We start from the raw sequence: 72,089 nt of genomic DNA, 5'->3' as shown, positions 1-72,089 counted from the left end.
TATATAAAGGAGTTTCTTCTTGTTCAAATGCCAAAGAGATGTGGGATAAGCTTGAGGAGATCTATGGAGACAAGGAAGAAAAAGAACCAATAAAAGTGATGTCTCTATTAGCTCTCACAGAGCGAAAGGTATCTTCTAACTCAAATAGATTAAATTCAAAATCTTTTAATGAGTTACAAGATGCTTATGATGAATTATTTTCGGAGTTTGAGACCATGAACTCCAAATATAATAAATTGATTTCTAAATTTATTGCTAAAAATGATCTTCTTTTGAAAGCTAAAACAGACTTGGAAAATCAAAATGAAATGTTGAGAAAGGAGTTAGAGTTTTCAAAAATAAAATCTGAAAACTTTGAAAAATAAATTTTAAAATTAAACAAACTTCTTCTAGAAACGAAAATGGATTTTGAAAATCAAAATGAAATCTTGAAGAAGGATTTAGAGCTTTCAAAAATGAAATTTAAAGTATTGAAAAAGAAAATTTCGATTTGAAAGTTAAGCTTGAATGTTTAACAAAAGAAAAAGATATCATTTTAAATAATTCACCTAGTTCAATAATGACAATATGTTCACATTGTCATTATCATATTCATAAGGAACATACTTGTCCTTTAAAGAAAGGAAAATGATTTAAAATTAGACAAGTATGGGTTCCAAAAGGAACAAGAGGCATTGAAACTAATGTTCAAGGATCCAAAGCAATTTGGATACCAAAATCTACTTAAATGTCTCTTGTAGGTGTGTGGGAGCAATGGTGATGAAGATGATGATATTCAATATGCTCTAGCCACACATGAAAAAGGAATGAGTAACCTCTAAACTTAATGTTTTTATTTTATTTGGTTGCTCATTTAGTTTATGCATGCATGAGGTTTTAAATGTTGAATAATTCTAAATGATTATGTTTTATCTCATGTATGTTGAAAAATATTGTATGATATACATAATAATTTTTGGTAATGTTTTATAAACTCTAGTTCATCATATTAATTTTTGGTCAAAATTGTTTTTGATATATCTTTAACAATTGATATCGATTTTTTTTCAAGAACTTTGGTTTTTGCAAAATTTTGACCTTAAATTTTTCTTATTGTTTATGCATTTTTTTTAGTTTTAATGCATAACATTTTCAAAAACTTTATGCATGTGCTTTTAATCTCGATAATCAACATTGCATAATTTTTTGTACATGAATGGATTAATGCATAATCCGATTAGATGAATTTGACAAAATATACAATGTCTTATTTTTAAATTAAATGTTTGCAAAATTGATTGACATTGCATCTACTTTGATTATGCTTGTTGGTCATAGAACATGAAACATTTACATGGTGCATTTAGATTCTATCAATATGACTAATTTATGCCTAGTTGCTAAGGATGAGCATGATAGTTGGTTATGGCATAGGAGACTTGGACATGCTAGTATGAGTGTTTTGCAATGGTTAGTTCAAGGAGATTTGGTTCGAGGGCTGCCTAAACTAAGTTTTGATAATGATAAAATCTGTGATGCTTGTGCTAAAGGAAAACAAAAGCGAGTTTCTTTTAAATCCATTAATGATGTATCAACTAGTAGAGTATTAAAATTGATTCATTTAGATCTTTTTGGGCCATCTAGAACTACTAGCTTGGGTGGAAAACAATATGCATTTGTCTTGGTAGATGACTATTCTAGATATACTTGGGTTCTATTATTAAGTACTAAAGATGAAGCATTAGAAAAATTCATCAAGTTTTCAAAAGTAATCCAAAACAAAAAAGGTTACTCTATAACTAGTGTTAGGAGTGATCATGGAACTGAATTTGAAAATCTTGGATTTACTGAATTTTGTAATTCTAATGGTATTAGTCATAATTTTTCAGCACCTAGAACTCCTCAACAAAATGGAGTTGTTGAAAGGAAAAATCAAACTTTAGAAGAAATGGCTAGAACCATGCTTTGTGAAAACAATTTGCCAAAATATTTTTGGGCGGAAGCCACAAATACTGCTTGTTATGTTATTAATCGAGTAATGATTAGGCCTATTTTGAAGAAAACTTCATATGAACTTTTTAAAAATAAAAAGTCTAACATTAGCTATTTTCATCCTTTTGGATGTAATTGTTTTGTTTTAAACAACGGTAAAGACAATCTTGGCAAATTTGATGCTAAAAGTGATGAAGGAATTTTTCTGGGTTATTCCTTAAGTTCTAAAGCTTATCGAGTATTTAATAAAAGAACTTTAGTTGTAGAAGAGTCTATACATGTTGTTTTCGATGATAATCTCCTTCCGAGGAAGGATTCTTGTTTCAATGATGATGTAGGTATTATAAATACAAATGACGTTAGACATGACGTTGGAGAACCATCATCAAAGGAAGAAACGAAAGATGAGGAAACTCATTATCCTCTCGAGAATCCAACCATTGAAGAAAGTGAAGTATCTTCCCCAAGAGAGTACAACTATGTCAAGGATGGTGAAATCATAGGTGATCCATCCAAAGGGGTAACAACTCGATCTTCTCTTAGAAATATTTGTAATTATGTTGCATTTATCTTATGCATAGAGCCTAAGAATATTAAAGAATCATTAAATGATGAACATTAGATTATGGCTATGCAAGAATAGTTAAATCAATTTGAGAGAAGTAAAGTATGGACATTAGTTGAAAGGCCTAGTAATAAATCTATTGTAGGTACTAGATGTGTATTTAGGAATAAGCTTGATGAGAGTGGTAATATAGTGAGAAACAAGGCTAGACTTGTTGCTCAAGGCTATACTCAAGAAGAAGACATAGACTATGATGAAACATAGTCTCTCGTAGCTAGGATGGAAGCAATTAGAATGTTATTAGCATTTGCATGTTTTCATGAATTTAAATTATATCAAATAGATGTTAAAAGTGCATTTTTAAATGGTTTTATAAAAGAACAAGTGTATGTGGAACAACCTCTAGGTTTTGAAGAATTAAAATTTCCAAATCGTGTTCTTAAATTGACAAAAGCTCTTTATGGTTTAAAATAAGCTCCTAGAGCTTGGTATGAAAGATTGTCAAACTTTTTAATTGAAAAAGGTTTTTCAAAAGGGAAAGTTGACACTACATTGTTTTTAAAGCATAAAGGTAAATATTTATTAGTAGTTCAAATTTATGTTGATGATATAATATTTGGTTCTAATAATGATGTTCTTTGCCAAGAATTTTCTAAGCTAATGCAAAGTGAATTCGAAATGAGCATGATGGGGGAGCTCTCATTTTTCTTGGGACTCCAAATCAAGAAAAGAAAAGATGGCATCTTCATCAATCAAGCTAAATATGTCAAAGAGATGCTCAGGAAGTTTGGAATAGAAAATGAGAAACCTCATGACACTCTAATGAGCTCATCAACAAAGCTTGACATAGATGAATGAGGTAAATGTGTGGATGTTAAATTATATAGGTCAATGATTGGCTCTTTGCTTTATCTAACTGCAAGTAGACCTGACACTATGTTTAGTGTTTGCTTATGTGCTAGATTTCAATCATGTCCTAAGGAATCACATTTACTAGCTGTTAAGAGAATCTTTAGATACCTTAAGGAAACTCCTAGTTTAGGACTTTGATATCCTAGAGACTCTAGCTTTAGCTTGCATGCCTTTTCTGATGCGGATTATGGAGGATGCAAATTAGATAGGAAAAGCACCTCCGATACTTGCCAATTCCTTGGAAATATGCTGATTTCTTGGTTTTCAAAGAAACAAAATTGTGTTGCATTATCTACCACTGAAGCGGAATACATTTTAGCCGGTAGTTGTTGTGCACAAGTTTTATGGATGAAACAACAACTTTTTGATTATGGAATTGAAGTAGGTACCATTCCTATCAAGTGTGACAATACTAGTGCTATTTGTCTCACTAAAAATCCCATCCAACACTCTAGAACTAAGCATATTGAAATAAGACATCACTTCATTAGAGACTATGTCGCTAAGGAAGATATAGTTCTAGAATTTGTTGATACTTTGCATCAATTAGCGAATATCTTTACAAAGCCTTTAGACAAGGAAAGATTTTGGACACTTAGAAGAGAATTAGGTTTAACTGACCTATCTTTACTTAGTGTTTAAAATAATTTTAGCACTTTTAAGAATAAATGAAAAATGCTTATAATTAATTTTGATTGCATTATTTGCTATTAGTTAGGGAGAGTTTATAATTCTTTCAGAAAAATTGATTATATGTTCAAATAATTTTTAAATGATAGATTTGATTGATTGAACATAGTTAATTTTTTATAATATGAGTTGCCAATACCACAAGAGAAAATTAATTTAGCATTTTGAGTGTTTAAAATCAAATTTTAGCAATTTTAGTGCAGAGGGAATCGATACCCCCTTGAAAGGGAACCGGTTCCCCTTTTGAATGAGAACTGATTTCCTCCTTTAGGGAATCGATACCCCCACGAGTGTTGGTTATTAAACGCCCAGAAAAACCTTTTCTCTCTCTTCTATCTTAAACGTCGTTCATCCTCTCTTTCTCTCTAAATCTCCATTTTTGCCAAAATCATCAAATACAAGTCGAAATTATATCTTTCTTCAACTTCTAATCCTTGCAAACAACATCACATTCTCATAAAATCCAAATTTTCAAGGTAATACTTCAAAATCCTCTATTTCATTGATTTTTGAACTTAGGACTAGTTTTGATTAGTTTTAAGATGAACATTACATCGAGCATTGGTTATATGATGATTTTACAACCAATTTCGTCAAACACTCAAATTTTCAAAATTATCTTTTAATTTTGAAATAAAAAAATCAAGAATTGTTGTTTTAATTGATGTTTTTGATTCAATTATGTTGTTTTCATAAAAACTATATGTATTATGATTTTCAAACATTATTTTCCAAATAGTTTTTCAAAACATTGCCCTTTAGGATTCGGTTTAGAGAACCATGAAATATTGAGGACTCATTTGAGTTTTGGGTTTGATTATATTGCATACATGTGTTTAAATTTGTAGGTTACATATTCTATTTCGATTCTTAAACCATGTCAAATCCTAAACGACCTAGGACATTGTCTAGTCGCTCAAGTCAAAACCGACCTCTTATTCCTCCACCCAATCCAAATAACCCAAATATGACCATTCTGAACTCTTGTTTCACGTACCTGGTCGTAGACAAGATCTATATCATAGGTACCATACGTGTTTTGAGTCATACAAAATCCGGGAAGAACGTATCCCTTCTATCCAATCTATAGAAGATATGGACTTCCAATATCTTCCTACTCTTAAATACTAGAAGTTTGATAAACTCTTTAAACTCAAACCTTTGGTTTATCATCAATTAGTCTGCATTTTTCTATTCTAATGTGGTATGTGTCCAAAACGAGCGTCGATATGAAATTATAGGAATTCGATTCTATCTTTTAGGACAATTCATTTTTATTGACTCCGGCACAATCGCTGCCCATTTTGGACTAGATAACTAAGGTTTAATGAAAAAGAGACTGTGGATTTACCCTATAAGTCTAAGGATAGTGAGAGTACCCTAAGAACTTATCGTGATAGATTCCTTCATTATATGATCTCTTAGTGGTTTAGATCATCCGGAGGTAGGTACTCCTCCCTTAGGAACATAGATATATGGTGGATATACTGTATCCAACATAAAAAGAAGATTAATCTGCCACATATCATCTTTAGTGAGTTTCTATAAACACTATTCCTTCTAAGAATATAGAAACCTTGGTTTATGGTTGTCTCCTTAGTAATTTGTTTATCAAACTCGGTCTTAGGGTCTCTTCTGATATTCTTATACCTCTTCAAAACTAAATCAATCTTACTTCCTTGAAGAAATCAAGATGGAAAAATGATAAGGAAACGGGTCAATGGATTTATCATCCCGAACTCAAAACTTTGAATTGTGAAACATTTTGATGTTCATGGATTATTTTGCAGGGATTACTCCCCATTACAGAAGCACATATGATATTAATGATTGCATATGAATACTGTTTAGCTATGTATTTATGTAATTATTTATACATGCATTGCATTTTATCTATATTTTTAATTTTCTGACTGCCGGAGGTCTACCACGGAAGCTATTCTCAACCTGGCGTTGGGGGCAGCCTACTACCCTACCTCCCCTTACCCCATACATATGGGAATTGGGTTTTGTTGTTGTTGTTGTTGTTTGATGTTCATGGATATTTGAACTTACATGCTTATATATTTGGTTTGGTTTTAACTTTCATTTTGAGCTTAATGTTTATTTTTGCATCATTTACATATTAGTTGCATTATGACCAATTTTTGTCATTTCACATTATTTATGAATATTGATTATGAAACTAATGGCTAACGTTTATCTTGATTGTAATCTTAGTAGCTTAAGCTATATATATTTATAATCAATTGGCTAAATGATTTCAAAACCTTGTTTAAAATCTTTTAAAGGTCTTTTTGATTTAACAAAAAGGGGGGAGAAATGTTAAAGTGTTTTTAAAGGGGAGAAGTGTTAGAGTAAGGGGGACTAATTTCAAAACTTGATTTCAAAATCTTAAAATTAATGTTTTTTTATATCAAAAAGGGGGAGATTGTTGAAAACATTTTGATATTTCGATATAAAAAATTAAGTTAAATGAATTTTAAGATTTTCCAAAAGATTTTCTGAGTATATTCGATATAATTATTCGAATATCAAAATATTACTCCAAATCTTTCAAATGTCATTTTTAATCCTAACTCAAGTGTAAAATTAAGTTTTAATTTTAAAACAATTTTAAAACAATTTTACAAAGTATTTCGAACCGTTTCAAGCCAAAAATTCCATATTGTCTAGAGGGAACCGATTCCCCCCTGAATGGTTTGGCTCCGAGAAAAATAGAATGCTCGGAGGGAACCGATTCCCCCTTGTTCAACGGTCGAAATATTTGAATTTTACAATTAGGGAACCGATTCCCCATGAGGGGGTACCGATTCCCCCACGCTCCAAGTTGTTTTATTAATTGATTTCACACTAAAACGACTCTATTGACTCCACTAATCATCCCCAATGTTCAGAATCATTTGAAGGTGTATTTAAACAAGCTTAGAAGCCATTGATCAATAACAAGAAAACACAAGAAACAAGAATCAAGAGAGAATCAAAGAGAAAGCATCAAACCTCAAGTTTGAGCATTTCAAGCCTATTTTTCATTCAATATTCATTTTGCTTTCAAGAACACTACTTGTACTCAATTGTATTCATTTTTAGTGTTCTTTACTTTGTTCTAGAATTGTGTAAACAATCTATCTTGTGAGGTTTTCCTTGTAAGTTTGCAAATTTGTGTATTTCTCTTTGAAAAAGAGTGTGCTCAAGAATTTGGGGTATAATTCTTGAGGAAGTTGTAAGGTTACTCTTTGACCTCAAAAGAAATAACAAATTAGTGAATTTGTTAGAAAATCCTTAGTGTGGATAGCTAAGGTAGTGGACGTAGACTTTGGTTAAGAAAGTCAAACCACTCTAAATCGCTGTGCAAATCTTTTCAATTTTCTGCAAAGCTTCCACCGAAATTTTTATTTGCCAATTCACCTCCTCTTGGCCAACTCCATCGATTGATTAACTCAACAATATCTTCTAGTGAAAATAAGTAACCAGATAACATATAACAATCAACCATGGTTTATAAACAGTCAACCAGTAAATCAGTAAATTTTAAAAAATCACATTTCAAAACATATAAAATAATTATATAACATATAAGGAATACATCTAGCAAAAAGGAATCAGTCGGCAGTTTACTGAGCACCTGTCTCGCCACGCTCTACAACAGTGCTCGAACCTAATTCATAATAAACTAAGTCAATATCTAAGTAAACTTTTAATCTAAGTATTCATAAGGTTCACAAGTCATACGAGTAACCACTGGCTCCTAAGGTCGAATGGATCGAGAGGAGGTGGGTCGAGCTGTCAAACGGTCAAGAAAGTCTTGTATACCTTCAAATAACAATATCTTAGATCAGTCATTAACCTTAATTTAAATATTCTTACATAAAATACTTAAGTACATATGCATGTTCGGGTTTGATGGTTAATTCGGAGGCTTTCAAGTTTAAATATGACAAAACAAACTTCGGATTCGGACTCGGGACGTCAAAAAACATAGAATATGAGTTTTTCGTCAAAGTAAAAGTCAACGCTGGTAAAAGTCAAAGTCAACGGTCAGGTTAACGATCAAGTCAGCGGTCAGTCAAAGTCAACAAGTTGACTTTGTTTGAGTTGACTCAATTGGGTTGACTCAGTGAGTTGACTCAACTTGACTAAGTTCGATCTGACTGGACTGGTTCTAGAAGACTCTTAAACCAGCAGAAGAGTCCTACACGCACTATTGGCGCGTGACGATGCGTGCGGTAGTGAAAGGGGGCATTTTGATGGTGCGATCATTCTAGGTTTAGCTACACACTCAAACTAATCCAATATCAACCAAAAATCACAATAAAAATTTACCAAAATCACCAAAAATCATTTGGGAACTTACTCCCAACGGTGGGCGATGACGACGCGACGGATAGGCAACGTTCCTTATGGAGTTTCGATCGCACAATATCGGAGAAGCCAACAGAGGTGGCGGTGTACTGAACGACCGGTTGGATCAACAAAAATCGAGGAAAAACCGAGTGACAGGGTTGGTTTTCGTAGGTTCTTTGGCGAGCTCCCTACGACGAACGACGTCGATTTTTGGAGCAAGGTTGAAAGGGTTTTGGTCGTCGATCAATGTCGAGTCGAACGAGGGTGGTGGTGCACTCAATGATGGTCAGACGACGATGGATTAGTGAGGCAACGAGGAGCAGTGACTAAAGATTTAGGGGAAATTTGGGGATTTGAGTAATTAGTTCTGAAATCGGGATGGCTTTGGGTTATAACCCGAGCCTTAACAAATGAAATATATTTTACTTAAAAAATATCGTAAGTAGTGACCTAGCTTAAATGGTAGGGTGATGGCCAGCCATGCTTAGAAACAAAGGTTCGAAACCCTTCATCCACACTCTTGAATCTTTTTTATTTTTCCACTTGCAAGAAAAATGGGATAATTCAAGGTTAAGTCTCTGAACTTCCTACAGGTTTAAAACCAAGCTATAAACTTCTAAAACTTTCAATTTAGTCCCTAAATCAACCAAATTAATTTATAACTTTTAATTTAAAATGAGTGTGTGACACAACCAGAGACCACCGTGGCAGCCATCGCGAATTTAGCCACTGGTGGCTCTAACCCAATGCTTTCAAATGTGAGGGAGAGAATATTAATTTTAAGGTTTTGAATGTATACGTTAATATTTATTTTTTATTATAATATTAAAAAATATTAAAATATTAATAAAAATATGACATGTGATATGAAAAAATAATAAAATAATCCATATCATCGATGAGTGATTAAAAAAATTAATGTATAAAGTTCAGTGAGTAAATTGAAAAAAATTAAAAATACTGTGAATAAAATAGGAGAGATAGTAAAGTCCAGTGAGTAATGATGTAATTTACCCTATACATACATATAATATAATGTAGGCGATTTTCCCGATATATCACCGTCCACCGCTTTTTTTCCCGATCAGGCACCGTTCATACTATATTTCCCGATCTAACACCCTTTGCAGAAAGGTGTGCCCCCTGCAGCGCGCTTAAAGCTGATTTGGCGCCACGTGAACATGTGCATAGCGCGGCCCCTAGGGCGCGCCTTAGGCCACGTAGGGTATAGCGCGGGGTAGGGACTGCGCCTTACCTTTAACACAATTATATTAGGCGCGGACCAGGGGCTGCGTCTTAGCTTTATCTGATATAATTATGTAAGGCATGGTGCAGGTACCGCGTCTTGTAGCTTTTCCCGGCTATAAATACTCTTTCCCCCCGGTAACTCCTCACATCTCCTCTCGATTATAAAAAAAATTAATACAAAAATCCGACAATCTTTTCATATTTGATTCAGAAGTTCGTGCGCTTTTTTGTTATTAGGTAATTTTGTGATAATATTTTTATTATACTTATTATTTATTATGATTATTTGAAAAAATATTATACTAATTGTTGTCAATTAATTTTTGTTTTTGTAAAATTAGAAAACGGAAGCATACGTCGAAATAGTTTTACGGTACAGGTAATAATATAAAATTATATTATTTAAATTATTTACGTTTATGTGTAAAAATTTTATTGTGTTATATTTTCATTCATATATTATTTATTTAATCAACTTTGTTTTAGTTGTTTTTTCAGATATAATATTGTTGCACTTTTAAACTCAAAGAATGGCGCGACTTTCAGCTATTGTTTATTATGATGGTGAAATTCGAGAAGATGAAACCGGCGTTATTTTCGTATCAAATGAGCGTGTTAAAATATCATTCAAGAGAAATATAACTCTTGAGAAGCTGATAACGAAGATTTCGAGGAAGATTCATGTTGGAAGTAGCAGAAGAATGTCGTCGTTGCGGTACAGATTTCCAACATCATTGTTGCCATTAACTTATACAACGTTTGAACTATCGAACAATGATGATGTTGAAATGATGGTTGATTCTCAAAGTAATTATTCAGATGGCGATATTGAGATGTATGCAAAGTTTGTTCAAGTGTGTGTTGTTCGGGGTCAATCATTAAGCTCCCACTATGGGCTGGCTGAACAAGTTGATCAAGGTGACAACCCCGACGACAGTAATGTGTAATGATTTTAATATCATAATGGGGAGGCATTCATCCGCAACTCCTTACGATATGTACCAAGGTGGGTCGACAAACAATCTGTATGGCAATATCGTGTCCAGTTCAAGGGGAAGACATTCATCTGTAAATCCCTTTGACCTTAATATGGAGATGCCATCGACGCAACAGTCTGTGCAGTTTCCATTTGACACGATGGCTTCAAGCTCCAGGGGGAGGCATTCGACTGTAAGCTTTTTCGATCTGAATGTCGATATGCCTTCCAGTTCAAGGGGAAGGCGTACAATTAGTAGGTTCTTCGACCTAAATGTGGAGAGCATGTAGGAACCATCATCTCCACCAGAAGAACCGCTTCCTGAGCCTGGTGCGGATGGTGCTGAGACTGGACTATTCATTCACCCAGAATCACCCCAATTCAACTCCGATGATGATGTGGATGAAGTTCCAGCAAATGTGGAACAATCTGACACTCCAGCACACATGTATGAAGCTGATTATGGTGTAATGTATGCGCCAAAATTTACGGATATGCCTAATCTAGGTGACTATGGATATTGCTCATCAATAAATAATGATGAGTTATATTTAGGCATGGAGTTTTCAAGCAAAGAAGAAGTGATGACGACGATAAAAAATTAAAATATCTGTAATTTTGTTCAATCAAGAGTCGACCGCTCCACGAAAGAAAAATATGTATGCTACCGTGCCTGAAGCGAAAACAGATGCAATTGGATGGTTCGTGTATCGAAGAGGAAGAGGAAAAACAACAGATGGGAACTAACAGTATACAACGATCCTCACATATATTGTGCAAGAGGGGTCAACCAAGATCATCCCAACTTAGACTCGGAAGTGATATGCCAAGCCATCATACCCATGGTAAAAGCAAGCTTTCATATAGTTGTTGCTATGTTGATTTCAGTTATACAATCGTAGTATGGGTACATTGTCTCCTATAAAAAAGCTTAGTTGGCAAAATAAAATTCCATTGTCAAACATCATGGCGAATGCGATGATCTTACAACGAACTTCCAGGCTGGTTTAGGCTGGTACGGAGGTTGAATCCTGGGACAATTGTGGACTTCGAAACCTCCTATGCATACCATAATGATCGAGTTCTCTGCGATCGATGCCAATTTTATCGGGTTTTTTGGACTTACCCACAGTACGTTAATGCTGTCAAATACTGCAAACCTGTGGTCCAAATCGACGGGACTTTCTTGTATGGAAAATACAAGCAAGTTTTATTATTGGCAGTTGTCCAAGATGGCAATCGCAACATTTTTCCAGTTGCTTTTGCTCTTGTCGAAGGAGAAGATACAGATTCTTGGGCTTTTTTCCTTCAAAATTTACGTATACATGTTATCACGTGGGAAAAAATCTGTGTCATTTCAGATCGCGGAGCTGGGATCAAAGTAGCAATGGAGTCTTTGGGTCCAATGTAACAACCACCCTTTGTCCAACATAGGTATTATCTCCGACACATTGCTGTGAACTACCATGAAAGATACAAGAAGAATGATGAGCGTCAATTACTTGTGTGCATGGGTAAGTGAAACTGGTGTAGTTTGTTTTCTTTCGATCCTTTTGATCTGGTTAGTAAGTTATACATTTTTTGATCAGGTTACGAACTACTTCCTTGAACGTTTGAATCAATGCTTCAAGATTTGCGGGCGAAGAACGAGGAAGGATACGATTACATCAGCCTCATCGATAAAGAAATACGGACGAACGCATATGATGGTGGATATCGATATGGACACATGACGACCAACTTGGAAGAGGCAATCAATTCAACCTTAAAGTGTGCACGTCACTTACCTGTAGCGGCTTTGGTAAAGACTATATATTTTCGTTTGGGGGCACCTTTTGCGAAGCTCGAGGGACAAACTCAAACCTGGATGCAAGGCGGTCATTTCTATCACCCTAGATTAGTTGCAGATCTACATAAAAAATTGTTGCATCAAATGGGATGTCTGTAACAAGCTTCTCTAGAAGGCATGAAATGTTTCGTGTCACAGAGTTACCGTGACCTCTTCAAGGGATTGAAGTTATCGTTAAGAGTAAAACTAAGGGATAGAACGTGCGACTGCGGGTTTTTTCAAGCTCTGAAATATCCATGCTCTCATATGATAGCAGCTTTCTCGCATACACGTAAAGACTATAACTATTTTGTGGATCACGTATACCTACTATCTGAAGTTTTTAAGGTATACGAATTTGAGTTCCCCCATAGGTAATAACAAAGACCCTGCTGGGGTTCAAGATTGGCTTTCGATTGTACCAAATCCAAGTTTATTGAGGGAGCGTGTCTTCCAAAATCCAATCGAATTCATTGCGATATGGATATTCGAGAAAGATCTAGACAAGACAGAAGATGTGGACATTGTAGAAACCCATAACACACTAGAAAAACATGTCCACTTCTGTTGTCATCAAGTAACAATTGATGAGGAAATGATGTAGTTGTTTATCAATTAATAATTATTGTACTTTAATTTGCATTTACTTCAAGTTAATGTTATTAAATAACTACTAATGAAGATTAAAAAAATGATACAATTATACGAGATTGGACGTTGGCGTTATATTAATGAATAACTGATATTAACGATACAATAAGTATTAAATGGTAAATGATAACCAAATTACAATAACTAATATTAAATGGTATTAAACAAAATTAAGCAAAAAAAATTAAAAAAAAGTCCAACAAATTTAACAAAATAAATTAAAATAAATCCAACCATATTAACGAATTAAAGTAAGTATTAAATGATAAATAATAAAAAAATTACAATAAAAAAGTCCAATAAACAACTACAATAAAAAGTATTAAATACAAATATAAAAAAAAACAAAATCTATCGATGCATGCGACGCGAATGTGTTCCGCAGGGCGGTGGCTGTCGGTCTCGAGGAGGATTTCTTCGTATCACTGGTTGTGACTCCTCGCTGTCATCATTGTCGTCGTCGTCGTCGTCGTCCTGAGTAGCTAAATTTTGTTGATGAGGAGGTGATGACGATGAAGCACCTCCATAGAATAAGGACCCTGGAGGTGTATGACTGACTATCCCACCGGCCTGCGAAAACTGGGAAAACTCATAAAACTCAGACATCACTGAGTGTGAAAATTGTACAGGAGGTGTCTGTGCTGCGGCCATGGGTGATGAGGTTAAACCCGCCAAATATCTAGCATATGAACCCCAAGTCGGTTCTACAAACATAGACCCATAATAGCCTCCAGGAGGGGTCATAAAACTCTGCGAAGGTGGCGGCGGCGGGGTCATAAAACCATGTGAAGGCGACATCTGGTAATAGAAAGGTGGTGACGGCATCAAATATGGCTGCGTATGTAAGTCGCTGCAGACGTTGGCTACTGTGAAAGTCCTGCTGGTGCAGCTGAGGATGAACCGGAAGTACCTGCTCTCCGTCCACGAGTCAGGGGACGATGGTGCTGTGTCGATGAATGTCTCTGTCAACGTCGTGGAAATGTCCGCTCTCGTGCATCATCGAGAAGCAAAAATGGTTTCCCGTTTCTGTTGAACCACTCATAATAATCATCACCAACCATCAAGTCATCAACATAAATGGGCTCTCTACGGGGAAGGCGCCGATGTCGATCCTCCCATAACACGACTCATTCATGATGCCTCACCAACCAATCTGTATCGGTCTTGCCGCGTCTATCTGTGCTATGCAACTCGTCCATATTGCGAGGTGCTTTCGGAATTGGTTGAAAACAACCAAATTGTCGGAGCACACGATCAGTGGAGTGCCACTCGACGGTCGCATAACAGATCAAAGGGACCATCGTCATCCAAACATCTGATGGGCCCCTCAACTCAGGTGGGATCACCGTCCTCACATCATCATTAGAATATGGCACCCATTCAAACTAAAACAAATATATATAATTTTTATCAAAATAATAATCTAATTATATAACTATAATCTAAAATCGATTTTTAAACATTAAAATTCATACCTGTGTGCCAGCCTTTTGATAAATTAGCACCCTAATTTTTTCTAAATCATCAGGTAGCTCCTGATGATTTTTCCTGTCAGTAGACCACCTATTCAAGGAAAAAAAATTATTATACACTGTATAAAATTATTAATATATGAAATCAGTTTTATAATTACCTCAAGCGTAGCGGAAATACGAATAGATTCTTCACAATGGGACATAAAAAGGACAATCGATACCATGCCCAATACTACAGCAGTAGGAGATATCCGCCGATAGTATTACGCCTGTAGTTAGTGGCTCGATACATCTCTCTGTACAGGAAAGTCAAAACTGCCGAGCCCCAACTGAGTGATCCGACCACACGAAAGTCGACAAGATGTCGAAACCATATATAGTGAACTTGGTTGCGCGATTTGTTCGGCATCAACAACCCTTCTATCAGCTGCAGTATGCATGCCCGTGCATATATTTTAACTTCATCATCTGAATCGTCCTCGCTCAACTCCCGAAAATTGGTATCTAACCAATTTAACGGTATCCGACCACCGTTAAAACTTTCCGGGACACGTCCTAGATTATTCCGACACAAAGCAGTCCAGGAACCCTGTGCGATCCCCGATATCACATCTCCATCCACCAGAATCCTCAGGTGCATAGAAACATCCTCAAGTGTAATCATGCACTCTCCGCACAGAAGATAGAATGTGTGGGTCTCCGGCCTCCACCGTTCTACTAAGACAGAAATAAGGTTTGGTTCTATCTTACAGTGACCCTGATATCTACCTATGTAATCGAATCCAACCTCTACTAAATACGGCAAGACACAGCTAGGTATCACTAACTTAAGGTTCCTAATAAAAGGATCTAATACACGGTCATTCTCCTAAAATTAAATAATTACAAAAATTAATTCTTAATCTAATAATCATGCATTAAATAAATCAACAAATTATTACTAATAATTTTAATTAAATTAAAACGTTCAAATGTTACTGTATCAGCAAAGTGTCAAGATATATGATTTACATCCAAGCGAAGTAGACCGTCTTCCATTTTATATCTACAAAAAAATTAATTAATTAAGTAAAATATTAAATAAATTAAATACTTAAATAAATTAAATACAAAATATTAAAAATATAATAAAATATACCTTAGACAGAGATTATAAGAGTATTTGAGAGAAGTTGAGAGAAATTGAGCGAATTTGGTGTGATGAAAATGATTGAGGATGGGAGTATTTATATGGAGGGATTGGGGTGTGAAACATCGGGGTAGGTGGGTAAATATACCTAAGGCGCGCTATAGGGGGCGCCTTACTGACGCGTGGAAGATTCTCAGGTAAGGCGCGGCCCCTGCCCCGTGCTATACCCTACGTGGCCTAAGGCGCGCCCTAGGAGCCGCGCTATACAAACGTGTATCCCATGTTAACATAAGGCGCGCCTTACCCCACGTGGCGCCAAATCATCGTTAAGCGCGCGACAGGGGGTACGTCTTTTTGCAAAGAGTGTTAGATCGAGAAATATAGTCTGAACGGTGCCTGATCAGGAAAAAAAGTGGTGGACAGTGATATATCGGGAAAATCGCCTATAATGTAATGTATGCATGAATTGAAAAAAAAAAATACATTGCATGGATTGCTAGGAATCAAAATTGAGTTATCGTAATTAATTTGTAATAATAATTAAGTAATTAATTTGAATAAAATTTTATAAAATTATTATAAGTATAATTCTCACCATCTAAATTTTTACTCTCACATTATAAGAAAATATAAATTTTACTTAAAAATCTACAACAACAACAACAACAACAAAACCCAATTCCCATATGTATGGGGTAAGGGGGAGGTAGGGTAGTAGGCTGCCCCCAACGCCAGGTTGAGAATAGCTTCCGTGAAAGACCTCCGGCAGTCAGAAAATTAAAAATATTGATAAAATGCAATGCATGTATAAATAATTACATAAATACATAGCTAAACAGTATTCATATGCGGTCATTAATACCATATGTGCTTCTGTAATGGGGAGTAATCCCTGCAAAAAAATCCCTGCGAAAGAATCTCTGCATATAGACAGAAACATAAGACCCGGCTAAATTTATAAAGAGGAAACATGACGAGAATGATACACAGAAGACAACGATATCAAACCCAGTTCTAATCTTTCATAAATACCAATAACAGAAAAGTATAAAAAGTAAAAGTCATGGAAATTACTACAAATGCCTTTAAAAGAAGACAAAGATGATACATCCTATAGATGTGACCCACACTACTCGACTACCCTAGTCTTAAGCCTCCATAATTTCCTATCATAGGTCATGTCTTCGGTAAGGCCTAAATCCATCAAATCAGATCTCAAGCAGTCATCCCACTTCCGCCTTGGTCGTCCTTTCTTTCTGGCACCATCGACTGTAATCGACTCTACCCTCCTGACCGCATCCGACGGTAGTCGCCTAAGGACGTGGCCAAACCACCGTAATCTTCCCTCCCTCAATTTTTCGGTAACAGACACCACCCCTATGGACATCCTAATATCAGAGTTTTTCGTCATATCCCACAGAGTCCTACCACATGTCCATCGAAGCATTCTCATTTCTGCGGCCTCTATCCTCCTTACGTGATCCTTCTTGGGTGCCCAACATTCTGATCCATACAACAGCGCTGGTCTTATTGCCATTCTATAAAATTTTCCCTTAAGTTTTAGAGGCACCTTATTGTCACACAAAACTCCACTAGCGGCCCTCCACTTTAGCCATCCCGCCTTTATACGGTGTGTAACGTCATCATCTACACCCCCATCTTTATGTATCATAGTCCCTAAGTACTTGAAATAATCCTTTGAGGGAAGAACGTGTCCTCCTATGCATACTTCTACATCTTCATCGTTTTGGTTCCCATTGAAGTTTGAACATAAATACTCTGTCTTTTCAATATTGATCCTTAAACCTTTTTCTTCCAGAGCAGTCTTCCAGGTAGCCAGTCTACTCTTCAACTCAGATTTTGTTTTAGCAACTAGGACAATGTCGTCAGCGAAAAGCATACACCAAGGTACACCGTCTGGTGTCGCACAATAGATGTCGTCTATAATCAAGGCGAAGATGTAAGGGCTAAGAGCCGACCCCTGGTGGAGTCCGATTTCCACCGGGAATGCCTCGGTGTCACCAACTGTAGTCCTGACGTAAGTAGTAGATCTACAGTACATATCACGAATCGCCCGGATATAAGCAGTTGGTATCCGTCTCGTTTCCAAAGTCTTCCAGATCGTATCGCGAGGAACGCTATCATAAGCCTTCTCAAGGTCAATGAACGCCATGTGAAGATCTCTAGACTTTTCCCTATATTTCTCCATAAGCCGTCGAAGAAGATGAATCGCCTCCGTGGTAGACCTGTTTGGCATAAAGCCAAATTGGTTTTCCGAAACCCTAGTAACTTGTCTCAACCTAGCCTCTATCACCCTTTCCCATAGCTTCATGGTATGACTTAGTAGTTTAATACCTCTGTAGTTACCACAACGTTGGGGATCTCCTTTATTTTTATAGATTGGTATCACCGTAGACTCTCTCCACTCCTCTGGCATCTTGGCAGTCTCTAAAATAATATTAAAGATGTTGGTCAACCACTTAACTCCCTCATCTCCTAGGGCTAACCACACAGTGATAGGAATTTGATCATGACCGACAGCTTTCTCCCTTCCCATCTTTCTAAGAGCCATTTTGACTTCCTCAAACCCAATCCTACTTGTAGGGCAGTCATTGGCCGTAGTATGATGGTCGGCTGACCCATCAACGATACTATCTCTACATGGAGAGGCACCGTCATTAAATAAGCCAAAGAAGTAACTACCCCAAACCCTCTTAATATCAAGATCTTTCGTTAAAAGAACACCATTGTTGTCCTTAATAAACCTAATGTTACCTAGATCCTTTTTCCTAATCTCCCTAGATTTTGCAAGTCTGAAGATGCCATTTTGTCCTTCCTTGGTGTCTAATCTCTTGTACATTTCCTCATATGCCTTATCCTTTGCTTTAGCTACCGTTTTCTTGGTTTCCCGCTTTGCCTCCTGGTATCTTTGTTTAGTTCTCGACCTTTCTTCGTCGTCATTGCATTGAAGAAACTCCTTGAAGCAAGTTTGTTTTGTCTTCACCTTAGTTTGGACTTCGTCGTTCCACCACCACGATTCTTTATGTTCCTTGGCCTTCCCCGTCGACAACCCAATGGTGTTTTTGCCCACCTCTCTGATGGAATTTGCCATATTTTTCCATAACATATCTGCGTTATTTGAGTTTGTAGTTTCAAAACCTGTATTAGACAAAAGCTTACTCCTAAAGTCATCAGTTGTCGCTCTACGTAAGTTCTTCTAGAGGATCCTAGGTTTACCCAGTTTAGCCCTCCTATGAGTGCTCCGCCCGTTGGGTACGCGGAACACCAAAACCAACAATTTGTGTTGAGATGCACATGCCTCTTCAGGTAACACCTTACAGTCAATGCAAGCCCATCGTTCCCGATTCCTAACCAAGATGTAGTCGATTTGGGTACAATGTCCCCCGCTATGAAACGTAATCAAGTTCGCATCTCTCTTATTAAATAAGGAGTTAGTGATCACCAAATCGTGAGCAGTAGCAAAATCAAGCAACGTACGCCCCTCATCATTCCTGCTACCATAACCGAAACCCCCATGAACACCGTCATACCCGTCGATTGCACTACCTATATGGCCATTGAAGTCTCCCCCTATGAAAACTCTTTGGTCCTCCGGAATGCTCCTAAGTACAATATCTAACTGATCCCAGAAGCAACGTTTCTCCCCCTCCCCTAGGCCAACGTGTGGAGCGTACACTGAAAGGACATTCACCACTTCCGCTTCTATAATAACCTTAATCATCAAGATCCTATCCCGGTATCTACAAACTTCAACTACATTTTCCTTGAGACTAGAGGATACCAAGATACCCACCCCATTTCTAGCGTTATCTACTCCTGAATACCACAACTTGTACCCATTACACTCTCTGGCGCGAGCCCCTTTCCACCTAGTCTCCTGAATACATGCAAAATCTATTTTTCTATTACTAAGTACGTCGGTCAGCTCCAGCAGCCTAGCATTTAATGTACCTACATTTAACGAACAAACTCTAAGTCTAGTCTCCTTGACACCACTCCGTTGAGCCCTCCCCCTATACGCCCTATGGGATCTAAAAGAATGACATGACCTCAAGTAATCATCTACAATCGAAGCTATGAGGGACTATGAAAAAGAAATCCAAAGAAGGAAGAAGATGCACCAATAAAACGCTAGAGAATTGAGGGTACTAAGAAGCCTAGTTGGTTACTTAATAGGATTTTAAGATAAATTTACACTATCTTATTTAACTTTAGGCCAACAGCTGGAATGACGCAAAAATATTAAATAGTTTAAAAATCCTAATCCAGTTAACTCCAAATTCGTTTTTTCTACTACGTAAGCAAAATTCAACAATCAAAACTACAAACCTCCTATCTTTCCCAAACCAGATTTTTCCCGCTAATCAAACAAATAAAAAATCTACCACATACGGGAATTCAACTAACCAAAGACAGCGTATCTGAATAATCAAAGCAACTTAAAATCCCTATAAAAAGCTAGAACCGAGAAAAAGAAGAGAAAAACAACGGACACACCTGGAATCAAAGGGAGATAAATTTTTTTTTTCTCAATCTTGGGTTGAGGCTATCAAATGAATCAATTCCGATCCAACGCCAAGAATATTCGCTGATGCTAAAGAAATAATCCCAAAAATAGAATAAACCATCAAACATAAATAGATCTGAGAAAAGAACAAACCTTTACTGCAACTGTTTGAAAAACCTTCAAGTTCACTGGCTCCCAAACGTTTATAGGTTTAGAAAACGAGATGGGATTTTGATCTCAGCTTATGACTATGAAAAAGAAAATAGAACTCAAATATAAAATGATCAATAAAAATTCAATAACAAAATAATAAATAAAGGGGATGAAATCTCTGTAAAAACGGAAGGGTTTGGTGTGGAAGGGATTTCTAAAACAAACAAAGAAACAAATGTCAAGTAAAAATTGGGGATCGGCAAAGAGAGAGGAAAACGAAATCTGTCGTTAGAAAAATGTTCTACTTGCTTCTTAGGGCTCTTAACCTATACTTGAAATCCCCCTCTCCGTCTGTAACAACCGAAGCGAAATATTAATCCGCCAGAAAGAAAGCTTAAAAAGAGAAGAAAACTGAAAGAACAGTGAAGAAAGAGAGATTGGAGCTATGATTGACAGCAGATAACTACAGAAAGAACAAGGAAAATTGATAATCGTGAATGAGAAGTGTTGAGTAAATTATTCAACCAAAAAATATATATTAACTAAAAATTTAAAATGAAATCTAAATCTAGATTCGGGTTCAGATCCAGATTTAGAATTTAGAGATCTAGAACTTGAGGATTTCTCATGGCGGAGCTAGAAAAGCAATATGAGCGGGATGGTCAAGTGACCAGAGGTCCGCGATCGGCCGTTAAAGGGGCAGCTGAGAAGAGACAAACGGCCGACTCAAGCTCCGGCGAAGCTGAGAATCGTTCTTAAAGGATAATTGATTGAATATTATAGTGAAAATTACTTGAATAAGGTGTACAATAAATTATTTTATGATTTAAGGTGGTAAAAGGATAATTGTTATAGTAAGTAATGATATCGTCAGAAATTTATGAAATTTTTTTTAAAAAAAAAGTCAATTGAATAGTGATGTTCTTGATTTTGATTTACGGGCGTGATGACTTCCTCATGCTGTTTGCATACGTGCTAGCTGATAATAATGCAATCCGATCGTAAGAAACTTAACATACTAAACAAAAGAGTTAAAAATCGTAATGTAATTCACATGTTTTTTTTTTTTGAAATCGTAGTAGAATCTCGACGATATCAAATTAATATATCATATTAGAATATAAAATAATTTATGATGTATCTTATTCAAATAATATTTTTTACTATACTATTCGAATAATTTAGCCAAATAATAACTAACCATTATTCTAATAATTTCTGTAGATTGTTTTGGCAGACCCCTTGCTGATATATATCAATAAGTGGGGGACAAAAACAGGGAAAGTTTCTAAAGTGACTTTTGTTGTTCTACTCTTTATATTTTGTTTACCAAATTATCAATCTCTTCCCTTCATTCACGGCGCTCCCTCTTTCCAAAAAAATTTCCCAAGTGTCTTAGTCTCGTCTTTCCCCTGTTAAGCTGTTCAATCTCTCACTCACTCTGTTCTTTTCTCTCTCTCTCTCGTTTTCCTCCCCACCCCAAAAAAAAAATGTCCGAGTTTTCATTGACGACCGCCAAGAAGAGAATCCACGACTTGTCGAGTCTCTTGCTCTCTGACTTTATGCTCTTTTGTTCTTTCATTCTCTCTCACCCTCTTTACTTCTCCTACTTCATCTTCTTCTCCCCTTATTTCTTCAAGATCTTCTCTTTTCTTTCCCCTCTCTTTATAACCACCACCCTTTTGCTTCTCGCGTTTCTCACCCTCACTCCCAGTTTTGTCAACCATGGTGGCGGCAACTTCCCGAATTCCGACGTAAGTTTCCTACTTACCACCTGCCAAACTCTAGTTGAAACGTTGAGGTCTAAAGTTGACGATCATGAAAGCGATGGCGGATTTGGATGCTTGGGGGAAATTGAAGCACTTAAGATTGTGTTTGATACATCGGTTATCCTTGAAACTAGAGAAAACCCAGATGAAGTCTTGGATATGGAGTCCAAAGGAGATCGCTTTCAAGCTGTTGAAGAAGATCCCATTTTGCCTGAAAATAAACAAAAAGAAGTCAAGTCACTAAGCGTGGAGTCCAATAAAGTTGATGAACAAAAAGAAGACGAATTCATGACGAGGGGATCCAAGGCTGTGGGAAACAAAGTAAGTGATGATGGCTTTGAGCATGCTGCCAAAGCAACGGTGAATGAGGACAATTACAGATATTGCCACACGATGGGATCAGATGTTTGGAGCTTTGGGTCGATGAGGAAACAAAAGGAGTGGAAGAGGACATTGGCATGCAAGCTTTTCGAAGAGAGACACTCACAGAACGTGGCGGAAGGTGGTGGTGAAGGGATGGATTTACTTTGGGAGACTTATGAAACCGACTCCAATAATAAAGCACAATTGAAAAGCGGTTCGAAGAAAGGAAAGAAAGGTGGTGGTGGTAACAACAATGGCTACTTCTACGATGAGGATGATGATTATGAGGAAGAGTCGAATGGGCAAGTGTGTTGCTTACAGGCTTTAAAGTTGTCGGCCGGGAAGATGAATCTGGGAATGGGAAGGCCTAACCTTGTTAAGATCTCCAAGGCCCTTAAAGGGATCGGATGGTTGCACCATGTTAGCACCAGGCATGGCAAGAAAGGGTACCATTGAAACTAGATTTCTACGAGGATCACCAAGTAAATATGTTGTTTGATTTCACATGAAATGTAACTCTTTTTTCTCCTTTTTTCTTCATGAGTGGAACGTCAAACAATGAATATGTAGTAGTCCAACTTTGATCATATCCTATTGATAATTGCAAAGAAATGATTTCCATTGTCATGCACTGTCGGTCCTTCTCAGTTTTACAAGCTTCTGCAATAATGGTGTATTAAACCAGAAGGCCTAGAGAGATGCTTTATCATTGTCCATAGAAATCATTGATTCCTTAAAAGCAAACCCTTTTTTTTCCTTTTTGGTTAAAGTGCCCTTCAGTTTATGTCACATGCAACATGAATACAATTCTATATATGATCAGTGACAGCCTAGTGAAAGTTTCACCTAATATACATAAATTAATCTTTATAATTTGGTGATGGACATCCAAATTTGTAGTTGCATATTAAAATTAGATTTCTACGTCATTCTTCTTTGTTTTTACCAGTAAGTTAAGAATGGTAAAATTCAATTATGCAGGTCCAAGTAGCCTGAATAGTTGAGAGCTCTGATGAAGTGTGTTCGGGAATTAGCTACCGAGTTTTGGGTCCTTCAATTTAATGTCATCATATGCCCACCGCATGTGTTATTCTATGTGTTGTTTGAGAATGAAATAAATTGGATTACTTGAAGTTTAGGTTAGACATTTTTATTTGACATATATTTTGATATGTCTATTAAATGTTTTCATTGTTACGTGAAGTGATGTTCTTTCTATAGATTTTGAGTTAAAATAGTTGTGTCTATAAAATGTGTTATCGTTACTAATTAATAAAAAATATTATCCTTGAAAGATATTTGAGTACATAAACAATATTAAACAATTGATCACACTCTAAATCCAAATTTAATTTTAAAATGTAACAATATAAATTTATGGCTTAAGATAAAAACAAAGTGTCTAAACTATATTGTTTTTCTATTTAAGTGTCTAAATTATTTTTCGGTCAATCCAGATTTTTAACGTTATAAATTTTACCATTTTAAATGTCATGACAGTAATGGCCCTTAAAAAATCTTGTTAAGTGACACGTGTCATATTTTGATAATTTTAAATATTTTATTTTTAAAAAAAAATTAAAATAAATTATTATTATATTTAAAAAAATATTTTTTAAACAAAAAAATTCCCCCTAATTCCAATACCCGACATTAAATCTTCTCGGCATTGTGCGGTGTTGGAAAAAAATAATAGGGTTAGGGATTTAGATATTTAGGGTTTGTTGCGACAGTAAGGGTAGTAACTGGTCAGTAAATGGACAATGATAAGTAGGTGACCGCTCGGCTATGGAGGCGATGGCCGGCATGGGTATAAGAATTGGAATAAAAGTTTTTAAAGTTTTGAGTTTTTTTATAAAGATTTTCAAAAATTTTAAGTTTTTTTTTAAATTATATTTTTAAGTTTTTTATTTTAAATAAAATTGTCTAAATTACCAAAATGTTACATGATCCATTTAACGAAAATTTTTAATGCTTATAGTATCGGAATACTTAAAATAATAACGTTTGTAATGTTAGACACATAAATTTATCGAAAAATAGTTTAAACAACTAAATAGAAAAAAAAGGTATAATTTAAATAATTATTTTTATATTAAACCTAAAATTATCAATCATAAACATTATATTTTTTATTATTTTTAGATTAAAATGCATAATTTGGACGACCGGGCATGACGCCTAAGCTTGATTTTTGTTTTGTTTTGTTTTGAAATCTAGCCTTAAAACATCTCTGTTCTAAATAAAATATAAAATTTCTCTTTTACGTATTTGTACATTTATTTGATTAGTTTGTCTGGAACAATTTATACACCATGATGATTATCTTGTAGTTTACATAAGTAAATTTTACAATATTAGACACGATTCTTAAAAATATATTCCCGATCAATCAAACACCATAACTTTATATTTTTACCAAATAATTTAAATATACGAATGTAATAATCTAACAATGTGGCACGTAGAACTTAATTGAATTATGTCCGACAAAAGAAATAAGTTACTTCTCCACCACGGAATTCAATTGACTCATTTAGAGTTAAATTGTTGAAAGATGAGCAACGAACCCTCTTGTTTGTAATACTGAAAGAATGAAAACATGGATTTCGTGGTACAGTAGCTCAGATTCTCTTGTTTGTACATGCTTGTCTCAAAGATATCGTTTCAGTTCGACAAAAGATATAGCAGTACTTGAAATCTTCCTACGGAATTCTATTCTATCCTCATTGTTGACATGCCGAATCTTCAACTAAGGAAGAAAGACAAAGAAATCAGACAACCCAACCGGTTATGTTTTGTGTACACTGTTTGAGTTATCAGACAGGAATCATGTGCTTCCACTTCACATGCTATGGTCGACTCTCCGGATATATTTGGTAGTGGCAGAGGAGAGTGGTCGTCTATATAAATTCTCGTCGCCTTCCGAACAAAGCGCCATTCCTTCTGTCATGTCATCAGACTCAAAATGCACCATGGTCCTGGAGCCTACCTTATTTGGACTTGGGCAAACCTAAGATACGAATGTATTTTATATGGAAATAGTTCTCCTTCTTCTTTTAATCAAAACTTACTATATATGTTGTAGAAAATTATGGAATTCTTTTAAATAAAGACTATTATTTAATCTTTTATATATATATTAAATCTTTAATCTTTTGGTTAAAAAAATAAATATAATATTAAAATGAAATCATTTAATAATTTTTTAAATAGTCTGGAACTCTTGGGAGAATAAGATTGTCTTTTATCACTTATTCCACTTGATAAAGATAATATTTATTCAAAATATTTCTTAATCATTGATAACATATATACCTATAGACTTAACTACTTAAACCTAAGACCTCTTGGGAAAACAATTAATCACTGAGACCGCTTGATGGGTTCAGTTTGTTAAATTCTTAAATGTTATAGGATGAGTCTGTTTCGTTTTTGAATCATTTAATTGTATATCTTACATTAAAGGCTGCCCACAAATGTACGAGCTTCAATTAGAAAATTTATCAATTATGTGCTACGTAAGTATTCTCTTTTACCAAATGTATCTTTTGGTAATATTGTACATAGGGTGCACAAAAAATTCGAATATCCGATTTTGCGAAAAAAATATCCGAAACCGGATTTGGGAAAAACCGGTTTTTTTTAACCGGATCGGATTTTTTTAAACCGGTTTGGAAAAAAAACCTAGACCGATATTTTTACCAAATAAAAAACCGGTTAAAAAACCGGTTTTTATCCTGAAAAAAAACGGTATGGGTTTAAAAAACTAGCCGTTGGGGGGATTTTGTGACCGTTTTTTACCGTTTTTTTCTTTAAAAAATTATCATTTTACCACTCTAAACATGTATAAATAGGTTGGGGATGTATTTGGTTGATTACAACTTTCTCAAATCTTATTACACAACACCTAAACATCTCTCAAATCTTATTTTTGTAATTTTTTGTTCATCATGAGTAACACGGCTGAATCTTCCGTCGGGGGAAACCTTGAAGTCGTGAGAGTGATCGAACACACTCGAAACAAAGATATTTGAGATCACTACGATTTATGTGAGATGTCAAATGGCTCGAGGAGGGCGCGTTGTAAACTTTGTCTAAAGTTGCTTGCATTGGAAGGAAACACAACGTTGAAGAACCATTTGACAAAATCATGCAAGGCACTTCGCTCAAGATCAGATCCTAGTCAATCGAATCTTACACCGCAATGTGGTATTTTTGTTTACGACAACGAAAAATTATGAGAAGCGTTTACAAAGTTCGTGATTACAAAAGCATTATCGTTCGACCACTTTGATGATGAAGATTTCACGACAACAATTCAACAACTAATGCAACCACGTTATACTCAAATAAGTCGTACTACCCTTAGAAGAGATGCTATAAAAATGTGGCGTACGGCGAGGGAAAAAATGATTTTAGGATTCCAAGAACACTGTTATGGTGTGTCGCTTACATGTGACGTTTGGAGTTCCCCTCATAATACCGAAAATTCTTTTTTAGCCGTTACGTCACATTGGTTAGATCAAGATAATTGGCAAATGATGAAAAGAACTATCGCGTTTGAATTATTCGGTGAGCCGCATACCGGTGCTAATTTATTTACACTTTTAAAAAGGGTAATTTGTCTTTATAAATTAGAATATAAAGTTTTTTCTATATCCTTTGATAATGCATCGAATAATACAAACGCGGTTCCAAGATTAAAAATATTACTTTCACCGATTTTAGACGGTGCGTTTTTTTATACACGTTGCGTTGCACACATAATTAATTTATCCGTGCAAGCCGGTTTGGAGGTTATTGAGCCGATTAGATTAGAATTTAAAACAATGATAAAATCGGTTCTTTGTAACAACAACAAAAGACTAAATGATTATAAACGATTTTGTAAGTCCGTTAATAAAAAAGCTTTGGGTCCTAATTTGGATTGTCCAACTCGTTGGAACTCAACTTGGATGATGATGCATACTGCCTTAAGGCAAAGGGAAACATTGCAAACATTTCACGATCGGCTTTTCGAGAGGGGTCATGTCCCAAACATTTATTCGGATTCGAGTTGGGAAACTATAGCCAAAATAATCGATTTGCTTGGGGTTTTTAAAAATGCAACAACTTTTTTATCCGGTGTTTATTACCCTACTTGCCCGTTGGTTCTTAATCAAATATTTTTGTTGGCTACCCGACTAAATGACTTTTAATTTGAAACCGAAGTTTTTCAAGAAATTGGCTTTGCAATGAAGGAAAAACTTTTAAAATATTTTAAGGAGATTCCCCCCATTTTTACTTGTGTCGTCGCTTTAAACCCAACGTTAAATGTTAGTTTGCTTTTAATCTAACCGATGATGAACCCAACTTTGTCCAAAACCAAATAAATTATTTTAACAAATTTTCGAGACATGTTTGCAATTTATTTAACTAAATACGGATCAAGTAGTGTAATACACGATCAAATGAGAATGAATGTGGAATCATCTAGTAGACGTCCAAGTAACATAAATTTGATTCTTTTTAACACTCTTGTAAATTCCCAATCCAAACGATCAACATAAATTTGATTCTTTTTAACACTCTTGTAAATTCCCAATCCAAACGATCACATACTACCACCCCAAGTAGCGAGTTGGGAAATTACATGTCATGCGATTTTCTATCAAAAATGACATTTGAAGAGTTTGAAAGTTTGGATATTTTGGTTTGGTGGAAAGAAAAGGAAGCACAATTTCCGATTCTAGCTGCCATGGCTCGTGATTTACTAACCGTCCAAGCTTCTACGGTAGCTTCGGAATCCGCTTTTTCTGTTAGTGACAGGGTTATATCGCAACGGAGATCAAGACTAAGTCCCGAGTCGGTGGAAGTATGCATTTGTTTAAAAGATTATTTGGATGGAGCTGCTCGTAAGCAACATATCACCACCCTAGAAGATGCAATTGATGTCGATTTGGAAGCAAACTTACACATTGAAGAAGTCGAACTTGGAATATCCCCTCCAAACGAAGAGGCGGGATTAGAAGAAGAGATGGCAATGTAGTTTATTTTTAAACTTTATTTCAATTATCGTAAACTTTGTTTCAATTATCGAACTTTAAGTTTTTAAGTATTTGAATTTATCGAACTTGGAAGTTTTTAAATATTTGAATTTATCAAACTTGAAAGTATTTAAGTATTTCAATTATCATAAACTTTGTTGCAATTGATGACGATGTAATTTTAATAATATTAAAATTAATTTTTTTATAACCGGTTTTTTAAAAAAACCAATTTTTTTTAAACCAAAACCGATTACACCGGTTAAGATATCCGGGCCCTCCAAACCGGTTAGAAACCGAACCGGTTATTTTATAAACCGGTTTTTTTTCTATGGAAAAAAATCGGATCAGATTGAAATCCGACTTCTGTGCAACCCTAATTGTACACTCAATTCAGCCAAATTATGGTTTTGTTCCTAAAAAATTTATGGTTAACACCATCATCATTCATTAGACCACATGGTATTATAATGATAAGCAAAATAATGAAGTGAACAGTTATTAAGCAACAATACCGTTGTACAATTTTTCATCCATTTAAGAAATGGGTTATTGGTGCACAACTGAAAATCCAACGCTAAGTCACATAAATCTCGCAAAATAGAATGGTCTCGGCCAGATGACTAATCAGTACAGTTGAATGGAAAATAAGAATTTAATCTTTCCAACCCAATACCTATCAATATATATATACGACTAAAATGAGCTAAAGGGGAATGCTAAAAAAACCCTAAGCAAATCTCGGATTATCCACCGGCGCTTTCCTCTATAAATTCTACGCAACAATTTGATGAATCACTACAAGAAAAACTCATGTTAACCTTTTGATCATTGCCCAACCGCTCTCTGGATTACATTTTTCAAGCAGGGGCAGATACCCTTGGTGCCTCATTCTTGGCTGCTGCATTGAATGCTGGTTCACCAGAGCGGTTCACACGGCCACCATTACCCCCCATGAGCTCACCCCTCTGATATCCATCACCACGGTTTGAATATCCTCTATTGCTGCTCCTGTTACCAAACTCACCCCAGCTATACCCCCTTCCACCACCACCATAGTTCCCACGCCCCCTAGCTCCCTCATTTCTGTATCCGGACCCAGAAACAGATGAAGATCGCCATTTGTTCCCTGTAAATGAAGAACAGTCTTAAATCATGCAAAATAATATATTTACGTAAGATTTGAAGTGCAAGCTCTTAACTCTCGAATCTGGACTAATCACAAAACTTGTTTTTTCCTTTAATGATCATTCACATCATCAAATCAAGAAAAGGAAACGTAAGTCCCCATGCCAACAGCTGAAGATTTCAACCTTTGATTGTTGAACAATGGAAACACGGCTTCAGTGTTCACATAACCACAGGTGTGCAAAGCAGCTCATTTCTAATTCCTCTAACCATAAAGTGGCTTGCCTAAGTGAAAGGGAAACCCTCGATACTCCAATCGATCAGTACCTCTATAATGGATATTTTTTCCTTACCCAACCATATAGCACATTTAATACAATTTTTGAGTGAAACTAACAAAACAAACTTGCCTCGAGAGGTAGACCGCTTTTCTTCAACGACGGCTTTACGTCCACCAATGTTAATAGGTGAAGCCTGAAAGATATTTCAAAAACGAACATATAAATGTATATTTCAATCACAAAATAAATTACTAAATGAAGCCAGAGAAGAATCGTCTAATGCTGGGACATCAACAGAATCTTGTAACATTGCACGCCTCCTATTTAATGGGGAGCTACATAAGAAACCAAATCATGCTTTAAGGTAAATTTTGAAACCAACCACACAAGTAAATACCAATTTGAACAATATCAATTTTTTTTTATAACAAGAGTAGGACTCATTAAAAACCCCCCCTTCATGATTAATGGAGCAGAAAGTGTTCCTTAATCAACGAAAGAATGAAAAGAGTGCCTTAGAATTCATTAATAACCGAAAGAGTACATAATGTTTAAAAACAAACATAAACACTCCCTTTACAATAACCAACCCAAAGCATAAAAACCAGCCTTAACAAAACAGTGAAAATAGCTAATACCAGCCTTAGCTAAGCTATCAGCCTTAATATTGGCTAACCTAGCAACCCATCTAATAACACTCTCCAAATCTCTTAACTTAGCAACAATGTCTTTCACTAAATCTATATAGACAAAGGGACAACAATCATAATTCTTCACCCAATCCACTGCTAGTTTACTGTCATTTTCAACAATCAGACGTTCCTTGAACCGCTGTTGGATTGAATCAAAGAAAATTAAGCCCTTCTTAATTGCCTTAAGCTCTATCAAAAGAGGAGAACCTAGACCAGCAACCTCTTGGAAAGAACCCATCACCGAGCCAGCCTCAACTCTTAGTAAGCCACCAACACCACTTTTCCTCCAATCTCCACTCACAGCTGCATCAACATTCAGTTTTATAAAACCCTTTGGAGGAGGAGACCAAGACACAATTTTGATGATTAAATTCCTGGAAGGAGAGCAACGATCCCCAAGAAAGGGATCACTAATGAGAGAATCCTTTGAAATAGACACGTCCTTGAATTTGGCTAAGAACCAAGTAGCGAGCCTAAATCTTGCCATAAAGAATAGATCAATCTGATCTGACCTTCCCCCTTCGAACACAATGACATTCCTATATTTCCAAATGGTCCAAAGAACCACTCCCGGAATGAATGACCAAATAGAAGAATAAGGCACCATATCTTCCCAAGCTAAAATAAAGCTTTGAGCATTGCCCTGTAAAACCGAACTAACTTTCCAAAATCTCAGAAATTTATTCCATAGGGACCACGCGACGAAACAAGTGAAAAATAAATGGGATGAAGATTCAATCTCCTTTTTGCAGAAAGGACATGCTACGTCTACAATAGCCGAAACCCCTCTCCTCTATAATTCTTGTTTTATTGGCAATCTCTTATACACCACCTGCCACATAAATATCTCCACTCTAGGAGGCACCAAGCCCCTCCAAATGTTTTTCATCCAAAAAGACTCGGCTGTCGAAACAGGACAGCATGACTTCACGCTCGATTTAACAGAATAAATACCTTCCCCATTCCCTCTCCAGACCAAACCATCTGTCAACTCATGGGAAAGACTAAAATTATGAATTATAGCTATTAAATCAGAAAATTGGTCCAGTTCCCAATCACTCAAATTCCTTCTCAACTGAACATGCCAAGACCAACTTGATGTTCAATACTCACCAAACTCATTTAACTTCACATTCTTGTTTAATGAGAGAACAAACAATCTCGGGAAAACAATTTTCAGAGGAGAATCTAGCGCCCAACTTTCAAACCAAAATCTGATACTCACTCCATTACCCACTCGGACTTTAAACAAACTTTGAAACTTAGCACCAAACTGATCTTCTTTAAAATGATTATTGACTACTGATTTCCATATCCAAGAAGCATGTGCAGGAAGTTTACTCTTGAACAGCAGTAATCTAGGGTCCAGAATATATTTGTTACAAATCATCTTCTTCCACAAAGTCTCCCTATCATTAACAAACCTCCAAGACCATTTCCCTAGGAGAGCTCTATTCATGTAACTGAGGTTCAAAACACCAAGACCACTAACACTTTTATCAGTACACACTGTCGACCAATTAATCCAGAGAATCTTTTTAACCTCTACCCCTCATCCCCATAAAAATCTGGCCATGATGGAATTGAGTTTAACAATCACCGAAGAAGGAATCATGAATAGCGACGTGAAATAGGTACGTAATGAGCACAAAACTGCCTTCAATAAGACCAATCTCCCTGCCATTGAAAGTGTCTTAGCCTTCCAGCCGACTAACTTTTTATAAAATTTCTGCACAATCGGATCCCACAAAACTAAAGTATTTCTCTTAGCACCAAGCGGCAACCCAAGATATTTCGAAGGGAAATGTCCTACTGAACAACCAATAGTACTTGCCCATTGCATTAACTCTTCCTCAGTAATGTTAATGCCAAATAATTTACTTTTAATGAGATTCAGTTTAAGACCGGACATAACTTCGAAAACTCGTAAAACTCTCTTAACATTAAGAATCTGTCTTTGAAGCAGTGCAAAAAATAATGAGATCATCTGCAAATTGCAGATGAGATAAATTAACAGAAACCTCATCTTTGCCTAAACCCAAACCGCAAAATAGACCCGAAGAAACCGCCTTAAGAAGCAATAGGTTTAGAAACTCTCCAACTAAATTAAACAGCAGTAGGGAAAGGAAGCAGCCCTGCCTAAGACCTATAGCCATTGAAAATTCTTCAGTAGGCACACCATTAACCAACACTGACACCGAAGCTGTTGCAACACATTTCTGAATCCAGCTGCACCATTTTATTTTGAACCCCATTTTAACCATCACTTTAAAAAGCAAATCCCAATCTATCGTATCATAAGCCTTCTTGAAATCCACCTTGAACACACAACCCTTCAGTCCTTTCTTCCTCCACAAGTCAATTCCTTCATTAGCAATAAATGAGAAGTCCAAAATTTGTCTACCCGGAATGAAAGGAAATTGCGAATCACTGATAATATCGTTGATGCAACATCTCAGCCTTCTCGCTAGACACTTGGAAAGAATCTTGTACATCCCACCCACTAAGCTAATAGGTTTGAAATCATCTAAACCCCCAATGTTAGAGCCCTTCGGAATAAGAGTTATGAAAGAGTGATTAATACCATGCTCCTAATCTTTACCTAAGAAAAAATTATGAAAAAATTTCAGAATATCAACTTTCAAGGAAGGCCAAAACCTTTTAAAAAATCTCATATTCAACCCATCTGGCCCAGGAGCTTTGTTACTATCACACGAGTTTAAGGTTTCCCAAATCTCTTCTTCCGTAAACTTCTTTTCTAGCATAAGACTCTGCTCCAGAGAAATTCTTGAAAAATTCAGCTTAATATCCTCCACTTCCAAAGTTGATCGACAATTAAAAGCTTCAAAGAAATGATCTCTGACACTTGTCTTGAAAATAACCGAATCTTTAATGATTTCACTTTTAAGATTAAGAGCATTTATAGAATTCATCCGCCTCCTAATGGTAACACGTGTGAAAGAATTTAGAATTCTGATTTCCATCTTTAACCCACTTCTCTCTTGAATTTTGGAACCAGATTTGCTCCTCAATTCTGTAAAGTCTCCACAGTTCATTTCTTAAAGACCTCAACTCTGCTACACTGTCACAAGCACTGGAAACTTGCTTTTGCTAAATCCTCTTTTCTAATTGATGAATCTTCTCTTCTAGGTCAGAAATTACATCGCGTGGAAACTAATTCGTAATTCCATATCATCTTTTAATAGCAAATTTCTTGTTCCTAAGAATGCTCAAAATTCTAGCTCTTCTTTTTTCCTTCTTGAACTCTTTGATAGACTCTACAACCTTCTCCTCAAAACCATCCTCATTTATTAAATAATTAAACAGCCTGAAAGGTCTCTTGCCCAAATTATCTCCCCCACTCTCAAGAATAATTTCATTATGATCAGAAATAGATTTAGGGAGTAAATATTGGGTGATAACAGAAAAAGCAAATGAGAGATTAACGTCCACCAAAAACCTGTCCAATCTGACAACAGTAGGATAAACCCGATTACTGCTCCAGGTAAAATTTCCCCCGATTAATGGCAGATCAATCAGCCTCGTTTGCTGAATAAAGAGCCTAAACATTTCCATAGAATTATTGTTCTGAGCTCGACCTTCCTTCTCATCTTCTGTTAAATAAGCATTGAAGTCCCCTCCCACACACCAAGGTATACTGTACCCATTTAAAAACAAACACAACTCCTAAAAAAAACCAGCTTTCTCTTCCTCCACAAATGGGCCATAAATGTTAATGAAGCCACACCTAAATTGGTTGGATTTAAATTTTCCGAAAATGGCAATAAATCTCCTGTGAATATGCTTAAAATACCTCCTGAAGAACATGCTTCTGGCGAATTAAAGAATCCTTGCATCTTATTCAATCCACTTCTCCTCAAAAAAGAACTTGGAATAATCTCAAGTTTTGTTTCTTGCAGAAAAATAAACGGTTTCTTCTCAAAAACTATTTTTTGTACAGTTCGTTGTTTTTCTTTTTTTCCCAAACCCTCACGTTCCAGGACATAATGACTAGCTTTGGCATCATAATATTGTTAAAAAATACCAAACAGTCCCCGTAATTACCCGCCAACTCAACTAACCCCACTCAATCATTTCTCCAAACTCATTATTTTTTCCAGAAAAGCTTCCTTTCCTTCCTTGAAAGATATTCCCAATATCTTGCTAATTTCCCAGGTAGTAATAGCTTCCTCCAACAACATTGGAAAAACTGAGGAGTATATTGTAGAAATACTAACTTGATCTAAAGCATCCCTAATGAGGGATCATTTGAATCTCCTGTTGAATCTCCTCTTACTCGAACCATCACTATCCCCTTCTGTAGTAACAACAGCATCTGGAATTTCAGAATGACATACTGTTGGAATTAATGCCCTTCCCATCCTATTTCTCAATTCCCCCTCTGATACATCATTTAAAACCCTGCACATCTCGAAGCCATATATTCCTCTCCCTAGATCTACTGTATATTCTCTTATAGCTTTTGATCAACTTCTTCCAACCGGGTCACTCTTCAAGGATAACGAGGTTGCAGAACGATTTTTCGAACCACCTCTTGAGCTTATCACCTTAACACCTTCAATAGACCCCACTGCATCTTCATTCCTTGCTGGATCCTTTAAGCCAACCTCTGCTATTAAGTCATGTTGACTTTCCAAACCTTTACTCACTTCCCCTGATGTGCTGGAAAAATTCTAACTCATTTTTTGATTTGCATAAACGAGCCCAATTAGATTTACTACTAGACTAGCATAAATTATTTTCTTTAAGGAAGATACAGGTTCACTACTCCCCACTGATTGGGCCTGAAAGCTACCTTTTGAAATCTCCTTATTTCTAATGCCCAGCAAACTCTCCCTTTTTACTACTCCCAAAGCTGGGAGAATCTGACACCCCTTCATTAATGCCTTTGACTTCTAAGCCTCTTTTTGAAAACTGATATCCTTTACCAACACCAGCAAATCCGGAAGAAAGTCCCTGATCAATCCACGTGTCCACTTTTTGACGAGCTTCCTCAACAAGCCGAAAAGGACCTGACTTGTCAGAAGATTGTAGACTGTCATCTTCCTCCTCCTCCAACTCCATGACAGTGACTCTTTCATTGGAATCTTTCTCTGGCGTGTTGCCAAGAAAAAAATTTGAAACCATAGAAGTCGATCCCAACTTAATACTCACCTTGAAAGATCTTTTATACGACCCTAATGTTCACTTCCGGGACGTCAGAAAGACTTGCCACCCTTAACAAAATTTTCAACGTCGTGAGATCTTCCCTGGTTTTTGTCGATTCTTGAATGCCTTCCATTGTCCCCCACCTCCCTGCTAACTTCTCCAGAAAATCCTCTTGCCAACATAACAAAGGAACACCATACAACTCAACCAGGCAGTAAGCCATTGGCACTCCACCTTCATTCAACAGAGGCGCCAGCCGGTCGAACCAAAACCATAACTCCTCACTTTTATTCAACCATGCCTCCTTCATCTTTTCCTCTGATTTGAACATAACAACACAAGAATTCCAGACGTACCCCCAGCTTGCAATTTGAACTTCAAAACCTTCATTTGCCAGGGCTCTTTGAACCAACTCCAAATCGAAAGATTGTTTGACAATACCCATTAGCAATCGTTTCACCCAGCTTGAACTTTTAGTAGGAATGTGCATCTCCCAAATATTTTTCTTACCTCTCCGTCTATCTAAACTATCATATTTATTTTCCTGCTGCTCCAAATCCCTCCTTCGCGTACTGCTCGTCAACAAGGCATCCTTATATGATCTGTCATCCCTTATACTCCTCTGAAACTCAGCCTTCTCACATGGTTTAGACTTTTCTTCTGTAAACTTTTCCGCAGCATCAAACTGTGACCGAGATGTACCTGCAGCCCTTGGACGATCTTTCTGATATTTTGCAACTCCAACAAATACTTTCCTCCCATCTATCCACAACCCGTTTATATTTTCGACTACCTTACTCATTCCTGTTTCATCACCAAACTGAACAAAAGCAAACGTGGAAGATTTATACTTATGTTTCATTTTTCTAATACAAAAATAAATGTAATTTTAGCATATGAATGCATCTTTGTTATCATATTAAAACTTGTTCTAAACTATAATAGGTATCAGCAAAAGATAATAAAGAGAGAAGAAAAAAAACAATATTTCATCCAAAATACCACTAAAGCATTCTGCTAATTCAGTAAACGAACTGAAGACTACACAAGTAATTTACAATTAAAAGTTTCTACACATCTAGAACAAGGAACACGACAGTTTTACTTTAATCTGATAAACTTAATGAAAAAGGCTACATCGAGACCTTGGGAATGAAAATGTAAAGTCAAAGAACATTAATGGTCAAAATTGCCGAAGTTCAGTGATACAAATACCATTTTTCAAATACAACAAGCTACTTCATAAGTCTACCATTAGCTAACCCTAGGTTTTCTTTAATGTTCCAAGCTTTGTCAAAATCTTGAATTCACTTTGAATCCTATTACTTGAGAACTGCTAAAATATTTTTTACCACCATAAGAAACTCATGCTTTATCCTTTAGCCGTCCGTCTTAATATAATAACGTTGAGTAACAAGTAGCTCCTTATCCCAACAATCTGCCACCCCATAACTACTTTTTTTCAACCTACTACAAGAGAATTAGTTCCACAACCTTATTTTCATGTTTCCCTAAATCACCACAGTTTTTCCACATCCAAGCTTCTTTTCTTTCTACATAAGCATGTAACAACCATCCCTACATCACCTTGCATACGTTCAGAAGTATTGGTCTATATCAAACAAGTTTGCTAAGGTACACAAATTGCCAAGTGAACAATTCTGAAATCATACAACTAGGAACGTCACAGCAATGCAGCAACAATCTTCCCACAGAAGCAGGCTATAAACATTATAAAATAACACCTCATTTCAAATAGAGTCTACAGCCCTGCTTTCTAACAGTAATTCACTTAAAGGCGCAATTATATCTTCAGTCGAGAATTTTTCAAGGGATTAGAAATAGAAGCCTTATCATAAGCAGAAGCAAAATCTTCATGCTAGAAAAAGCAAGTTCTAATGCAGAAATTGTTACCACCAATAAAATGATATATTTATCCCAAAGTATGTAAACTAATAGCATGATTAGCATCACGTTGAAAAATAATGAAAAGGTGTCATCACAGGACTAGGAAAAACTGAAAATACCTCTATAGCACTTTGCACAGAACTTGCCATTTCAAATTCCACAAAACCAAAACAGAATCCCTGTAGTTAAATACAGAGAAAATGTTAATCAAATACATAGTCACAATTTTATATATTAAAAAATGAGTCAACACCTACCTTCTGACTTCGAACTTGAATACCATCACTCTTGATAGGTCCAAACTTCTTAAACTCAATCTCCAGCATGCTAGGTGTAGCTTTCAAGGGCAGGCCTTTGACATAGATAGAGGGACCCTCGGCTGTCCAAAATCAAAAGAATGTGCAAGTAAATTGGATACACAGGTTGATATAAAAACATTAAATAATCACAGTGATGCACATAACAAATAAACTGCATACTAAAAATTTTAAAACCATGCATTGTTGACAAAAACAAGGATACCTTCCGCATCATGATTATTCCCATTCTCTGTAACATTGTTGCTAGAAATCTGTGCATCAGATGCAGGGGCTGGAGCAGTAGGTGGAACAGCAATTCCTGGACACTCGTGGCTCTTAACCGCAGACAACACAGGGGAATGTGCAGGGACTGGCGAAGGAACTGCATTCTCTTTCAGAACCCTTACCTAGAAAAATAATAGATGAGGCTAATTAAAACTGTACATGAAAAGAATAACAGCACCAAGTAATCTCAAAACGGTTAGAAGCATAATAAGCTGCATTATGGTACTTAATACATACAATAGATGCATATGATTTCTTTGGCAGTTCATCAGTTTTGGGCTTAGAATCAGAAACCATATGCAAATCACCAGGAAACTCATCAACAACCTTGGCCACTGGTGCTTCCTCCTCAATAGAACCATCTCCATTCTCAAAAGAATTGTACACTTCTGGTCCATTACCTTCTGGCAATGCAGTGGAATGCCCAATGTGATTCTCTAGAGCAGGAGAAAGGTCTGCAGCATAGTTACATAAATCGCTCATTTGGCCACGATCTACGTACTGAACGTTGCGATCCAAAACGCGGTACGAACGCGTTCGGATTGTTTCAAAATCGCGATCGGATCGTTTCAAAATCGCGATTCGGTACATCGTAGTTTTGCAGCAGGGATAAGAGGAGATATAATCAGAAAAAATAAAGGGATTGGGGGTTTGAGAGAGAAAAAATCAGAGGAGAATAAGAGGGAGAGGGGAAACCATTCGGGGAAACTAGAAAAAAAAACAGTGAGTTGAAGAGCCTTACTTTAGGTGTTGTCATCGTGGCCTCACTGGAACTGGAAGAGCCCATCATCGTTGTAGTCAGTGTTTTAAAAAGCGCACCTGTTTTAAAAAGTTGCTCGGGTCTAAGGCTGTGAAGAGTTTCGGCCATGCGAGTGTGAGGAGTAGAGGATGAAGAAGAGAAGAGGTTCAAAACAGCGCAAGGGAAGGGATTAGATTTAACATAAATTATAATATATTTTTAGGTTAAATTTTAAATGCTTTAGATAGTTTGGTTGAACACTACCATTTAATTGGAGTTCAAGGTGATCCATTTTTGTTCGCGTGGGTTTATTCTTAAAGGAGCCATGCTCATTTTTTATTCAATTTATTTTAGTCTTTAAATCGGATTTATGCATATTAGATTTTGAGTTTTGAATTATTTTATGTTTATGTTTTGGTCCCTATATTATTTTACTTGGATTTGCATAACTTTCTACATTTCTAAATTTCTTCTATAATTGATCTCTATCTAAGAAACTGGTACATTGTACCAATTTATATGGTACATCGTACCGGAGCGATCCGAAAGAAGTCTACCCCTATCGTACCGAATTCTAGGGACCTAGCGAATTGCGATCCCGTTCCACGTTTCCGTACCGAGCGTACCGCGCGTACCGCGATTCATGTGACTATGGTCTGCAGACAAACATTAATATCAATCGGAGAAAACCATTAAAATTCTGTATTTTAGGAGTCAGTCATGGACTCTGGATTTCAGATTACCCTGCTCAGGTGTAAGAGAAGTTTCAGTATTATTTACTGGATCCTGGTTCCCAGTTTGATGTTCGGAATAATCAACAAATCTAAATGCATCATTTAAAACAAAATATCCCTTGTCTTGTGGTGCCAAAAAGAAACTGAGTGAATTTCCTCTTCGCATTGTCCTTTCCAGTTAAATACCCAGTCACAAGAACAAGTACTCCCCCATTGTGAGAGTCTTGAGCATCTACAGTTGTTATTTCTGCAATGAATTCTCCATAACCAAGTGAGAGTATCTTTTCATTAATGGCCTGCTCCACAAAACAAAGCACCACAGTTTCAAATTTACCAATTTTAACTCCTATAAGGCATAACCATTTAGAAACTACATCAAGAAAATGAGAACAAAAATAATTTGCAGGCTCCAATAGTAGCAACCACATATAAGTAGAAGAACAAAGTTGGTTACATTACCAGCTCTTTTTGCAATTAGAAAATTCAATTATTAAAAGTTCCGCAAAACACCTTGCCAAATGGAGAAAGGGGGCGTCCAAGATCAAAATCTTCAAATTTTTGGTACACTCCCTTACAAATAGAGTACATTTTCACATTAAAAACCATGTAAACGTGCACTTACTAATACATAGCTTTGAGAAGGGAAGAAAACATAGTTTTCAATACTAATGTTATTGTTATTTTTTTAAAAAAAAAGAAGGAAATAAAGTGAAACATAATGACTGCCAAACACCAACATTTAAAAGGTTTGACCCAAGAGACACTCATGCATGAAAGTGATAGAGAAAACTCACTTGCAAAGTCATCGTGATACTCATAATACCACTTTCTTCGGGGCGACAGTGTTTACTGCTATCATGGTAAAATCGGTGAACCAGCTCAGGGGATTGATGTAGGATATGGTAGTATTGATGAACAAAGGCATTCCCAACCTAAATCACCAACAATAGATACCAAAACTTAACTTTAAATAAATAAGTACTAAAACACAAAAAAAAGGCGGGAAACATACAACATCTGCGGTAGGAGCTGTAACTCCAGCAGGGGCTTGTTCTGCAGAAGCCATTGCCGATTTAAAACCTGCAAAACAACAAAACCAAACTTCAAATCAGTACTCAAAACACTATTATATATCTGCCAAACAAATAAGTAAATCGTAGAAAATTTTTCCACGAAAATTTACAGAACCTCGAGGATCCATGAAACAGTTGATTTACAGTTAAAATTCAACAAATACATTTTCCTAACCGAACAATTATTATTGATCTAAGATATACTTTAAAGCAGCCAGTGAAGAAACAAAATTAAATAGTTGATATTTGAGATTCTTTACCTGAGCTTTGAGATTCTTATCGCAAGATCAAAACAAAAGAGAGAGGCGAGAGAGAAGAGAGTATTGGGCATGATCTTCTTTATATGGATATGGGTTCAGATCGCTTCTTCCTTTTTGCTTTGATTGCTGTCTCTCTCGCTCTCACCTCTTTTTCAGGGGAGTTGTTTGGCGGTTTCTAGGGTTCTTTATGATCTTGAAGTGCTGCAAGACTGACTGAGGAGCAAGATAGAGAGCAATTGCTGGATGAATATTTTTATTTATATTTATACTAGAGAGGAAAGGAAGGAATGTTTAACTAGGATTAGTGTTTCTATTTCCTGCTTTTTCAATGTAATATTAGTTAAATCTGGAAAAAAAACAATGTATTATTAGTTTAAAAAATGTTTTAATTGTGCTTAATTATATTTATAAATGAGAATGAAAAATATTATTGAATTATTGGATAAGTCGACATCGCTCGTCACATGCAGCAATATACGAATAAAGTGACGTACCGAAACATACCACAAGTAATTTGTCTTTATTATATAAATATTAGAAAGTATAAAGATTTATTTAAAATTAATCATTAATTAATATTTAATTGTATTTTTAATAAAATTGCAAGTAAATTATATTTTTTATTAAAAATAATAATTAATTTAAGTAATTTAATTTGTTTAGAATTAATATTTTTAAGCTATATAAGTTAAAATCGGCCATTAGCATCAATCATTATCGGTGACCACATTCACTCGTCGAAAAATCAACTGCTACAACATCCAGTGCTTCAGTTCATCGGAAAATCAATTGTTATTTTTAATAAAAATGGGTAAACTACACATTTAGTACCTAAATTATTATTTTATTCTGTTTTAGTACTTCAACTTTCAATTTTTTTAAAATCATACCTAACGTTTATTTTTTGTTTCATCTTAGTACCCCATCGTTAAAAATTTAATGACACATCTGACGTGGTATTTTTTATTTGGGTAAACTACAAAGTTCATCACTAACTATTTTCTCCCTCCTATTTTGATACTAAGGTTTAAAAATTTTGAATTTAAACATTAAACTTTTGAATTGCTTCAATTTTGATCCTCTCGGACTATATTATTATTATTATTAGTATAACATGATAAATTAATTAATATTTAATATCAAATAAGAATTAAAATAAATATATATATAATTTTGATCAAACCCTTAATCGTCAAACCCCAACATCACCCTACGGCCACCACATAAGAATCTCTTGAAAATTTGTTTGCAAACCATAAACAAATGAGCACAGAGAAATAAATTTAAGTGTCAAGAATACAACAACCACCGTCACCTTCACAAAGACAAGTTAAGAAAAATGTAAAAATTGCTCAATGCCCATAATTGAAACAACAAATATCTCTAAAGATTTTTTATATAAAAACAAAAACAACAACTATAAAAGGGAAAACATATGAAGTGGATGATATAGAAGTTGTCATCCTTGCTTCCTCATTTCTAGAAAAAGTAAAACTAAAATAAAGAAGAGATAAAGAGTATGACACAAAAACAAAACAAAAAATCTAAGTTTCTGTTTATACTTATTTTCTTTCACTTTCTCTCGTTTTCTAGGCAAAATAAATATAACATATTTCCCTATATCACAAACCAAAACAAAAGCAGCATTACCCTTTTTTTACTTTTACGGGCCTAATCATAAAATCAAAATGAAAAGAATAAAAAAAAAGAATAAAAACTTGATGAAGATAGGTATGGATTGCAATGTTATTTTTTTTTTGTAGCTTCACTCAATCGTAGTACTACCTCATGCAAGGGAAGAGAAAACAAGGGATAGTATGGGCTTTTGAGTATTCTTTGTATAATGAAGAACGTTAAGGATGAGTTTATATCGGTGTTGGAGTTTGGAGATTTAAGATTACGATTAAGGATTTTGATTTTAAATTTTATTTGACATTTAATAATAATAAATTTTTCATGTCATACTAGAAATAATAATAAAATAATCCACATCAACAAGAGAGATCAAAATACAAGTAATTTGAAAGTTTAATGATAAAATTGATTTTTTTTTAAATTTTAGTGACCAAAATAAAAGTGAGAAGATAGTTGAGTGATGAATCATGTAATTTACCTAAATAAAAAGTACCACGTCACCTGCGCCGTTAACTTTTTAACGGCGGGTACTAAAATGAAATAAAAAAATGTTATGCATGATTTTGAAAAAAAATAAAAGCTGAGGTACAAAAGTGATAGTTTAGGTACTAAACGTGTAATTTACCCTCAAAATTATAATTTAATTGTACTTAATTTTTAATAAATTATTACTTTTGAATAAATTATTATTATTATATATATATATTCATTTTTACATAATAAGAAAATTTTTGTTTATGGTGTGTTTCAGTACGTCGCTTTAGTGGTAAGTTACGGTATGCGACGGTGCTGTAGATTTTTCCTGAACTATTAAGATGATTACAAAAATTAAAAACAATTATATTTAAAATGTTAAAATTTTCAATTAATAAAAAAAACTTTTCAAAAAAATTGTTAATTTTATTAAAATAAATACTTAAATTACAATGAAGATTTACAACTTAATATTTTTTATATAAATATTTTTTTTCTTCATAAAACTGCTATATTTTCATAAAATTATTTTTCTATAATCATTAACATAATAAAATTGGTCACTTAAGATCACACAATGACCATGTAAGGAAAATGTTAAAAAAATATAATCAAATAAACTCGAACAAATGATAGCTACAAACAAATATGACCGCATTAGCAAATGAATCACAAAATGAGATTTAGCTATTGAAAGATCAGTGGCAAATCATAAACTAGAGTTAAGCGACATGACAAAACTATTCACGAATTCAAATCACATATCCAAATCCAATTCGAGGGTCCAAAACAAGGGATTCAACATGGTAACAAGTAAGCCACATATTAATCAATCACGACGATGTAAAATCCCCTCTATACAAGAGGATTTAAATAAACAATTTATAAAATTTGTAACATGTATTAAATAGGATTTTGATATATTTTATTATGATGATTTTAGTATTTATTAGAATTAGAGTTCTATGTAACATGTATTTTTATATCTATAAATATAGTTTAAAGAAAGTTATTATTAGCTGACCCTATTCTCATATGTAATGGGATAAGATGGAGGTAGGGTAGTAGGCTGGCCCCCAACGCTAGGTTGAAAGCAACTTCCGTGATAGACCTCCGACAATTATGATTTGCCCTCCGTGGGACTCGATCTCACGACCACAAGATTAAGAGCCTTGTGTTTTACCAACTGAGTTGGACGGGCAATTCAGAGGTTAAAGAAAGTATTATACACAATTTATATTAATAAAATAATATAAATTTCTCTCTTTATTCTCATATCTCTTCTTCTTGTTGTTCTTCTTATTATTTCATTCTTTTTATTTTATAACGCATTATCAACTCGACTTGCTTAGGAACAATACTTTATTTATATTAAAAGTTAGATGCATATTCATAACTGATGACACTTGCTTTCGTCCGTACAAAATATAACATATATATAGTATTATTATATGATATTATAAGTTATAGTACATACATTTTTATTTACATTCTACTTCTCTTGTATAGGCCCAAGTATAAACGTTTCAAATCCCATGACTCATTACACAAGCATCCCGTTTGGCCCAGTAGCACACGTGACCTACATCAGTCTCCAAGCCGAACCCTAGAGCGTCGTTCCTCGTTCGAAGTCCCCATGCTGCACGCCACCAATTCCGACTCTTTCGGCGCAAGGAGAGCACGAAACAACAACCCACAACCGATTATCTCGGTTCAACAGCAAACCAATAGCAAATGTTAGTTTTTAACTAGGAATCAAACTCCCAAAAATAGGGTGGCTTGAATATTATAAATAGCATGTAATCCCTAATGTAACGTTGGACACGGTTGATACGAAATACAAGCAGAAAATTAATAGCCATATAGAGCGAAATCGGAGCCTTTCTTTTGCAAATTTTCGAAAGAACAGTAGGTAAAGTTCTTACCTTTTGGTGGTCGTCTTGTATGGTTGTTTGTTGCTTCACCTTCCTTTGTTTTTTTTTCTCTTTTCACTCAAGAAACGCTAAAAATGCCGAAGAACATGTGGGGATAGAATGTTTCTTCGGAGCCTTTGAGCTTAGATCTACCCCCCTGAGGCTTGGTTTTTGAGAAAACTGTTTTCATTTTTGGAACGAGCACGTCGAAATCTCTCGAAAAAAACTAAACTTTTTGACTTTTGCCGCCGATGACCGGCGGACGTCGCCGATCAACGGCGGCGACGAGGCGGCGTACGGTGGCCGTGTTCTGGGTTCATCGAGACCCACGGCTGTGTTCTTCATCCTCGATGAACAGAGGAGAGGATGAAGAGAGGGGAAGGAGGGACGTTTCAGCGAGAGAAGAGGAGAAATGAAATATTAAAACAAATTTTTGACTTATAAATGCAACCCGTGAACCCGATGTATGACCCGCGCGCTGACCCGCCCCACACGCAAGATCCGCGTGTTTCCGTTTGGAAGTGGGATAATCCCACTTTTGGTCCCTTCTTGTTCGCAGGCTTATGATTTTACCCCCTAATTCGAATCCAAACCCCGATTTTCTTCTGATTTAGCCCCCTATTTCACATTTTTTTTAATTTAATCCTTCATTTGTAATTACTTTATCTTTTTACTCTATTTTATATTATTATTATTATATATATATATGTATTTTTTTCCTTTTTTTTCTAATATAATCATATATATACGCATGTATATTTGTTTATTATTATTTATTGTTATATGTATATTTATTTTCATTTATTCGTTTTATTTAATACTACATTGGATATTTACGTACATATATTCTTTGTGTTTTTTAAAATTACCATTTTATATGTACATATTTAATTATTTTTCTTTCCTCCTTTATTTATTTCATATGTTTATTTTATTCGTTACTATTATATATATACATGTATCTTTTTTTCCATTGTTTATATCTTTGTTATTGTTATTACCCTCATACATATTTTTTTTCCCTTCGTTTCATTTATTTTTCCATTCTATCTTATGTGTTTTATTTGCATTTTTTATTTAATACGTTTCTTGATCTTTTAAGGGCAATTAAAGTATTCTAAGGTAAGTGATTTGGATCGCTATTTTACCTTTTAATTTAAATTTACATTTTTCTTAACTAAAGACAACTGGAAATTACGTAGTACCGAAAGGGCAGTTCAAGGGTGCTAATCCTTCCTTGACCGTAACCGACTCCCGAGCCCGACATATTTCTGGTAAGATGCAGATCAAGTAAGAGACAGAGTACCCGATCAACCCACTTTTCGTAAAGTAAATGATCGGTGGCGACTCCAATCCATATTTTTTCAAGTCGAAGCCCAATTCCGGGGCCCAACCGAAAGACGGTTTTGACAGCTTGGCGGCTCCACTGGGAACACAGGTAAGCGAGTCAGGCTAAGGGAATTTCCAGTTGTCTTTTTAATGAAAAGGGTAAGTTTGAACTTTAAGGTAACATTTCGATCCTTATTACTTACTTTTGATTATATTTTTTCGAGTAAATAGTTGGACTGACCGTTTTCTAATGATTTCAGCTTTCCAAACATTTTTCATCTTTGGCTCTATACCCGAGCTCCAAACCCTTTTAAGTGGGGGTGAAAGCGACGCCTTCGTGTGAATTTATTCACCGTGCGGGCCTAGCAAGTAGCCTTCGGGATTCATATACCTTATGTCTTCGTGTGAATTTATTCACCGTGCGGGCATAAGGGAATGTGTCCTCTCGAGTTTAACTTAGTCCACACAAGCCTGTGATGGGTTTAGGACTAAGGGTCTGGCAAGCCCAAGGGGGCACCGGCAAGGAGAACTCGGGTACCGTTTTTAAAACCTAAACTGGGAGACCATGAAGAATTAGAGCCTACCCCGAAACCACGTTCCAAAACCTAGGATATTTTTACCCTAACCATTGTTTTTTTGTGTTTTTTCCTTCCGTCATTTTTATTTGTATTTTTATTTTGCTAACGTTTTTGCCTTTGTGTTTGTTTTCTAGCATTTGCATCATTACAAGAGGTTATTGATCCCAAAAAAAGCGTTTGTTATACACAAAATAATTCGAATTAATGGACAAAGGTGTTGTAATACAAGAGATTGAAAATGCTGAGGCACGACTATGGTCCGAGAAGACTCAGAAAGAGAAGGGAGACAGTCTTCAGGGAAATTATGTGTCAGAGCTGGTTAATAACGCCGATGTCAGCTTGAAACAGAATGATGTCCAAGAACTGCGAAACATTTGGGATAGTTGGAAGAATGACAGAAGGCAGAAGTTCAGCCAACGATATGGTGATATCGCCCTCTTGCTCCATGTCAAGACTGATGAGCCTCTGCTCCGAGCATTAATCCAATTCTGGAACCCGGGATATAGTTGCTTCACCTTTAACCGGGAAGACATGGTGCCTACTATTGAAGAGTATACTACTCTACTGCACTGCGAAGGCATCAAACTAGAGAGAGCATATATCAAACACATCAAGAGTCAGCCTTTCAAGAACGGACTGGCCAAGATTGCAGGGGTTGATGAAAAGTGGGTAACTGATCGACTCCGACACAAAGGTAACGGGGAAGGAATCGAATGGATCCATATAAAGCAACTAATGAAAAATCACCCTGATGAGTGGAAGACGGTAGACCTTTTTGCACTCGGTCTGTATGGTTTGATTATCTTTCCGAAGGCTTTGGGGTGCATTAACGCTGCCGTGGTAGAACTGTTTGAGCAACTCTCAAAACAAGTTAACCCAGTACCAGCCATCTTGGCCGAGACCTTTCGATCTCTCAACCATTGTCGAAGAACTGGCGGAGGAAGATTCACCGGGTGTATGCAGCTCCTTCAGGTCTGGATTCACAGCCACTTCTGGAAGACTAACGGGGTCGCCTATCGCCGTTTCAGCACCACCTATTCACCTCTAGGTGAGTTCATCACCTTGAAATTGCATGAAGGCGCTTCGAAGGAAAAATGGATGAAGGTCTTTACGCATCTTCAGGACCGGGATATTGTCTGGAGAGCCCCCTGGTTATTCTTCAGTGATGTTCTTTTCCGATGTGGTGACTCTGACACTGTGACCTTACTTGGACTTTGGGGAGCAGTCGGGTATGCTCCGTTATTAGCACTTAGACAATATGGGGCACGTCAGTTTGTCCCAGCAACATGCGGGATAGCTAGGTCAGAGTTTGAGTATCACGGTGATAGCTATAAGAAAATGATCAAAGAAGCAGCCGATTCATGGAGGAAAGTATTCCGGATGGATGTTGTAGCTGCCAGAAGCATGCTTACTCCTGATTATGTGGAGTGGCGAAGGTTGAGGAAAAATGACAATATTCCGGTACCAGACTGTGAGGACACCCGTACCATTGAAGAACATCTCAGGCATGTCCCTTCTGAGCTTGAGATAGCCAAGATCGAGTTTGAAGCTGTGAATAATGAGCTGAAGCAGAGAATAAGGGAACTTGAAGCTGAACGTTATCAGTGGAAGCTTGATGCTGACTCTCAGAAAGATCGGGCAGATAAACTGGAAAGAGAACAGAAAAGGGCCCGCTTTGAGCTTGAAGACCTGAGAAAGGGGTATCAAGATAAAGTCAAAGATAACTCCAAGTTGAAAGTGGCTTCCGAATACTGGAAAGACGAAGCTCATAGCCTGAAAAGGAAAATTTGATGGGCCTGATGAGAAAGCTTGGAAGAAACAGATGAAGACTGCCCAAAGACGCTTGGCAGATAGTCAATATCAGAACCAGCGCTTGAGAGTTCGGATAGCTGACTTAGAAAAACAACATGAGAAAGATGGCAAGACAATAGCTGAGTTAGAAGCTATTGTAGATGGGTTCAAGAGGCAAGCAAACGAGCTTCAGATAGTGCCTTTCGATGGAGGATTACAATGGCGTTTCCGTTGGGAACAAGCACAGCGAAGAGTGAGGGCCCAAGACGCAACCATCCGAGATTTCCTGGATCAAGTGCAAAAAGCAGCCCGTCATCTTCACGGCCTAGCAAGGGAAGCTGGTGTGGTTCGACAAGGCATTCAACCAGTGACAGATGAAGGCAGAAGACTTGTCAACCTACTGGAAGCTGTTCGGGGTCTAGAGGATTTAGTCCGAATGTACCTTTAATCTGTTTTTATGTCTCTTAAAAGATAAGACATTTTTGTCTGAACAAGGGTTATTTATAATAATGAACACTTTTCTGGATCAATGCCTCCAATTGCATACATCATGCATTGCATTTCTTGCATTTTATATTTCATGTCTGTTTATTTTATGTTTTTTGCATGTTTTTACATTCGTATTAACTAACAGAACATGTCTCAGACACCGAGCTTACCACCACAAGCATCAGATACACATCACCCACACAATACTCGAGCAAAAAGAGACAGATGAAAGCCAGAATAGAGAAGATCGAAGAGAACATGGCAAGACTTCAAAAGGAACTAGAAGATAAGATGGCCCAGAATAGTGAAAGTACTCTTGAGTCCATCAAGAAAAATCAGGAGTCCTTGGTCGACCAAATCGTAGCCAAGTTATCGGGGCTACAGCAAGCTAGTGCATCAGGGGGCATCTCTTCCGAGGGGGTGGCCATACCACCAACCCCGCAAGTGGTTCTCTCACCCGGAATATTACCCGGGGACGCATCTGCTACTAAAGGGAAAACAGCACTACCCGGGGACTCATTCGTTACCAAAGCGAAAGTTGCACCTGCTGTGAAGATACAAACTTCTACAATCATCCCTGATGATCATCCGGATGATTATCATGTCCCAGACTTTGATGAGGAAGATAAAGCCAAAAAGATGGAAGAAAAGATAAAAATATTAGAAGATCAAATAAAGATGGTCCAGGGAGACCATGATTATTATGGAGTAGACGCAATGGAGCTGAGCCTAGTTCCAGACTTGGTGCTTCCACCAAAGTTTAAAGTTCCAGAGTTTGAGAAGTTCGACGGGAACAGTTGCCCTTCAGCCCATATCACTATGTTCTGTCGAAAGATGACATGATATGGCGGGAATGACCAACTCCTGATCCATTGCTTTTAGGAGAGCCTGTCCGGTTCAGCTATTCGTTGGTACAATCAGCTTAGTCGAACTCATATCAAGACGTGGAAAGACTTAGCCAAGTCTTTCTTGGAGCAGTATAAGCATATCAACGATATGAGACCAGACCGGGTTATGTTACAAAGCCTGGAGAAGAAACACAATGAGAGTTTCCGACAGTACGCACTGAGATGGAGGGATTTATCTGTGCAAGTTCATCCACCCTTGGATGAAAAGGAAACAAGAAAGCTGTTTGTACAGACCTTGAAGGCACCTTACTTCGGGCACTTGGTAGCAATCACGTCGGGAAGTTTCTCAGATTTAGTCATGGCCGGTGAAATGATCGAGTTGGCCATTAAACAAGGAAAGATCGAGGGAGGAGACTCCAGTAAAAAACCTCCCATGAAGAACAAAGAGCGAGATATCAACAATGTAAACACCTACAGTGTCAGCAAGGGGGTTACGATCTCAAGCTCAAATTCCACAGCAGCTGTACCATCCGGTACTTCTAGACAGAACCAGAGAGAACCAAGAAAAGAAAGGGAAAGGGAGCAGTTTGACCCCATTCCCATGACGTATAAAGAATTATACCAACAGCTCTTCGACACTCATGCAGTGTCGCCTTATCCTATGAATCCAATAAATCCCCCTTACCCGAAATGGTATGACGAGAGCGCTCACTGCGAATACCATGGCGGTGTGCAGGGGCATTCGATTGAAAGTTGTCTCGCATTCAAGAGACTTGTGCAACGAATGAGAAACAAGAATTGGATCACTTTCAACTCCGGAGCACCAAACGTCGCCCAGAATCCCTTGCCCAATCATCAGGAGACAGGAATCAATGCCATTACTACTGAAGGGGGAAGGAGAATTAAATCAAGTGTTTCGGAAATTAAATCTCCTTTGGCTTGGGTATGGAGCCAAATGGTAAAGGCAGGATTTCTTGCACCATATCCAGATAGGACAGAAGATGAAGACGGTAACCATTGTTGTTACCACAACAAAGAAGGGCATAAAGTGCAAGGTTGCCCAGAGTTCAGATTGTTAGTCCAGCTCATGATGGATCGAAAGGAGCTGGAGTTTTATGAAGAAATTCAAGAGTCCTTGGAAGCAGATGTTTGTGCCACTGGAGAATCATCAGATAGAAAATTGGGTAGGGGTAGTCCTTTGATAATTACCCCTAAGGCAAGTATGACAGTGACAACACCAGCCAAAGTGGTAATCTCCGCACCTCGGCCTTTTCAATATAAGGACAATCGGCAAGTGCCATGGAAGTACGAGTGTCAGGTGAGTACTTCCGGAGGAGGTAATAGTAAAGTGGGGCAAAGACCACTGGAGCCATTCAAAGAAGATGTGCTAGTTGTCAATGAACCTATAAAGGAGGAAGAAGCTAAAGAGTTCCTCAAGATCTTGAAGCACAGCGAGTACAACATTGTAGAACAGCTCCATAACTTACCTACACGTACTTCAATGCTAGCACTATTTTTAAGCTCGGAAGCACACCGAGAAGCGTTGTTGAATGTCCTTAATCAAACGTTCGTGCCACAAGACATACCAGTCAGCAAGATGGATCGACTGGTGAACAATATTCAAGCTGATAATCTCATCTCGTTTTCAGATGATGAGATTCCATCAGGAGGAAGAGGCCGAACGAAGGCGTTACACATTACTACCTACTGTAAGGGGCACGCTTTACCAAGTGTCTTAATCGATAATGGTTCAGCCCTGAACGTGATGCCTTCGATTACATTGAAGAGGCTACCAATAGATACCTCTCATATGAGAGCTTGTCAGAATGTGGTCCGGGCATTTGATGGGACCAAAAGAGAGGTAATCGGAAAGATCAAGGTACCATTGACCATCGGACCAGCCATCGATGATGTTGAGTTCCTTGTGATGGATATCATGCCGTCCTATAGTTGTCTTTTGGGAAGGCCGTGGATTCATCAAGAAGGTGCAGTACCCTCCACGTTGCACCAGAAAGTTAAATTTTTCATTGACGGGGCCTTAGTAATTATCAACGCTGAGGAAGATATCGTGGCAAGCGTGACCACGGAGGCTCCATACATCGAAGTAGACGAGGAAGCAGTAGAATGTTCGTTCCGCTCCTTGGAGTTTGTGAATGCCACATTCATGGCGGAAGGAAAGAGAATCCCAAGACCTCGACTCTCCAAATGCACAAGGATGGAGATCAAGCAAACCCTGGGCCAAGGCACCAGAACCGGGAAAGGTTTTGGGAAATATTTGCAAGGGATGATCAATCCTGTCCTTCCTATCTCAAAATTAGACCAATTTGGGCTCGGTTTTCAGCCCAGTTGTCATGAAAAGAGAAAGGAGATCCAAAAGAACCGGGAGAGAAGATTGGCCAGATTAACTGGAAACGAACTCCAATGGAAGCCTATGACATTCCCGCCGCTCTTCAGAACATTCAAGTCAGGTGGTTATGTGTTTGAGACCACCATATCCGAGCTAGAAACGGCTCTGGAAGATCTGAACGTTAATGCCGTGACCACAGAAGATGTTGACAACGGAGATAGACCCAGGATATGCCCTCTGCCGCATGAGTTCGTACCTAGCAGTTGGTCGGTGGAAGAACTACCTGTGGTTTACAAGAATCTTTCAGAGTAATATTCGAACTATCCCTATTTGCCTATACCCGGGGCAATAGGGGGTCTTTTGTAAGGGTAAATAAACATTTGGTTTAAATGTAATAAAAGATGCATTTTTTTAATGGCAAACAAACTTTTCTTTTATTTTTGAATTCATTCTCTATCTCCTTCATTCCAGTACTTCATTTCCAGTTACTCTCAAAGTTAGTTCTTGACCGTTCCGTGTGGGATATTATCCTCTCACACATGCATATCTTCCTCCTTTCAGGTTCCCAGATAACGATAATGTGGGCACTGATGATCCTGATCCAGAGGTGGATTTTGAATCAACCATTTGTCTTGGGGAATTTGATGAATGCGATAATGAAGAGGAGTACAACTTGCCTACCGAATTGTTGAGAATGATATAAAGAGAAGAAAAGCAAATACTACCACATGAAGAGGCGATCGAAATCTTAAATTTGGGCACTGAGGAAGATCGAAAGGAGGTTAAAATCGGCACAACTCTTTCGGCTGAAACAAGAAAAAGCCTGATAATCTTACTTCAGGAGTACGGAGATGTGTTCGCTTGGTCATACAAAGACATGTCGGGACTAGACACAGATATGGTAGTTCACAAACTGCCAATCAAACCAGAATTCAAACCGGTGCAGCAAAAACTGAGAATAATGCGACCAGAAATGCTCCTTAAGATCAAGGAAGAAGTCAATAAGCAATTTGATGCCGGTTTTCTCCAAATAGCCAAATACACGGAGTGGGTGGCCAACATAGTGCCTGTGCCGAAGAAGGACGGGAAAGTACGCATGTGTGTCGATTACCGGGACCTTAACAAGGCAAGTCCCAAGGACAACTTTCCTCTGCCACACATAGACACTCTGGTGGATAATACGGCCGGGAACGCATACTTTTCGTTCATGGATGGATTTTTGGGGTACAATCAGATCAAGATGCATCCTGAAGATATGGAGAAGACCACTTTCGTCACATTGTGGGGAACTTTCTGTTACAAAGTGATGCCTTTCGGATTAAAGAATGCTGGGGCAACATATCAGAGAGCTATGGTGACCCTGTTCCACGACATGATGCACAAAGAAATCGAGGTTTATGTCGACGACATGATTGTCAAGGCACAGACTGAGAATGAACATGTTGAGAATTTGAGAAAGCTCTTCCAGAGATTGAGAAAATTTCAGTTACGGCTGAATCCTAGCAAGTGCACCTTCGGGGTGACATCCGGGAAGCTATTAGGCTTTGTAGTCAGTAGAAAAGGCATTGAGGTTGATCCTGATAAAGTCAAGGCTATCCAGAGTCTACCTCCACCACAAACACAAAAGGAGGTCCGAGGTTTTTTAGGAAGATTGAATTACATAGCTTGGTTTATATCTCAGTTAACCGACAAGTGTGATCCAATCTTTCGCCTTCTTCGAAAAAATAGCCCTGGGGCATGGGATGAAAACTGTCAGATTGCATTCGAGAAGGTAAAAGAGTACTTATCTCGCACTCCTGTCCTGATGTCCCCTATCCCAGGAAAACCTCTGTTCTTGTATCTCTCCATATTCGAGAGCTCCATGGGGTGTGTCCTGGGTCAACACGACGAGTCTGGGAAGAAGGAAAGAGCCATCTACTACTTAAGCAAGAAGTTCACCGATTGCGAGGTCCGATATCCTACTATTGAGAAGGTTTGTTGTGCCCTGGTCTGGGCTACAAAAAGACTTCGACAATACATGTTGTATCACACCACTTGGCTGATTTCCAAGTTAGACCCTCTAAAATACATGATGGGTGTACCTGCTCTATCCGGAAGGTTAGCCCGATGGCAGATGCTTTTGTCTGAATTTGACATCGAATACGTGAGCCAAAAAGCAGTAAAAGGCAGCGCCATATCCGATTTTTTAGCAAGCAGAACTGATGAGAGCTATGAGCCGCTGGACTTTGATTTCCCAGACGAAGACTTAATGGCCATATCTTTAGAGGAAGCAAGCATTTCAGCGGACAGTTCCTGGAGAATGCACTTTGATGGGGCATCAAATGCACTAGGACATGGCATCGGGGCAGTCCTAGTCTCCCCAGAAGGGAGTCACTACCCATTTACCAGCAGACTGAACTTTGATTGTACCAATAACATGGCAGAATATGAAGCCTGTGTCTTGGGAATTCGGGCTGCACTGGGGCAAAATATAAAGACTTTGCGAGTATATGGAGACTCAGCCTTAGTAATCTATCAGCTCCGAGGAGAGTGGGAAACCAAGGATATAAAGCTGTTAGAGTACCGAAAACTAGTGTTGGATCTGCTCGAAGAGTTCGACGAATTCACCTTCCACTACGTGCCTAGAGAAGAAAATCAAATGGCTGACGCTCTAGCTACCTTGGCAGCCACATTCAAGGCTGGCGGGGAGTCTGAAATGATGCCAATTAACATGCAGTCGTATGAGTACCCAGCTCATTGTTACCAAATTGAAGAAGTGAAAGACACTAAGCCTTGGTACTACGACATTCTGCAGTATATCAACCATCGGAGTTATCCAGAAAAAACCACTGAAATTGAGAAGAGAACCCTTAGAAGGCTGGCAGCTGGATACGTCCTTGACAGAGAGGTTTTATACAAGAAAAGCCATAACCAAGTTTTGTTAAGGTGCGTCGATGCTGAAGAGGCAAAAATGATAGTGGAATAAGTACATGATAGGGTTTGTGGAGCACATGCAAATGGGCATATGATGTCAAGACAAATAATGAGATGCGGATATTTTTGGTCCACACTAGAAAGTGATTGCATCAACTATGCTAGGAGATGTCATAAATGTCATATTTATGGAGACAAGATAAATGTTCCACCCCATCCGCTTCATATAATGACGTCATCATGGCCTTTCTCTATGTGGGGCATAGACGTTATCGGGCAAATCCATCCGAAGGCTTCGAATGGTCACCGTTTCATTCTCGTAGCAATTGATTATTTCACAAAATGGGTAGAGGCTGCGTCATACGCCAATGTCACTCAATCCACTATTTGCAAGTTTCTGAAGAAAGAAATTATATGTCGGTATGGTCTACCTGAAAGGATTATCACCGATAACGCAACAAACTTGAACAACAAGATGATGAGTGCTGCCTGCGAACAGTTCAACATAAAACATCACAATTCCACTGCTTACAGACCAAAGATGAACGGAGCAGTAGAAGCAGCAAACAAAAATATTAAGAAGATAGTGGAGAAAACAACTGAAACTTACAAAGACTGGCATGAGAAGTTGCCTTTTGCTTTGTTCGCTTATCGAACCTCGGTACGAACTTCGACTTGGGCAACTCCATTTTCACTAGCCTATGGAATGGAAGCAGTGCTACCCATTGAAGTCGAGATTCCGTCTCTCAGGGTCTTGTCAGAAGTCAAACTGGATGATGCAGAGTGGGCACAATCCAGATATGATCAGCTTAATCTGATAGATGAAAAAAGACTGAAAGCCATTCATCATGGTCAAATCTATCAGAAACGAATGATCCGAGCACATGACAAAAAGGTGCGCCCGAGAATATTCCGTGAAGGGGATCTAGTGCTAAAAAGAATTTGGCCAGTCCAGAAAGATTTCCGAGGAAAATGGACGCCAAATTGGGAAGGACCTTATGTCGTGAAGAAGGCTTTCTCCGGAGGAGCCCTTATCCTGGCTGAAATGGACGGACCTGAGCTGCCACATCCCATTAACTCGGACGCAGTCAAGAAATACTTCGCTTAGGATGAAAACCCGAGAGGGCGTCCTAAGTTGGAAAACAAAAACAAAAAAAACAAAAAAAAAACAAAAAACAAAAAGAGAAGAACGTTTAGGGTGAAAACCCGAAAGGGCGCCCTAAATTGAAAAAAAAAGAGGAAAAAGAAGAGAAAATAAGGTGGGTTCAAGATAAAAAACCGCAAAGGGCGTCTTGCAACCAAGGATGGGTCCAAGTTGAAAACCCGGAAAGGGCGATTTGGATATTAACGGTGGAAACATCCCGGCACATGAATCTTCTACGAACTCAACAAATCGGAGAAATGTTGCACCCTCCCAAACGTTGTCGTATTTTCAAAGATCCTTTGGCAAATGCTGTATTCAAAGTCACCAAACGGCTTTTCAGCTCAGAAGTGCCCACGTTATCGAGATCTAAGACATTCATTTACACATCATTGTGTATTCGTTTTTTTAGAATGTTTGCCATGTATTATTTGTCCTTCTCCTCCCTTGTGAATAAAGACAATATTTCCTCTAATTCCTTCTGAGCATCTTGAATTAGATTTAAACCTAATGATTTATTTATTTTTTGTGAAAGATAATCGCATATTACTGTACAAAGATTCATTGAAAAGTACAGGTACCAGAAGCCGATCAAGGCTCATGCACATGCTTGAGATAGTTGAGAAGTATCTCCCAAAAAAAAAAAGAATGTGCACATCAGATTTAAGCATTTGAAGAATTCAAGATTAGAGATCGGAACTTCAAGCTTTCAAAATCAAGAGTCAACAACGACAGGCCATCGGAGATCGAGATTTCTCTCCAGATCCCAGAATAACATATGTTGCATATACATTTTAGGCATACCTAAGAGCATGACATCCATAACATCGCATATATGCATATCTTTGCAGGTTTTACCCAGAGTCAATTTTCAACTTCACAACGAAGGATATTGGACTCCAGACAACGCAACTTCAACTTCACGACGAAGGGACCGCTGGTTGTCAACAAACGTTTTTCAATTTCAGAGCCAATTTCAACTTCACAACGAAGGATATTGGACTCCAGACGACGCAAGTTCAACTTCACGACGAAGGGACCACTGGTTGTCAACAAACGTTTCTCAATTCCAGAGTCAATTTCAACTTCACAACGAAGGATATTGGACTCCAGACAACACAAGTTCAACTTCACGACGAAGGGACCGCTGGTTGTCAACAAACGTTTCTCAATTTCAGAGCCAATTTCAACTTCATAACGAAGGATATTGGACTCCAGACGACGCAAGTTCAACTTCACGACGAAGGGACCGCTGGTTGTCACCAAACATTTCTCCAATTCAGAGCCAATCTCAACTTCACAACGAAGGATATTGGACTCCAGACAACGCAAGTTCAACTTCACAACGAAGGGACCGCTGGTTGTCAACGAACATTTCGCCAATTCAGAGCCAATCTCAACTTCACAACGAAGGATATTGGACTCCAGACAACGCAAGTTCAACTTCACAACGAAGGGACCGCTGGTTGTCAACGAACATTTCGCCAATTCAGAGCCAATCTCAACTTCACAACGAAGGATATTGGACTCCAGACAACGCAAGTTCAACTTCATGACGAAGGGACCGCTGGTTGTCAACAAACATTTCTCAATTTCAAAGCCAATTTCAACTTCACAACGAAGGATATTGGACTCCAGATAACGCAAGTTCAACTTCACGACGAAGGGACCGCTGGTTGTCACCAGACATTTCTCCAATTCAGAGCCAATCTCAACTTCACAACGAAGGATATTAGACTCCAGGCAACGCAAGTTCAACTTCACAACGAAGGGACCGCTGGTTGTCAACAAACATTTCTCAATTTCAGAGCCAATTTCAACTTCACAACGAAGGATATTGGACTCCAGACAACGTAAGTTCAACTTCACGATGAAGGGACCGCTGGTTGTCAACAACCATTTCTCAATCCCAGAGTCAATTTCAACTTCACAACGAAGGATATTGGACTCCAGACAACGCAAGTTCAACTTCACGACGAAGGGACCGTTGGTTGTCAACAAATATTTCTCAATTTCAGAGTCAATTTCAACTTCACAACGAAGGATATTGGGCTCAGAACAATACTTGGATTTCAACTTCACGACGAAGGATATCCAATTCTCAGGCTCAACTTCACGACGAGGGAGCCATATACAAATTCCAACTTCACAAACAGATTGACCCAACTTCGCGACGAAGGAGTCATCTGTAATACCACAACGCCACAGTCTTTAGATCAAGGGTCACCTTCACGACGAAGTACCTTGAACCAGAAGATGATTCAGAGGCCACTTGTCAAAAGCTTTGAGCTTGTCTTCGCAACGAAGGATTTCGTGCTCAAAATATTCTAGTTTTGACTCAACCTCACGACGAGGATGTCATTTCGTGATTGACAAACCAGTTTCAACGTCAGATCTCTATGACAGAAGATGTTCGATATGGACGAAATTTGTGTCAGAGGATATTCGATATGGACGAAATTTGTGTCTTTTAATCTTTGCTCTATTTTCGTTACACGATAATGAGCAAAGAGAGGCAGCTGATGACACTTGCTTTCGTCCGTACAAAATATAACATATATATAGTATTATTATATGATATTATAAGTTATAGTACATACATTTTTATTTACATTCTACTTCTCTTGTATAGGCCCAAGTACAAACGTTTCAAATCCCATGACTCATTACACAAGCATCCCGTTTGGCCCAGTAGCACACGTGACCTACATCAGTCTCCAAGCCGAACCCTAGAGCGTCGTTCCTCGTTCGAAGTCCCCATGCTGCACGCCACCAATTCCGACTCTTTCGGCGCAAGGAGAGCACGAAACAACAACCCACAACCGATTATCTCAGTTCAACAGCAAACCAATAGCAAATGTTAGTTTTTAACTAGGAATCAAACTCCCAAAAATAGGGTGGCTTGAATATTATAAATAGCATGTAATCCCTAATGTAACGTTGGACACGGTTGATACGAAATACAAGCAGAAAATTACTAGCCATATAGAGCGAAATCGGAGCCTTTCTTTTGCAAATTTTCGAAAGAACAGTAGGTAAAGTTCTTACCTTTTGGTGGTCGTCTTGTATGGTTGTTTGTTGCTTCACCTTCCTTTGTTTTTTTTTTCTCTTTTCACTTAAGAAACGCTAAAAATGCCGATGAACATGTGGGGATAGAATGTTTCTTCGGAGCCTTTGAGCTTAGATCTACCCCCCTGAGGCTTGGTTTTTGAGAAAACTGTATTCGTTTTTGGAACGAGCACGTCGAAATCTCTCGAAAAAAACTAAACTTTTTGACTTTTGCCGCCGATGACCGGCGGACGTCGCCGATCAACGGCGGCGGCGAGGCGGCGTACGGTGGCCGTGTTCTGGGTTCATCGAGACCCACGGCTGTGTTCTTCATCCTCGATGAACAGAGGAGAGGATGAAGAGAGGGGAAGGAGGGACGTTTCAGCGAGAGAAGAGGAGAAATGAAATATTAAAACAAATTTTTGACTTATAAATGTGACCCGTGAACCCGATGTATGACCCGCGCGCTGACCCGCCCCACACGCAGGATCCGCGTGTTTCCGTTTGGAAGTGGGATAATCCCACTTTTGGTCCCTTCTTGTTCGCAGGCTTATGATTTTACCCCCTAATTCGAATCCAAACCCCGATTTTCTTCTGATTTAGCCCCCTATTTCACATTTTTTTTAATTTAATCCTTCATTTGTAATTACTTTATCTTTTTACTCTATTTTATATTATTATATATATATATATGTATTTTTTCCTTTTTTTTTCTAATATAATCATATATATACGCATGTATATTTGTTTATTATTATTTATTGTTATATGTATATTTATTTTCATTTATTCGTTTTATTTAATACTACATTGGATATTTACGTACATATATTCTTTGTGTTTTTTAAAATTACCATTTTATATGTACATATTTAATTATTTTTCTTTCCTCCTTTATTTATTTCATATGTTTATTTTATTCGTTACTATTATATATATACATGTATCTTTTTTTCCATTGTTTATATCTTTGTTATTGTTATTACCCTCATACATATTTTTTTTCCCTCTTTCATTTATTTTTCCATTCTATCTTATGTGTTTTATTTGCATTTTTTATTTAATACGTTTCTTGATCTTTTAAGGGCAATTAAAGTATTCTAAGGTAAGTGATTTGGATCGCTATTTTACCTTTTAATTTAAATTTACATTTTTCTTAACTAAAGACAACTGGAAATTACGTAGTACCGAAAGGGCGGTTCAAGGGTGCTAATCCTTCCTTGACCGTAACCGACTCCCGAGCCCGACATATTTCTGGTAAGATGCAGATCAAGTAAGAGACAGGGTACCCGATCAACCCACTTTTCGTAAAGTAAATGATCGGTGGCAACTCCAATCCACATTTTTTCAAGTCGAAGCCCAATTCCGGGGCCCAACCGAAAGACGGTTTTGACAATAACTATTTATTCAACGTATCATATATAAATATCAGGTTTTCAATCATGTTACTACATCACAATTTTAGAGTAAATATTTATTAAAAAAAACTTTCAATAATATTTGGACTGAGTAAAGACTACTGGCCGAGGTTGCCATGCAGGGCTGAACGAATATGGCCCTATCTTCACAATCGGGCTTGTAGTGTTGTCTGCCCTACTCGTGCGTGGCCGAAGTCGATAAGGTTCTCTTCTCTCTAGCAGTAGGCCTGAGACGTTAAAGCATGCTCAATTACCCCCGGATTAAGGCGTTGATTGCTTTGATCACCACCAGCACCGAGTGAGAAACAGCGTACAAGACTTGGCTTCCGGAATCAAGATATACATGACGCTATAACCTTCTCGGTTACACCAAACAACTTAATATTTCATTTTCACTCATAAAACTAGGAAATGGAAGTTAGCAACTGACGATATTCACTTTAGATTTGTTTTGTTTAAATTTTCAATAAAATGAAATTTAAGGATTATAACCAATGATAAAGAGTGATATGCTTGTGTAGATGATAGGGTTTGAGCATTCTTACCTATAAGGTATATGTGAATTTATTCGTGTTGAAACATTATAATAAAATCTCTTATATTTATTAACATTTATGAAAAGTTTTAGTATTTTTAAAATTTAAAAATATAATTTTTTTTAAGAAAAATTATTCTATGAATCATTTCACCATGTCATCTATAGTTGCTATTAATTAAAATGATATATATTATTAATTTATTTTTCATGTCTTTCATATATTAATATTATACTTTCTAAATCATCATCTTTAAATTTTTGAGCGACGATTTTTCTCCTCTCCACCCTCTAAGTCCATCATTGGCGGTTAATAATTAGAATTTAAGGGTGTGTTTGGTTGGGGGAATGTGGGATTCCCATAAGAATGGAATCCACATTCCCTCGTTTGGTTGGCCGGGAATGTTATTCTTAGTAATCTTACATTATCAATAGTAGATTTTTTGAGGTATATTATCGAGAATGTCATTACCTCTATTTTCTTAGGTATTGTTGGATTACCGGCGTTTTGGATTAAAATGCCCTTAAAAATATCCTTTCAAAAATCTCCTTATTCTGTCATTGAATAATAAAAATTCTACGAAGGTTAAATTATAAATTTATCCTTAAACTATTTTATCTTTACAAAAAAGTCAATAATTAAAATTTTATATGAAGTTCAGAGGTTAAAATAAAATTTTACCCTATCATTAAACTTTTTTATATTTTTAATTTTGTAAAAAATTATATAAATTTTATGAATTTGAATTTTTAAAGAAAATTATATAAATTTTATGAATTTATATTTTTAAAGAAAATATATAAATATTTTTTAACTTGTTAAAAAAATAAATATATAATAAAGACAATTTAGTTAAATATACATTCCAATAATCTTTTATTCCTTTAATCAAACATGTTAATCTTACATTCATGCTAAACCAATCAAACACAAAATACGACATTCCTAGTAATCCTATTCACTGATAATCTTTTATTCCCACTGATAATCTTTTATTCCTACTGATAATCTTATATTTCGTGAACCAAACGCATCCTAAAAATGTTAGTCGTAACCTTTTTGCTTCACTGTCAGTGTACATGTCCTTTCGATCACTAAAAAAGCTGTCGTGAGCGCGTCCCTACCTCATGGTTTTCAGAATCGGGCCGGTTAGCAAACCAGTCATGATACCGGTTCATCGGTTCAACCGGTCGAACCGGTCCGACCGGTCGGAAGAACCGGACGACATCATAATTATTTAAAAAATTAAATAAAAATACCAAAAATATTTAATAAAAAATAATTTTTTATATCACAAGTCATATTAAAATCAAGTCATAACATATATAAGTTAAAAACAATAAAAGCAAGTAAAACAAAATGATTCAAATTAACTACAATATAATATTTAAGGTAAAACATATTAAATAATAAATATAATTATATAACTATAATTAAAAAATAATTTTGGGGCTAAAAAATCATAACAAAATGATATTTGTTTAGTTTAATTTTTTTTAAAATAATCCCACATGGCTAAGAAACATAGAAAAGCATCCCAAAAGTCTAAAGAGTAAAAATATGAGAACAAAACAATCCTACATGACTAAGAAACATAGAAGAGCATCACAACTAACTTCTATAAATAATAGAGGTAATTTGACATTCAAAATCATGGAGCCTTTTGGTGAGCATTGAGTGAACTATTTTTTCACTTCAATTAAGCTCGAATTTTAGGCTTCAATCGAGCTTCTATTTTTTTTAAGTTCAAGCCTTTTTGAGTTCAAGTTTTAATATTATATTTCGAGTTTGAGTTGAACTTGATAATTTTTAGCTCGTGAGTTTGAGTCGAGTTGAGCTTACTTTTAAAGTTTTCAAGTTCGAGTCGATCTCAGCAATACTCAAGTTCGACTTGGCTCGTTTAACAAGCGACGTCGTTTGGTTTAATTTTTTTTAAAAAAAAAAACAAAATTTTTCGATGTTTTCCGATTTTTCCAGTTTTCACCCGGTCTGGTTCAAACGGTTTAGCGGTTCTGGCCGGTTCACTAGTAACAGTTCAACCGGTGTAGATTCAACCGGACTAAACAACGATTCTCGATTGAACCGATCAATCCGATCCGATTTTCAAAACAATGCCCTACCTAAACCCTCTGTTCAAAATTTTTAATTTCCACTCTGACAAAGCTCGTGATTTCCACTGCTCCACCTTCTGCACTGCCACGTGTCATTCATGCGCCACTCCCTCCACCTTACAATCCTCCATCTACTTTTGGGATAACACATCATCACGCGTCGTCGCATAATAACTTTTCTTTCTTGAACCCTTTACGTTTGCCAAGTGTCACATTTCATCAAATAATCTCTTGCCACGTGTACGAACTCCAGGTACGGTCCACATAGGCATACTTCATCAATCCCTCCAAAAGCTGCAAAAAGCAAACTTGACCCCACTAAGCTGTAATGCACTGGCACCAGTTCAGCCACGTTTCGCAATCATAGACAATGCCAACGCAGGGAAAATCGGTTCTGCCCTTACGAGATTTTACACGTTTCATATACGAGAAGCCGTGACGTAACTTTCAGAATGCAACGGTCGAGATTCGCAGGCACAACGAGATCTGCCGCCACGTTGCGTAATCGGCTAGGGTCCCCCACCAAACTGTTTTGTTATTTCCATAAACGTGTCGTGTCCCTCACCTCCTCATGCACGTGGGCCACGTGTTATCCTCCCATCTCCTTCTTCTTAATTATATAACTAAATCAGCGATTTGCCGCTAAATTTAACTCTGATGGGGGAAACTTGGGATAAAAAGGAAAGCCAACGAGGATTTAATTGAGGGCGTTTAAAAAAATTAGTGCTAACCCGGCCTTAATGCTACTTAACGCTTCCGTAAAATATGTTAACAGACAAAAACTCTCTTACGTGTCAACACCAACCGAATATCTCCTCTTCTCCCACCTCAACACGTGTCCTTTCCTGTCTCTTCTCTCCCTGAAAATCTGAATCCAAACAGTATTACAAAAGCAAGTGCCCGTACGAAAAGAGCACATTTTATATTTTATTTATTGTTTCTTTATTTGTAGTTCGAGTTTTTAGCATTCTTTTTCGAAATGGAAAATAAGTGTGCGATTATGGGGTTAAGAGAGGATGAGATTGAACTGGAACTGGGATTATCAATCGGAGGAAGCTTTGGAAAAGTCGAGAAATTAAAGCCAGTCAAGAACGAATCAAAGCGCGATGATATCCCGGTTGCAGATCGCGGGGAAAGCTTGGTTTTTGATCCGCAAATGAAACGAAAGATACAATCTTTAAGGAGACAAGAAGCGAAGAAGAAACGAGAAGAAAAGCAGCAAAAGAGATGCCACCACAACGGTGAATTCCGAAGCGAAGAGAACGACGATGACGATGTAACGGAACAAAGAGAATGCAAGAAGAACAAAGTTGAAGAATATTCTGGGGATGTAAATCTTAATTTAAACGCCGAACTAAATAATCCGTTGGCGTACCCAGTTTTCCCGGTGCGGGTCCCGTACCCGTACCCTCATCTCCAATTTGTCCCGGTCGCCAACGGGTTCCCCTATTCTTGGGGTGGTGGTGCAAGTAAGGTTGCGATGAATGGCGGATTACAAACGGGTCATGTTGATAATGCAAACGGATATGATTCGGAACAGAATAACGGCAAAGATGAACGGAATAGGAAAACTGGGTCCAACGGATCTTCCACGTATAGTTCCTCCATTGCTTCAGATCTTCAAAGCTCTTCTAATCCAGGCACTACCTCTCACCAAATGGACTCTGCTGAAAGCATCGACAAATGTAGCAATGACGGCATCGAGAAGGCGCCGCGGATGAATCTGAAGAAAGCGCCACCCAAACCTGAAACTAAAACTACAAGTTCAACGAAAGATGCCGATAAAGGGGAGATCGGGAAACTTCCAAATCCCCAAACTCCTCCTATTCATGACATCCTTCGTAACATGCCTCGCGTTTCAACGACGGGGAATGGACCCCATGGCAAAACCATTAATGGATTTCTGTACAGATATTCTAAATCGGAGGTCAGCATCATCTGTGTCTGCCATGGAAGCTCCTTCACACCGGCAGAGTTCGTGCTGCATGCTGGTGGCAATGATGTATCACATCCTCTGAGACATATTACCGTGATTCCTTCGGCTATACAACAAATGTAGCCATGCCTGATTCTTTTGCACGGTCTTTAGGCCCCTTTTTTTTCATATTTTTTCTTCTAGAGCGTGGGAGTTGCAGAAATCTGGGTAGCAAATTATGGGTTGTATATTTGTCGATGGCGCATTTTCTCCCGAAACTGAATAGACGAGACTCGTCATTTCCTTCCCTTGCGAAAAGGTTTAACTGCGGTAACTAACAAGAACATTTAGTTTATTTCTTTTAACTGGCTTCTTTTATATCTTTTGCCATTCACTATGGAAATAATTGCTCTTTTTTTAATGTATAGAAAGATTACATTTTCAAAATGTGCTGACAACGAAAGTGTTCTTAAAGTTTTGTTTTTTTTAATGAAAAATATTAGATGAGATTGAACATGTCAATTAACCAATATCAGTGTCTCTAGAAAAATTAACTTCCGAAATATGTTAATAATATGATAAGTGAGTTTAGGGATAGTAATACAATAGTATTCCAATAAAACCAGACTCTAATATAAGTTAAGATAATTTTATTTTATCGGATCGGATTGAAGGTATAAATTTCTATAATAGGAGTATATAATTACTTTTATATAATATCAAATTATTTAATTCAAAATCTTTAAATCAAAATAGGATAAACTACTGGAATGGACATTTACCTTTCATATTTGTATACTTTTGCTCATTAAATTCAAAAAAAATAAGTTTTGGTAATTTATGTTATCGTTGAAATATTCCATATCAATCCTCAAACAGTCAATATCATTCCATTTAATCTTTCTGTTAACGTGTCATTAACTCTATTGGTTAAAAAATAATATGTTTTAAAGGTCATGATAATATTTTAGAAGATCGTTGATTCAATTCTCATGACCTTCAAGAACAAATCAAATTCTTTTTAACCAGTGTAGTTAATGACACATTAACGAAAAGATTAAAATGGAATGATACTAATAGTTTAAAGATTGATATAAAATGTTTTAAAATTTATGAATCAATTTAGAACGATTTTGAGGTTCAGCTCTTGTTGAGCACGCTTCATGGCATGTCTATTGTTCATCAAGTTGGACAAATCCAAGTAATTGCAATGGCTGTGGTTTCAATACCTGCTGCAATTAGCATCTAGAATATGCAAAAGGATAACCCCAGATCAGGATCATGGAACCATGTACCAATGAAGACTAAAAGATTAATGTAAAAACATATAGAATATATATACCGTTAATCTTTTCGCTTCTATGGCCGTTTATGGACTCAACATCATCCTTTATCTTCGACAGCGTCACATCGATGAAATCTTGGTCGTTGTTGTTTGCTCTTGTTTTAGGCTTCTTTAGTTTATGAACATCAATCCAAGTTTCGATAAGTGATTCCATCTCCGTTGAAATACGCTTCATGGATTTCACTTGGCTGCTCCATTTATCCATCCATTTTAGAAACGGAACCACTTCCGAAACTGCTGTAACAGTGGCTACCACTGACGAAAATTCTTTGATAAACTTGATGACGCGTTGTGCTTCTTCATCGGCTTCACCGTCAGGAGCCGAGGAATATCTTTGCCCTGCAATCATTCTTACCATCATGTTTACTATCAAAACTTCTAGCCTCGGACCCATCTAGATCTTCTGGTTTGGAACCTGCTCATTTTTATTGCAAAACAAGTACAAATGTTTTATAAATGCGTTCACCTCCGAGACTTGTGCACACTTTAATAACCCAACCTTATGGACCGAGAGGAGTTCAACCTATAGTATCTAATTGCCGTTGCGGATGCGATTGCGGATGCTGCGGACGTTACGTAACGTGTTTCGACTGTCGCGGGCGTGATCTCTTACTCAAAAATCACAATACATCTAAAATATTATATTTATATATTTTACAGTTATCTTTTAATATACTAATATTAATATAATCTTTTATTATTTTATTTTGAAAATAAAAATTTATTAAAAACAAATATAAACCATAAAAGTGTTATTATACTGGATAATGGGTAATAACAATTATAATGTTAATAAATAATATATAAACAATATCACTAAAGTGAATTCCTCTCTTATACAAAATTTATATAATAATAAATAAACATATAATTATGATACTTATTGTTAATATAAAAATTTAATTTAAAATTAATCATGTCAATTTTAGATATGAGAAAAATTCAATTTAAATTAAATTAATTTTAAAACAACCTTAATAAATAATTTAATTAATTCAAATTTAAGTAATTAATTTTAAAAATAATTATTTTGATATTGTTAATGATATATATTTATAATCCAATTTTAAGAATTAAATTAAAACAATTTATCTATGCAAGTTTATATTTCAGATAATTTAGAGTTTGTTGCGGCGTTGCGGCGCAATATATAGCATGTTGCGGTGTTACGTAATGGTTTTTGACTGCAACAATCATTATGCGGATCCCTTATCGCGTTGCGCCGATATTACGTCACGATAACCTTATAAAATATTACAATACGGGCATTACACTGCGTTTCGGCCACAATTTATTGGCGTTGTCCGCATCTTCTGTAGTCACGACATTGATATTCAAATCTTTCAAAGCCACTTCTAAATCGGATGAGGTGGTCTCAAACATATAACCACCTGACTTGAATGTGTGATACAGAGGTGGGAATACCATTGGTTCCCGTTGAAACTCGCTTCCAGTCAACCTGGCTAATCTTCTTTCCCGTTTCTTCTGGATTTCCTTCCTCTTTTCATGATAATTGGGCTGAAAACCAAGCCCAAACTGCTCTAATTTTGAAATAAGAATGACTGGATTAATCTTTCCTTGTAAATGCTTCCCAAACCCTCTTCCAGTCTTAGCGCCTCGTCCTAAGGTTTGCTTGACCTCCATTTTGGTGCACTTGGATAGTCGGGGTTTAGGAATCATTTTTCCTTCTGCTACGAATGTGGCATTCACGAATTCTAAGGAGCGAAATGAGCATTCTACACCTTCATCGTTTACTTCAATATACGGGGCATCCGTGGTCACACTTGCCACGATATCTTCCTCAGCATTAATGATTACTAAGGCCCCGTCGATAACAAACTTAACTTTTTGATGCAGAGTGGATGGTACTGCACCTGCTTGATGAATCCATGGCCTTCCCAAAAGACAGTTATAGGAAGATATGATATCCATCACTAGAAACTCAACATTGTAGGTGGCCGGTCCGATCGTTAGCGGCACCTCAATCTTGCCAATTACCTCTCTTTTGGTCCCATCAAATGCTCGGACCACGTTCTGACAGGCTCTCATATGAGAGGTATCCATTGGCAGCCTCTTCAATGTAATCAAAGGCATCACATTTAGGGCCGATCCGTTATCGATCAATACACTTGGTAGGGCATGCCCTTTGCAATACGTAGTGATGTGTAATGCCTTTGTTCGGCCTCTTCCTCCGGATGGAATCTCATCATCTGAAAATGAGATGAGATTATCAGCTTGAATATTGTTCACCAGTCGATCCATCTTGCTGACTGGTATGTTTTGTGGCACGAACGTTTGATTTAGGACTTTCAACAGTGCCTCCCGATGTGCCTCTGAGTTTAACAAAAGTGCCAACATTGAAGTGCGCGTTGGCAAGTTGTGAAGCTGTTCTACAACACTGTACTCGCTATGTTTCAAGAATTTGAGAAATTCTTTAACTTCTTCCTCCTTTATAGGTTCATTGATAGCCAATACATCTTCTTTGAAAGGCTCAAGTGGTCTCTGCCCCACTTTGCTATCACATTCTTTGGAAGTACTCACCTGGCATTCGTACTTCCATGGCACTTGTCGACTGTCCTTGTACTGAAAAGGCCGAGGTGCTGTGATCACCACCTTTGCTTGAGTTGTTGTCGTCGTCTTTGCTTTAGGGGTAATTACCAATGGACTTCCCCTACCAAATCTTCTTTCTGATGATTCTCCGGTAGCGCAAACGTCTGCTTCCGGGGAATCCTGAACTTCTTCGTAAAACTCCAGCTCTTTTCTGTCCATCATGAGTTGGACTAATGTCTTGAACTCTGGGCAATATTGCACTTTATGCCCTTCTTCATTGTGGTAACAACAATGGTTACCGTATTCATTTCCTGCTGTATCTGGATATAGTGCAAGAAGCCCTGCTTTTACCATTTGGCTCCATACCCAAACCAAAGGAGCTTTAACTTCTGAAACACTCAATTTGACTCTCTTGCCCTTCTCGATGGTGACTGCGTTAATTCCAGTCTCTTGATGATTTGGCAAGGGATTCTGGGCGACGTTTGGTGTTCCGGAGTTGAAAGTGATCCAATTCTTATTTCGCATTCGTTGTACAAGCCTCTTGAATGTGAGACAATTTTCGATTGAATGCCCCTGTACACCACCATGATATTCGCAGTTAACATTCTCGTCGAACCATCTCGGGTAAGGGGGCTTTATTGGATCCATAGGATAAGGCGACACAACGTGAGTATCAAAGAGCTGTTGGTATAACTCTTTGTATGTCATGGGAATGGGATCGAATTGCTCTCTTTCCCTTTCCTTTCTTGGTTCTCTCTGGTTCTGTTTAGAAGTACCAGATGGTACAGCTGCAGTGGTATTTGAACTTGAGATCGTAACACCCTTGTTTGGGTTGTAGGTGTTGACATTATTGATCTCTCGTTCTTTGTTCTTCACAAGAGACTTCTTACTGGAGTCACCTCCCTCAATTTTTCCTTGTTTTATGGCTAATTCGATCATTTCACCGGCCATAACTAGATCTGAGAAACTTCCTGATGTGATTGCCACTAGGTGCCCGAAGTAAGGTGCCTTCAGGGTCTGTACAAACAACTTTCTAGTTTCCTTTTCATCCAAGGATGGATGAACTTGCACAGCCAAATCCCTCCAACGCTGTGCGTATTGTCGGAAACTCTCGTTATGTTTTTTCTCCAAGCTTTGGAGCATAACCCGGTCTGGTCTCATATCGTTGATATGCTTGTACTGCTCCAAGAAAGACTTGGCTAAGTCTTTCCATGTCTTGATATGAGTTCGGTTGAGCTGGTTGTACCACCGGATAGCTGAACCGGACAGGCTCTCCTGGAAGCAATGGATCAGGAGTTGGTCATTTCCCACATATCCTGTCATTTTCCGACAGAACATAGTGATGTCTGCTGAGGGGCAGTTGTTCCCATTAAACTTCTCAAACTCAGGGACCTTGAATTTTGGTGGAAGTACCAAATCTGGAACTAGACTCAACTCCATTGCATCTACCCCATAATAGTCTTGGTCCCCTTTGACCATTTTCATCTGGTCTTCTAACATCCTGATTTTCTCTTCCATCTTTTTAGCTTTATCCTCCTCATCAAAATCCGGGACATGGTAATTATCCGGATGATTGTCAGGGATGGTTGCAAAAGTTTGTATCTTAACAGTAGATGCAGCTTTCCCTTTGGTAGAGGATGAGTCACCGGGTAATGCAACTTTCCCTTTAGTAGCGGATGAGTCCTCGGGTAATACTCCAGGTGAGATAACCACCTGTGAGGTTGGCGGTATAGTTAACCCCTCAAATGAACCTGCCCTTGGCGCACTGGCCTGCTGTAAGGCTGATAACTTGGCCACGATTTGATCGACCAAGGACTCCTGGTTTTTCTTGATGGATTCTAGGGTACTTTGATTGTTCTGGGCCATCTTATCTTCCAGTTCTTTTTGCAATCTTGACATGTTCTCCTCGAGTTTTTCCATTCTGGCCTCCATCTGTCTCTTTTTTGTTCGAGTATTGTGCGGATGATGTGTGTCTTGAGCTCTTGGTATTTGTTCTTTCTGAGACATGTTCTGTTAGTTAATACGAATGTAAAAACATGGAAAATATAAAAATAAACATGAAATATAAAATGCAAAGTATGCAATGCATGATGTATGCAATTTAGAGGCATTGATCCAGAAAAGTGTCTGTTATTATAAATAATCCTTATTTAAACAAAAGCGTTTTATCTTATAAGAGACATAAAAACAATCAAAGGTATATCCGGACTAAATCCTCCAGACCCCGAACATCTTCTAAAAGATTGACAAGTCTTCTTCCTTCATCTGTTACTGGTTGAATGTTCTGTCGAACCACTCCGGCTTCCCTTGCCAAGCCATGTAGATGACAGGCTGCCTTCTGTACTTGATCCAGGAAATCTCGGATGACTACGTCTCTAGTCTTCACCATTTGCTGAGCTTGCTCCCAACGGAAACGCCACTGTAAACCTCCGTCGAAAGGCACTATCTGAAGTTCGCTTGCTTGCTTCTTGAGTTCATCAAGAATGGCTTCTAACTCAGCTATTGTTTT

The 72,089-nt window shown here is 37.2% G+C and overlaps 2 protein-coding genes and 1 pseudogene across 2 annotated transcripts; 2 read left to right on the top strand and 1 right to left on the bottom strand.

Moving 5' to 3' along the window:
• Positions 1–21,960: 21,960 nt before the first annotated feature.
• On the top strand, positions 21,961–23,058 carry LOC120143586. Its single transcript, XM_039157890.1, has one exon. It carries the CDS (start codon positions 21,961–21,963, stop codon positions 23,056–23,058), a length of 1,098 nt encoding a protein of 365 aa, XP_039013821.1.
• A 6,137-nt stretch (positions 23,059–29,195) lies between these two features.
• LOC120143510 lies at positions 29,196–41,422 on the bottom strand (annotated as a pseudogene).
• A 23,023-nt stretch (positions 41,423–64,445) lies between these two features.
• Positions 64,446–66,021, top strand: LOC120143517 (ninja-family protein AFP3-like). Its single transcript, XM_039157822.1, has one exon. It carries the CDS (start codon positions 64,750–64,752, stop codon positions 65,827–65,829), a length of 1,080 nt encoding a protein of 359 aa, XP_039013753.1. The 5' UTR covers positions 64,446–64,749; the 3' UTR covers positions 65,830–66,021.
• The last annotated feature ends 6,068 nt before the right edge of the window (positions 66,022–72,089 follow it).

The sequence above is a fragment of the Hibiscus syriacus genome, unplaced genomic scaffold, assembly GCF_006381635.1.
Source record: "Hibiscus syriacus cultivar Baekdansim isolate YM2019G1 unplaced genomic scaffold, ASM638163v2 tig00110858_pilon, whole genome shotgun sequence".
In the NCBI taxonomy this organism is placed as follows: Eukaryota; Viridiplantae; Streptophyta; class Magnoliopsida; order Malvales; family Malvaceae; genus Hibiscus; species Hibiscus syriacus.
The sequence above is the reverse complement of the archived record's forward strand: the minus strand, read 5'-3'. Positions and strand labels throughout refer to the sequence as shown.

What these genes read in the sequence shown, in the direction of transcription:
- LOC120143586 (XM_039157890.1), top strand. Translation starts at nt 21,961, where the DNA reads ATGTCCGAGTTTTCATTGACGACCGCCAAGAAGAGAATCCACGACTTG.
- LOC120143517 (XM_039157822.1), top strand. Translation starts at nt 64,750, where the DNA reads ATGGAAAATAAGTGTGCGATTATGGGGTTAAGAGAGGATGAGATTGAA.